Source organism: Sipha flava, unplaced genomic scaffold (assembly GCF_003268045.1).
Source record: "Sipha flava isolate LNK unplaced genomic scaffold, YSA_version1 84_pilon_pilon, whole genome shotgun sequence".
NCBI lineage: Eukaryota > Metazoa > Arthropoda > Insecta > Hemiptera > Aphididae > Sipha > Sipha flava.
The window spans coordinates 1-58,285 of record NW_020273626.1 but is presented as its reverse complement, the minus strand read 5'-3'; the positions used below and the strand labels follow the sequence as shown (position 1 = coordinate 58,285).

At 27.7% G+C, this 58,285-nt stretch overlaps 3 protein-coding genes across 3 annotated transcripts; 1 reads left to right on the top strand and 2 right to left on the bottom strand.

The window, feature by feature from the left end:
* Positions 1-8,399: 8,399 nt before the first annotated feature.
* Positions 8,400-25,280, bottom strand: LOC112693279 (E3 ubiquitin-protein ligase UHRF1-like). The gene is made up of 12 exons (XM_025568269.1): positions 24,927-25,280; positions 21,303-21,485; positions 19,826-20,025; positions 19,413-19,759; positions 19,160-19,346; positions 18,883-19,108; positions 18,610-18,821; positions 18,395-18,538; positions 18,086-18,245; positions 17,722-18,012; positions 17,564-17,662; positions 8,400-8,610 (listed from the first exon to the last, which is right to left on the bottom strand). The coding sequence occupies exons 1-12, from the start codon at positions 25,074-25,076 to the stop codon at positions 8,464-8,466; spliced, it is 2,346 nt and encodes a 781-aa protein (XP_025424054.1). The 5' UTR covers positions 25,077-25,280; the 3' UTR covers positions 8,400-8,463.
* A 5,383-nt stretch (positions 25,281-30,663) lies between these two features.
* On the top strand, positions 30,664-31,571 carry LOC112693296. Its single transcript, XM_025568294.1, has 3 exons — positions 30,664-30,696; positions 30,853-30,961; positions 31,031-31,571. Exon 3 carries the CDS (start codon positions 31,062-31,064, stop codon positions 31,569-31,571), a length of 510 nt encoding a protein of 169 aa, XP_025424079.1. The 5' UTR covers positions 30,664-30,696; positions 30,853-30,961; positions 31,031-31,061.
* Positions 31,572-42,808: 11,237 nt separating this feature from the next.
* LOC112693295 (J domain-containing protein DDB_G0295729-like) lies at positions 42,809-47,986 on the bottom strand. Its single transcript, XM_025568293.1, has 9 exons — positions 47,819-47,986; positions 47,520-47,661; positions 45,853-45,942; positions 45,676-45,789; positions 44,904-45,062; positions 44,475-44,553; positions 43,233-43,378; positions 43,038-43,160; positions 42,809-42,942 (listed from the first exon to the last, which is right to left on the bottom strand). The coding sequence occupies exons 2-9, from the start codon at positions 47,656-47,658 to the stop codon at positions 42,809-42,811; spliced, it is 984 nt and encodes a 327-aa protein (XP_025424078.1). The 5' UTR covers positions 47,659-47,661; positions 47,819-47,986.
* Positions 47,987-58,285: the final 10,299 nt, after the last annotated feature.

The window sequence follows — 58,285 nt, the reverse complement described above, 5'->3', positions numbered from 1 at the left end:
CAAGAGGTAATTTCGTCATAAAACGTTTTGAGTCAGTTCTGATCAAACCGTCTCACTACATCTTCATCATTCCTTAAACAGCTTAAATACACCTTAGGAATATAGAAAATTATATAAAAACAATATATTCAATTACCTCACAGTTAAGGGTTTAACAATAGTAGAACTTTGAAATCATACGGAATCGTGTATATACGTATAATATATGATATATATATATGAAATTTGAGGAATCCGAGGCCCTCAATACAAATATTTTAAGGGCCATCACACCTTGCACCGCATGCAGGTGCAGTAGCTGCGGCACTAGATGAGTCATAAACGAATAATATTCGATATAGTAAAGCTACTTAAAAATAGAATATAGTATCACTAACATCATATTATTTAATATATTAATATGAAACAAAAAAGTGGGTTTTTTCTTATAGATTCATATAAATTGAATTGTTCATATAATATAAACGATAAGTATCTTTTAACCAGTGGCGTCATTTCAATTTATTTTTTTAATACGCATGGCGTATAGAACAGGCCACTAAGCCTATCTAGAATTTTCAACACAACAAAAATAAAATAATGATATTTTTACCATTTATTAATGACAATATAATAATAATGGTATTTACTAAATCATTTAACTAAGAAAAGCAGTAAAGCCAGAGGTGGTAATAAATATTGTAATAAAGCGTTTATTAGGTACAGTTACAGTTATATAGTTATATTTTTTGTTAATAGTTAAGAGAATACCGACGCATCTTCATGCTTGCAAACTTATTTACAAATAAAATATTAACACATAAAATATTATTTAGGTAATGTTTTAATATTTTCAATTATCAATAATAGATTATCATTATGAAATATGAATTACTGTTAATGGGCTAGCAGCTAATGGTTAATAAAAGCTGATAGATAATAAAATTAAATTATCGTAATTATACACATGTTGCATGATAACGAATAATCACGATAAGGAATATTTTGATAATTTTATGTAATGTCTCATGTTTTTGTTTTTAAATAAGAAGAAAAACAAAATATTAATTAAAAATTAAAATATATTGACAGCTAACTACTATCAATAATTATTCAGGCCAATCAATTTATAAAGTGGGCCAAGTTACTACACTTATGGATTTTAAATATGAAAACGTATAGGTCCAAATGGCGCCACGGCTTTTAATAACGTTGATCATTTACATACTTTGAATTTTTTCCTATAAATTCCTATTTTAGAGGTATATTTATATTTTTAATTATTTCATGATAAATCATATTTGTATTAAAATAAATACATATTTTACGTAACGTCGACAGTGGATAAACGCGCAAGTCTAACTCGTAACGATTACGATCACTTGTTTCTTAAGAATGCGTAAATAAGAATACGTTAAATAAAAATTACATGATCAATTATTTAGGATTAGATAATTAGTTTTTATTTTGTTTTGTTTTTGCGTATTTTTTTTCATGGATTTTATTTATTGAAATATAAATGTGAGCTGTTTCAAGAGTTTTTTTTTGTAATTGTATCATAAAACAATAAATGCATACAATACCACTAGGGCCGTTCCTACACTTTGCGAGGTCTAAGGCAAACATTTTTCCAGGGCCTTTTAAGAAAAAATTGTTTTTATCTATTTTTAATGCTACAGAAATATTACAATATATATTTTAAACACTGTATTGAAGTACATATTTCATTCTTATTAGTGCTTTTAATTTTTATTTTCCAAATATAAATCGTATTAATACATTATTAATGCATTTAAAAATTAAATTATTTTGAGCATTTTTTTTGTGCAACTTTTACATTTAATTACATTTATCATACAAAAGTTCTGTTCTACTATTATTATTATTATTATTATTATTAGATACTAATCGATAAGCATAAATAATAGTAAATGGTAAGAAGAACTCAGAAAGAAGAATTTATCGATGTACATTTATAAAATTATAATTAGATATTATTACTACCTTTTTTTTTTTTCATTACAAATTATTGTGTAGTTGTACACCAAATGCAATATCTTTAATATAAAATGATAAATACCAGTTTACGTTAAATTATATAAATAATTAAAATATTTTACTTAAGTAACTAAAGATTTTATATAATAATATATTGTATTATGTGGTTATCTAATATTTGCATTATCCTAGGTATATTTTTGAAAAAAATGTTGATTATTTTGACTTCACTAAGTAATTTTTTTAAAATATTTATTTTTAACCTTAGGGTCCTTTATAAATGTAATTTAAAATTCTAAAAAATTATTGACTTTCAGTTTTAAAGTTACGGAGTCCATTCCAATCGACCAAACTCAACATAGTGATAAATGCTGTTTTCATATGTGTTATCCAGAAGATGAGTGCCCTCTCTCTCCGTAAGTATTTAATATACGAAAGATATTAGATTAATATTATAATAATCAGTACATCTAATATTTTTTAATTGTAATTTTTCTATTTACTTACAAGTTACATTCGTGCTCTTAGGCAGTGAGTCGGGTTCACTCCGCAAGATTAATTTAAAGAGACACGGGGATTTATTTATGTTTTGGGTACATAAATTGAATAAAAATTACTGTTTTTTTATTTTCTATATGACCGTACCAACTAAGTTTCCTTCCATTAAAACAAGTTTTTATAACAATCTCGGACTTTTAGATTGATTAAATTTAGATTTTAATTTCTTTTACACAAGTAAATTTTGTCAGTAAAACAGAACGTGGAAAACAATCAGTCGATTTCATAATAATTAATACAAGTATTTAAACTATTGATCTCAAGTGGTAAATAAAATAAAATATATTTATAACTTTCTTTTTTATTTAAAGTACATTGTAAAAAATTAGTCTTATTAGATTTTCCTGCTGTTAATGTTATAATACATTTCAATTATTACTTATTACTTTCTTAACTAATAGAGCACAATTGCTATTTCTAATACAGAAACACTGTTATAATTTATAGTTCTAAAACATTCAAGGAACTTCCGACAACTACTACTACTACTACTACTACCACCACTACTACTACTACACCAGCTACCACTACTACTACTACTACTACTACAGCAGCTACCACCACAGGAAGAATAAATTTAAAATGTGCACCATTAACACAGGAAGAGGACCTTTATGTCATCCAGGCCTGTAAGTATCTAATAAATTAAAATATGCAATAACGTTAATGAAGATGAAAAATTAAACTAGTTATTAAAAAAAAATGTTAACTATTACAAATACTTTTTCAAACAAAGATGATTAAATTAGGAATGGTTAAAATGTGACTTGTAAATAATGCTACAAATTTAGTGAATTCTAAATATACTTTAGGCTCGTACTCATTTGAATGCGATGTATGTAAGTTCACACGTGATTAGGCTAACCTAATATAGAAATTTAAATGCCCATACAACTATTTCTTAACACAGGGGCGTATTTATGTGGCACCCCCCACCCCCACCCGAAATTTAAAGAAAATCTAAAAAATATTTTCATGGTCTATGAAAGTCGCTGCAAGAGTTTTAAATTTCATTTTATTGATTTTAAATTCCTATTTTTATTTTGTTAGTTAATCTTACCGCTTATTAACAAAATTCACCACGGGAGGTAATACTCGAAATCATAGATACTATTTATAAACCGGTCGATCACAATCGCTGAGCTGCAGCTTAATCCACAATGTGGCACGATTTAAGAATTTTTAAATGGGTAGTACCATCATCAAGATCTACTATCTTCACAGACGCTTTAATTTCTTGTGATAAAACATTGGACCCATATCTACTAACTAGGTATTGAAAATATTTGTTATAAATCCTGCTGACATTTCAATTAGATCTGTTGATCGCATTTTTTTAACCCTGCAAAGTTTAAAAACATATTTGAGAAACTCAACTTCAGAGAATCGTCTCAGATTAGCGTTATCAAATATTCATAGAAATATTTTTATAACTGATGATATGGTATTAGATAAGTTTGCTAATAGTGGAAGAGCCAAACGTTTAAAACTTATTACTTAGTAATTAATGGCTAATACATTGTACCTATAGATTTTAATACATTTAAATCATTAAATTATATTTTTTTGTTTTACTATATGACTACGGTTATAAATTTTGATCGGCTCCTCACAAAATAAAATTCTGGATACGCGCCTGTCTAAATATAAATATAAACAATTAGACACCACTATTATAGTGTATTTATAACTTAGATTATTCACGATTATAATAATCGTGAATAATCTAAGTTATAAATACATATTGGGGCAGGGGGATTTGGAAGTTCAATCGCCAAACAAATATATATTGATTTAGTTCTTTACCTGTGATATATTCCCAATTAAAAATACTTCCAACAAGTCTATAGTGGTGTATACCAGTGATGAGAATTATTTGAGTATTCGAATAGGTCTAACGTAAATAATTCAAATATTCGCCCATTCGAATATCAAAATTCGATGCTACAATGCAATACGTAACGAAAATTATTCGTTTTAGTTTTCGTGCAACACAATACGTTTAATAATAATAGGTATTGTAGCATAGAATACTGATATTCGAATATACATTACACCTCTAGTGTATACATTTATAAAACAGTATGTAATCAGAAATATGAGCCCACACATAGCGAATATCTACAGACCCACAATCAGTTCTATCTTTACCCTATGGACACTTGGGGCACGTGCTCAGCGCCCCTTTATCTGGCTGGGGACCTCAAAAAATTAAAATTACAACTTTGAATTTTAATCTGCAACAAAATAATACGATACGACTAGCTATAAAAAAAATTCTTAATTGTAGAAAAAATGTTTTAAATAAATAGCAATGTTATAATGTTAATGTCAAATAAATAATGAACGCTTAATTGTGAGTATTAGGTATATTTCATTTTTCATCCCATTATTTAAAAAGATTTTTCTTTAAAATGAATAACTCATATCTTCCGGCTACATAAAAGTCATCATACAAAATAAGCTTTTGATGTTTTTACTCACCTTTTTTTGGTTTACTAAAAAAACCCCTAAGCTCCTGGTGTCCATAGATCCTTGCATAGCCTAAAACGACCTTGCCCACAATAAACGAGCCCGAATAATTTTGTATTCCATCCAATTGGAAATATTTATTAAACAATTATTCAATATAAAATAAAGATATAATTTTTATTATTTATTTTTTCTTTACATATTTAAATTAAATTGTAACACTCCTATATTTAATATGATCAGTTTTAAATATTTATTTATTGCAGATTATTCGAACTATTTGGGAATAAACATACAAATGGACCTGAATCAATTTTTGTCATTAGTAATGCATAGTTACAATCGTGTTAACAACTGTGAATAACCCTCTCCAGGAATAATTTCAGTAATGTATTATTTACAATATACAATATAGTATTGTACTTAAACTTTCTCTTTTTTTTTTTGTAATAATTATATGAATTAAGATTTAAATAAAGTTTTATACATACATTAAGGATAAGTGAAGCTTTAATTACAGATTAAAACCAGCTGTTTTGTTTTTATTTACATACAAATTTACAACCGGTGACATTATTACTACAGTACTACTAGTACTGTGTAGTTCAAAACAAGTAGGTAATTTGAAAATAAATAGCTAGTGTTATTTGGGTATAAATAAAATATAATACGATATAGTATTTATAATCAACGACAGAGCTAAAACAACCACTCATGAGTGAAAATAAACAAAACACATTTTACCTCTCACAATAATTAATATCGGAAACGTATTTAGGAATTTTGAGACCCAGGTAAAAAAAAAAAACGCCCCCTTCCCAACATCAACTCCAAACATTTTATCCACGCATGAAATGGAGATAATCTATACTTAAAATTATTTTCATTACAGGATAATAATTAAATTTTTTCTAAATTATTTATGTCTTTCGGAGAACACTTATAAATAAAACAGATTTAACTTGATATATTACACAAAGAATGAATTACCTTACCGTCAACCATTATTAAGTAAAAGTTAAAATTAGCTTCAAATGTATTAAACAATTTTAATGGTTTTTAATATTTTATTTCATTTTCTGTTTTCTGTACATCACCTCTAATCAAATCAAATGTTTCCTTTTCATTAATAAATTTAATAGGCCAAAAATAATGCGTTAATGACGATTTGATTTTGTAACCACGAATTTTAATGGTACTAAGAAAATTAAAAATAAACTCCCGTCACTTTTTACATTTTTGTTAACTATTATTTCAACCACTTCTTCAATTGACACATGTTTAATATCGCCCCCATTTCCTTCTCTTTCATTTTCTACTTATTATTTGACTTGCTTTTTAGTGATATTCAGAGTGTCCGACTTTCATCACAACCCTATTTTATGTATAGATCGATCTTTATTAACCCATCATAATGTTGGCAGTTAAAATTTAAACTTTCTATAAATCTTTCAGTTGTATGATCTACTAAGGTTTGTTAAGGCAAAGTTACATCGAATTCACTAACTTCAATATTTAACAACTTTAATTTTATCGTAGGAAGGATAAATATCTACATTGCGTTCTACTACTAATTTTTTCATAATTATGATATATAAGAATTTTTCGTCATATTTGTATCAACAATAAACGCTTAAGCTTCATCATCGGTATACAATAAAATATTTTTGTTTCTAGAATTATTAAATGTCTGTCTAATTTTCAATGCACTGGAGAATTCGATGTTGATTGTTTTAAAAGATCATTTTCTGTATAATTTCCAATTGAATACAAAATATTTCTAACGGTGTAAAGTATTTTTTTATTTAAATTTTCTAATAACAGATTTTGTATCTTACGTCTCTTAATTAATTTACTGCTATCAGAAGAATGTTTTATTGGTCTTTCGACGATAGGAGTAAAACTAGAATTAGAAGAAGTAGAAGGAACCGAAGATGAAGGTTGTAATATAAAATAATTGAAGTATAAGGTTCAACTTATCTTAATTTTTTTTAATGAATGTGCCTTTAGTCCTATTATCCAAATTCCATTTTTTATTCAAAGAACTGCAAAACCTTGATATTTATTTTTTTAGAATTTTATCATATCATTTTATCAATATGATTTCTTCCCGAGTATCCCATTTAAGAATTTTGAATGTTATAAAATGAAAAAGTCGTTGTTTTGATCCTCTAGTACATGGTTTGATAATAGTTTTATTTCCTTTACTTAATGCACTAAACAAATTATATATATTATGATTTTTTAATGACTCTTCTGAAAAAATATTTGATTTTTAGATAAACAAATTTGAAATAAAAAAATATTTTAAAAATTACTTTCTCACTATATGACATCAATCTTTATTTAGAAATTAATGTTAAGAATCAATTTAAAATCAATAATGAAGTTAAGTTCTAATCAATTTATTCAGAAGATATGGACTTGTTATTTTAACTTGGTTAATCAAATATTTAAAAAAAATAATCTATAAGATTTTATATATTTAAGGCAAATAAATGCAAATAAAACTTTTATTTTATAAAACTATAAGAGTTGTTTTACAATAATATGAACAAATAAAACGCCTTTTTTCTGCATACCTTTAAAGTTTAGAGTTTATTATATTTTATTAATTTATTTTACACTATATATCTATTGGACCATAATTTAAGTAAGCAAAAATTAAATTGTGATAAATCATCAACTTACTTTGTACATTAGAACTCATTTTTTAATTTAGTATAGACTTAATAAGTTTTTATAAGAAAAATGTATACAATTTTTATTCAAACTTCTATTAATAAAAGTAATGTTTCTCGAGATTGTACATTTTTTATATCATATTACTGCGATTATAAACCTTAATCATGTGTTCGAGTTAATATCATAGATATTGTAAACGAGTTTTTATCTTTGTATGTAGGTGTAAGGTTTAATATTTTCTAATTTTATATGAACAGTGAGCGCAGTGAGCAATCGATAGTATTTAAAATCAATGCTAATAGATTTATAACTAATAAATAATGAAACAAAGAAGTTTTCATTTAACTTTTTTCCCATATAATTCAATTAATCTGAAAAAAATCATCTCAAAACAAGTGTTAGTAAAATATTTAAAATATGTGATCCAATGCAAACATAAAAATATCAAATAATATAATCCTTTATATGCAAAGTTCATTCTTGACATTCATAGATTATAACTTACTAGTGTTAAAAAAAATCATGTTTACAGATAAATCGATAAATTACAACAAAATATAAAATAATTTCATTAATGAACTGTAAATATGTTACTTTAAGAAATAATATTAATATATAAATCTTATAATATGTACTATAAAACCATGGTATCTGGTATGGTAATTATAATTTGAAAAACATTAAATTTATGAAAAAAAAATTGTGCTTTTACTGAAAAATATTATAGCTAACTAGTAGTATGATTATTGATGAAATAAAACTTTAAACATTTTAGCGTCCTACATTATATCCTGGAAAAAAGTGTGTAAGTGTTTTAGACAAATTTGTATTTATGTTCATATGATGAAACTTCCCTAATTCAGCTCTACAAGATGGACATTGATACACCTCTGCTTTGAACGATCTTTTCAAGCATCCCTAGAAAATATTTATATTAGAGAAATGTATTTTGAAGTATAAAATACACAGTTAATTATAAAAAAAAAAAAAAAAATGTTTATAAACTAAAAAAATACTAAAAATGATTTAAGGCTCAGTAAAACATAAAATATTTTAAAATTATCAGTTATAATCTTAAATATTAAATTGCCAATATTAATACTTATTTAAAATACATAAATAAACCCAAGGGTTAAGTTTGTAAAAAAGATCGTTAATGGCCTAGTTTCATTAGTTTTAACAAATTATAAGGGTACAGGAGGGATGGGTTTTAATGATTTAAAGATTACTGTCAAATAGATAAAATAAACCAATAGAGTTAAAGTTTATAATATCCAACTAAAATCAGTGATTTTAATGCAAATAAATAAATATATATTTTCGTTGAAATAAAATACAATTTGTTCTATAACTTTATGGCTAATATGCTAAGATAAATTAACTTAAATTGAAATGCATCAGAACCCATTGCCACACATTATATAAAATATATATATATAATAATATAATATAATTAATATATATTTATTAATTTACACATGTTATAAAACATCAAGTACAATAATATTTTCTTCTAAATATTTATTATTATTATTATTATTATTATATAATGAAACTCTTGAATTAACATAATAACATTTTAGAAACATTACATTTTTTTACGTTAACCTGACTGTTACAATAAAACAGTCAATTCAATGAAATGTATGCTAATTAACTTTTTTTTTAGGAAATCAAATTCTTTATCAATTGTATATAAGATATTTTTTCGTATCATCAACCATAATTTTAATATATTTAAATAACTGTAAAAAATCGTTTTTTTTTAAATAAATAAAATATTTTTCTTGGTTTAAAATTATGAGAAATTGTATGAATATGTTTTTTATTAATATATAAATATCTATAATATATGTTTTATACATTTTTAAGATAAATGCAATATTTTTTTTGAATATAGTCAAAAAATGACAACCATTTTCACTATCATTCAACCCTCCTGTGGCACGTGAAAGGGGGTGAATAATCATGACCAAATTTAACCCGAATTACTTTCTTATAGTAATGAATAAAATTAGGGGGTAAGAAATAAAAAATTTTTTAGTTCAAAAATTAAGGACCACCCTAATATATATATATTAGGATGGGCAAAATTGTTTGAACATCGATATTCGATACATCGATTTTTAAAATATCGATGTGTTTCGCTGTATCGGTGAAAAACCATAGAAATTTAAAAACATCGAAAAAAAATTTTTTCCCTTTAGAGCTGCCATCAGTTGCACACCTTATTATCTGTACAGTGTACTATTTTCTTGATTAAATAATAAATTTTAGAGTTAAAATACTAATATTTAACTTATATTTTTTTAAAAACATATTAAATACTTTATAATCAGGGCTCGTAAGTTCATGCATTTGCAAGTTTTCTTTGCTACATTGAAAAATATGCTAATTGAGATGAAAATCGGTTTCAAAACAATGGTAATAAAAATTTTAAGTTGAATAGAGCATGTTATTGCATGTCTTGTGTGTATTGGCATATTTGGCATATAGTTAATTTTTTTTTTAGTTATTAGCACATATAATTTTATTTAAATTCAGTGAAATCGTTTTTTGTGGAAATCAAAAAAAAAAAAAAAAAAAAATAGATCAATAAATGTTTGAATTCATTCTTATTTACTTTTCCGAACTTGTTTATCAAATCTTAGAATTTTATCAATATTTTTATTTTTTAATGACATTAAATTTTATAAGTTAAAAGCAGTATCACGAAAACAATGTTATTGCGCACCACTACCACTCTCCTCCTATTGATGTATCCATTGCAATTTTTTTTCTTCACAACGTGTGTTCGTCACAACTTTTCAAACATCAACATCGATGTTTAAATTCGAATATAAACATCAATATTTAATCAATTAATCGAAAACAAACCATCGATATTTAAAAAACTTCGATGTTTTTTGCCCATCCCTAATATATATATATATATATATATGTGTGTGTGTGTGTGTGTGTGTGTGTGTGAAAAACAATATAAAAATAAAATTAATTGTGGGTGTCAATCACGGCTGGAATAAGTTAAGCTTCAAATAGTATTTAAATGTTAAAATAAAATACAGCAAACTTCTATTCAATTTATTCTATTGAAGATATGAATAATTTTCTATGTATAAAATGTTAAAACATGAAAATTTTAGTTTAAATATGTTAGACAATTCAATATGAATTACTTGCAATAATAGTTATAAGTAACATTATTAAGATAATTTTAAAGAATAATGAATAATATTACATGTAGCTTATGAAACAAATGTTAGTAATTAAATTTGAATTATAAATTGTAGAAAAACAGCAGCAACATTGCATCAAATTTTGTTGTTAAAATAAAATAATCAATATTCACATCAGGGTAAAACTCGTTTCAGAGGAATGTTATGAAAGACAGATCATAAGTAGGACTAGGATTTGTATGCAATGAAAAATTGTAAAATAGGCATTTTATATACTAAAATGTGCAAAAATATGCATTTAAATTTTTATAAGATAAATACAAAAATATAGGGGTCTGATCAGTGGCGTATTTATATGCAGGCACGTGCCTACAGCGGCAAATTTTGAAAGGCGGCATATTTTTCAAGGAATTTTTTTTTCGATAATGATGGTATTGTATATTAACTTGGTAAGACTTATTATATTGTTTTCTGTTATTGTAAAATACTCTAATAGCCACAACAACCTACAAGATTATTTTAAATGATTGAAAAAACAACAGTGGCGGATCTAGGATTTTATCATGGGGGGGGGGGGGGAAATAAAAAATATTTTCGTACATAATATGTATAGATATAATAAGCTTTATTCTATTAAATTAACAAAATTTAATTTTTTTGATGACTGTGCCATTACTCATGGCTGTATTCCGGGTCATGATATAAATACGAGGTGTATATCTGTAATCTGATATGAAGTTAGATACTAATGTATACTAGTGTATCCTTCTTGGTTACGAAATAATGAAAACGAAATAATAAAATAATAGTTTTTATTTAAATTGAGCATGCAAAAATTGAATTGGTTACAAAAAAAATTTTTTTAACTCTCAGTCTATGGGGAGGGGGTCTATCCCCCATATCCACACCCGTAGATCCGCCACTGGAAAACAATGGCATTAATTTCGAATTCGAATTTATTATTTTTATAGTTTCTTATCGCCGCGCGCCGTCTATTGGGAATATTCACACCGCGGCCAGTGAGCCCGTTTATAGCACATATTTATAACAATTATTGACAATAATAGTATAATCTAATAATATCAAGACGTCACGCCGGTTCTATACAAATATCTTAATTTATTTCTGGAGAAGTGATAATAATTATAATTCAACCTGGGCGTATTGGCCGTATTGCGTAGTGTAGAATTCTTACCGCTGTAGCTGTGTCACTTTTATTTGTCTACTTATTATATCGTTGTTGGATTGTTTTTTAAATATCCTATTTATTTTGTGAATACGAGTATGAATAGAAAACGGTTAAGTGGTGAACAATACAAAAAAATTGCCAAATTAAAGTGAAAAGTTGCATAATGTTTTAAATAAAACACACCAATTGACTGATTTTTTTAAAAATTCAGCTTCTACTTCTGGTAGTAGTAATAGTAACACTATAGATATTCTGAAGAAAACAGATAATCAGGTTGGTGAAACAACAATTAGTTTATCTGTTGAAGTGGACAATATTGAACCTGAAGGTGTAGTTATGGGTCATATGAGTTAACTAATAATATGATAGTAAATGAAACCATTTTCGAGACCGACCCAGTTAAATGGGTTATTAACGACGAATTTTGCGACTATGTTGCAAAAAATGGTTTTAATCAAAATATGACAAACGGCTTTATTAACTCCAAACATGTATATTGTGATAAAACAAGATATTTGACCAACATTATGTTTCATAGACGATTGATTAATGGAGAAATAATTGTTCGTTCATGTTTAGTTTATTCTCCATGTTTAGGAGTAGTTTTTTGTGGGCCTTACCGTATATTTCAAACATCTTTAGAAACTCAACTTGTTACTGAAGGATTTAATGATTGGAAAAATGCTATTAGCTGTTTCAGTTACCACGAACATAGTAAAGAGCACAGAGATGCTATTATTAATTTAAAACAGAAGTAATGTCTTGGGGTGTATTGATTATTTATTGATTTAGATACAGAAATCGAATATTGGAGAAATGTGTTGAAGAGGGTAGTCGAAACTATTAAATCGTTAGTTTCTCGTGGACTCCTTTTTCGAGGACATGATTCGTGTTTTGATTCTGTAAACAATGGTAATTACTTAATGTCACTCGAATTAATCGCAAAATTTGACCCGTTTTTAGCCGATCATATAGTTCATTTTGGAAATAAAGGTAGTGGCTCTACATCGTATTTATCTCACGTGATATGTGAAGAGTTTATTTTATTAATGATGAAAAAATTAAAATTTAATATTGTTAAAAAATTAAAAATATCAAAATATTTTTCCATAAGTATTGATTCGACGCCAGATATTTCGCACGTCGATAAATTATCATTTATGGTGAGATATGTCCTCGAAACAGGTCTTCCTGTAGAACAATTCTTATGTTTTGTTTCAAATGCAGGACATAAAGCTTTAGATTTGACTAATGCCATTACCAATACTTTAAAATTACACGATATTGACATTTCTGACTGTCGAGGGCATAGCTAAGATAATGCTATATCTATAATACTAGTATTTTGTCAAGTCAATACAGTGGAGTTCAGGCAAAAATTAAAGAAATTAATCCACTTGTTTATTATGTACTATGTAGCGTACACTCGTTAAATTTGGTTGGCATATCTTCTGCTAAAAGTTGTTCACAAGCATCAATGTTTTTTGGATTTATACAACAATTATACAACTTATTTTCTGCATCAACGCATAGATGGTCTATTTTGCGATTAAATATGAAACATAATACTAATACAATTAAGAGTTAATCGAATACTAGGTGGTCGGCTCGTGCAGACGCATGTCGAGCATTATATAATTCGTGAGACAAAATTATTAATGCATTGGTCACTATCAAGAATGACATTTTCGAAAAATGTGCTAGGCGAAATGAATCAAATGGTCTTTATAATCAAATGCAAAAATTAGAAACATCATTTATGGTAATTTTCTGGAATTATATATTAGAAAGATTTAATGCATCAAATAAGCAACTACAATGTGTTTAAATTGGAAATGATAGTTTCTCAAATTTATACATCACTTATTAATCTAGTACAAAAAACCCGAGATCATTTTAATGAATATGAGACTAAAGCTAAAAAAATATCAAAAATTACCGAGTACAATGTTGATATAACTCGACAAAAAAAAAAAAATTACACTTCGATGAAAAAGCCGAACAAACTGTTTTAAGTGGTGGATATAAATTTCGTTTTGAAACATTTTACGTTATTATTAATAAAATTACCAATGAACTTGAAAAAAACATCAGTCCTACAAAAACGTTTTATGATTTAATCGAAGTACTACTAAAAATTACATCATTAAATTCTTTGAAAATAGTCGAGTTCGCTGAGAAATTGCAAAAAATGTATCCGAATGATTTGGATAATACTTTTTCGTCAGAATGCTTATATTTGCAATCTTATTTACTGAATAGTAATATCGATATTGACATCGATAGTTTAACTACAATCACACTGTGTCAGTATTAGAGAGAAAAATCTTTATATATTGAAATATTTCCAAATGTTGACACTGCATTAAGAATTTTCGTAAGTGTACCAGTGTTCAATTGTACTACTGAGAGATCGTTTTCATGCCTCAAACAAGTAAAAATTACTTAAGATCCACTCAAACTGATAAGAAGTTAAATAGCTAAGCATTATTCTCGATAGAAAACGAAATGTTAAAAGAATTGAATTGCGAGGATTTAATTGACACATTTGCAAAAACCAAATCTCGACGTAAACTGATCGTTTAATAAATAATTTATTATGTAAGACATTTAAAATGTATATAAACATTTTGTAATTCCTTTTTTTTTTTAAATATTTTTCAACTTTAATTATTATGTTTTTGTATTTAAAATATAATTAAAATTTATTTTGCATACCTACCTAGTTAAATTTAATTTTACCATAATTAAGGGCGGCAATTTTCCACAGACCTACAAACGATAAATATATAAATACACCTCTGGGTCTGATATGTTTGCCCGACACAACATCACAACATTTGCCAGAGACCCGACAATATATTTCACATATTTTTACTATACGTAATACTGATATATGATACAATATTTTATTACGATTTCATTATTTTATTATTATTATTTATTAATATACAATATGAATATACAATAATTCAAAAAAAAAAAAAAAAAAACTAAAGCAGACGAACATTTTATCATGGATAATATCGTTCTATGTGAAAAGGTTATCAATCGTATTTTACCGCTATTCGCGATAAGATTTTCATTTTCAAATAAAGCGTTAGGCGATAGCCGATAGACAGATAAAACGACGTTTTTGGCGCGACGTTTGATAGTTCAGTCTACAGTACAGTACCGTTTGATATAGGTTACATTTAGTACAAATTCTACTTCATTATTTTATTATATATTATTTTGATTTCATTCCGTTTGATTCTATATTAATAATTTTTTTAATATAAATTGGAGGATGGCACAGATTTATGAAACGGTTTCATCAAATTATAGGTTGTATAAAACTAGTTATCAATGGTTATATAATGACAAAAGACAAAAATAGAGATGATTTGTATTATTGGTGTTGCGAAAAGAGAAAAACCTCGATTATGGTGGTTATGCTTGTATTATTTTAATTAATGGACTGCATAACTTACGAAATACAAAAGAACTACTAGAAAAAATATTATCACGACTCTTCATAATTTGAAACGAAAAGCTCGTGGAGACGAATGACGCACATGCACAAATAATACAAGTTGAAACCAATGCTGTTTCTAGCCTAAGTCAACCATCATTGCCGAATAATCATGCTTTACGCCAAATTATAAAGAGTACGCAGAAAAGATATACCTATCCAACCAACTTTCATTAACAATATAGATATACCATTACCCCTTAGAACTATTAAAGGATACATTTTCCTAGTAAAAGACACATCCTTTGATAATGAACGAATACTTTTGTTTATAACTAAATCTAACGTTGAACATTTGAAAAAAAGTTGATATTAATCATGGACGGTACTTTTAAAAATGTTCCGACACTTTTTCAACAATTATATACAATCCATGCTGTAGTAAGAACAGGAGAAAATGCAAAAATATTGCTTCTCGTATATGCTTTAATGACGAGTAAAACAGAAGAATGTTATACTCGCTTTTTTGAAAATTTAAATGATTTTATAGCCGAAAATGAATTTAATTTAAATCCTCAATTCATTTTAACTGATTTTGAACAAGCGGCTATAAATACTATAAAATGTGAATATCCAGACACTAATTGTATAGGTTGTCTTTTTCATCTAGGGCAAAGTGTATGGTGTCAAATTCAAGCAAATTATATTAGTAAAAGATATGGAGAAGATGAAAAATTTAGTTTGAAACTACGTCAGATTATTGCTCTTGCTTTTTTTCCATCTACCGAAATACCAGGAGCATTCGATGAATTGAAATCCACTATTCCCAAAGAAGCTTTTGAGATAATGCAGTGGTTTGAGAACAATTATGTGCATGGTAGAATTCGAAGGATAATGAGAGGAGGTAATGTAAGTCGTACAGCTCCTTTTTTTCCACCAACATTTTGGTCCGTATTTGAGCGAATAGAATTGGGAATCCTTAGAACTCAAAATCGCGTAGAGGGTTGGCACAGACGTTTTGAAACAGTTGTTGTAAAATGTCATGTTGATGTTTATACAATTATCGAAGAAATTAAAAAAGAGCAAATTCAAATGGAACAAAGAACTGAAGATATAACTCGTGGAAGGGCAGATACTCGCAAAGAATACGCTGAACGGGAAAAACGTATTAGTGCAATTATAAATGGCAGGGGAAATCGATCATATTTATAATTTCTAAAGGGAATCGCTTATAACATTAAATTTTAAGTAGTATGTTTGTATTATTATTAATTTTTGACACAATTATTAGTCGTATAATTTTAAAATTTAACATTAATTTGTAAATAACATAATAGGTAAAATATAATATTTTATTAAAATTTTTAATAATTGTTGACATATATTTATTTGAAATATAATTTGAGGTTGTCAGACAAGTGTAGCGTCGGGCAAATATATTGTCGGGCAAGTGTAGTTTCGGGTAAATGTACTGATCCCAAAATATCGTAACAAAAAAAAATATTTATTGAAATACATCAGTGGTTGGCTGTTTCGTCTTATTAAAATTCAGAAATACAATTTATGCTTGACAAAAAAACCAAGTTTTATACTTTAATCAGTTGGTTTAGAATTAAATACGAAATATTAATATAAAATTATTAATATTAATTATGAAATATACTATAAAACATTCATTTTTCGCATTCTTATAATCGAAATATGCAATAATATTAATTTTATTCAATACATGCAGTAATATGCATTTTATCCAAAACATGCAAAAACATACAAAATTACCACCATTCATCTCATTAAGAGGTGATTCGTGGGCATTACTGACAAAATCAATAATCAGAAGTCGCAAAAAAAAACATGCTGTTGCATACAAATCCTAGCCCTGATAATAAGCAAATTCAAAATTAAAATCTATGAATCAACAACAACTTTTAATGCATCTTTTTGACTCGAGTTAACTATGTTGGTGTAAAATAACATAAGATAATGGATACCTTTCCAGAGATAATATAAGAAAATATAATATATATATAACCTAAATGATTAAGTACTTACCTTACAAATGTTGTGAAAACATTCTAATGTTATTGGTTCAAAGACAATATCTTGACAACAAATACACAAAAAAGTTTCTTCAATTCTATCCAAAAAGGCCTATTAGAAATATTTAAAATTATAAATAAAATAGGTTAACTAAATAAAAAACATTATACTTTTTTTCCATTCTTCAACATTTCCTTGCAGTCATCCCAATATTTTTTATTGGCAATGTCGGCATCAATGAATAATTTCTCTATTTTATTAAGTTCATACAAAATCTTTAATTTCTTCCCAGAATTATTGTCTGCCTTGTCATTTATCTTTGTTGAATTGTTATTTGATTCATTATCTTTCATTATCTCGTGAGCATCTTGCTTTGTACTTTTTCTTTTGGACCCCATGAGTTTTGAATCAGCATCAATGACCCCATCATCATCATCTATTGTTATATAATTCTCAGGATACTAAAACATTAAAAAAATTAATAGCAATCAAGTAAAGAATGTGTAGATCAATTTATAATAGTTTTCAACTTACAATTATTTTATCAAGGCCCAGCTTAATTAATAGCTTTTTGCCTTTTGCTGTCCACGGAGCTGGTGTAGGATCATCACGTTTTAAAACATAACGCCATATAATGAAACCAGATATTCCTTTTTCTGGATAATACTTGACAACTTTATAAATACCATCATATCTAGAATATGGAAACTGATGTATTTTATTACTTGTATTTATAATTACAATTGAGTTAAAAGGTTGGAGACCTTAATTACTGACCACAGACCATAAAGATATTTGATTTTTATTTTTAAATAAAATTTTAATTAATTTTATAGTTCATACCGATTTCCACATTCTGGAGCATACTTAGAATGTTTATGAAGCTTATAATTTCGCACAACTCTAACGGGTTTGCCTTCTTTCCAATGAACAGCTGTTGCTCCTTTTATATCATTAAGTTTTGCGTTGCAGTTAAGAGCTAGAGCTCTAAAATGTTATATTCAAAAAATGATATTTAAAAGAATTTTTTTTAATAAATAAGTGTTTATTAGAAATACCTATTATTACGCGTTAATTCTTGATCACAACTTTGCAAAGCAGTGCGTTTGTTTCCAGATAAATCTCGTCCACCAGACCCAGTGTACATAAATTCATCACCATTATCAATGTCATCTTCATAGCCACCACTTAAAACAATACTAAATGCACCCTGATTATCTCTACCATGTATTCCTGCAACTGGAGGTCGGTGAATACCAGCTTCAGATACCTAAAAAATATTTTAAGTTAGTTTAACATTGCCCGAAAAAATGATTTTTTAGACACCTTACTTGTACACGAAATAACCATGTGGTTCCAACTTCAACTCCAGGAATAGGACCAAAATGATTTGCAGGTACCTTATTACATGTTTTAGTCCTACCAACACAAGCCATACCTTTACCCCAATCCCGTTTAGATGTTGACGTTGATGCTGGGGTTTTTTTTTTTGAATCTTTTAATTTACCACCAGCTTCTACAATTTCGCCTTCATCAACTTTACAAGATGGACAATACCTACAAAAATTATATGATTAACATTTCAAAAAAAATTATTATTTCACTAACCAATCATCATCTTTTGGAACCTCCTTCAAGGGTGGGTTAAGACAACTAATATGAAAAGGATTGTCACATTCATCGCACAATAGCTGTTCATTTTCACGGTCTTTGCCACCACAAATTGTACATCCACATTCCTTACACAATTTAGATGATTTGTCTTTACATTCAATACATTTTAAAGGGTTCGCTCCTTTTCATGAAAAACATACAACTAAATAAATACATTTTCCAATAAATATCAGCTTTTAAATATTACTCATTTCAGCCGGTTGTGTTTGCATAATTTCATCATCTTCTGGGGTCCTTTCAGCAAGTAATTGATAAGGTTTCACTTTATAAATGTCATCAAGAAATTTAAGATAACAATTACGAATTATAGCATTATTTATACCAACATAAACATCTCCAATAACAGTACGACTTTTTTTGGTAGAATTTATTTGTTTTACAAGGACATCAAACCAATAACCGCGTTCTAAAGGATGATCAGTATTATAGTTCATAAGAACTCTATCGTTTGCTTTTAAGTTTTCGAAAGGCACAATCTCCATACCGTGAGGTCGAATTTCTTGAAGTTGAACTTCTATTTTATCATCATCACAACTAAACAGACAGTCTTATGAGAAAAAGATAACTTAATAAAAAAAAAAAAAAACGTAATACACTTACCCTACAAATGCTACAACATAAACCAATCCATCGTTTTTTACTAGACTCTTAGGATCGTTCGGTTTTCCTTCTAAATCAAAGTTTTTTTTAATTTTAATTAACTTGCCCAAGAACCATGAACCATGCTGGGTGTCTCTGACATCAACATAATCACCGACTTTAAAATATAAACTATCTTCGGATATTTCTTCAAAATCATCCTAAAAAATTATATTATTTTTCATTGATTTTTAATAATTATTATTAAAGACCGGATTTATATGTTTTTGCATATTGTTACTGGGTCTATGCAGTTTTATGAGAATAAAAAATGTGAATGATTCGTTCAATTCTGATTTTGTAGAAATTTTTTTTTGCATATTTGAGAATATTTCATAAGTTAGAGAATATTTAGTCCATTTAGCATATTTTAGAATATTTGATTTTTGTGTCATCATTGGAGATTGTATAAACTACTGTTTGCACACTAACCAATATACCTGATGAAAAAGGGTAACATAATAAAAACTTAAATGTCTCAATTATATCAAATAATAAAAGTTACTATATGTTAATAAAAATTGGGAACATTTTATGTGGAAACAATGAAGACCTCCCAGAATAACGACACCCAATGTCGTTGCTGACATGAAGTTTGCATCTCTAATAACTGTTGATGTTGAAAGTTCATTTAATCTCTATAAACAAATTTTAAGTGATAGAAGAACCAACTTAAGTACAGATAATATGGAAAATTAAATTATTGTTAATTCATATAATAACATTTAAATAGTATTTCAAGTTTCTTTTTTATTAAGAAAGTAAATATTTACCATTGTATGCACTATTGTTTTTTTATATATATATATATATATATACCTATATTGTTATTTTAAACCTTGTATTAAATAATTATAATTTGTTATTTTTTCATATTGTGACAATAGTGTTAATACAACATTTAATTAAAATATACCAAAGGAATACTGTTTTTAAATTTTAATACTGTATACCAAAGGTCACCAACCATTCGATTATTGTAAAATTTAATTTTACCACTAGCGGTTGATCGCGTAAAATAATCAGATCAATCGGATAATGGGAACATTAGATTAAAATATTTAAGACCTAAATTTTCCTGGATGTCAATTACCAGGGAATTAAATGTCAAATGTAGCTCCTTTGTTTGAATATGTTGGCGACCCCTGCTATAGACTATTCTGTTATATTTTTACTATATACTCTTACTGAAGTACAATAGTATTCCATTATAATATGTAACTACTTATATACCTCACAGTTAAAAGAATGTTGTAAAAAAAAAAAATTTTAAAAATGCATATTAAAACATAATTTGTAATATATATTATACTGATGTTTGTTGATTATTTTTGCATAATTTCGAATATTTGAAGGTTTTTTAAAGAATATTAGTATCATATTTAAGGTATTTTAAGAAAATATAAATCCGGTCTTTAATTATTATATAAAAATGTACTTTTTCAACTGTATCAGAACTGGAAGCAACTAAACCATTCGCAATAGATGCATTATTTTCAACATTATCATCAATTTTCGATATAATTTTGTTTTGAAAACCATTCTCCAGTGTTCTACTAGTCAGTTGAATAACATCGTTTATATTTATACCATAGTCAAATAGTGAATATTGATCTTCGAGCTGAAACATTAACATTATACTAATACAAATATATGTTAGATAGAATACATATGTATATAAAGTAAATTTGGTCTATTATAAAAAACAAATATTTTTAATGTAAAATAAAAATATATATTAATTTTATGATCTAACCCTGATACAATTTTTTTTACTGAACACAATATAAAACAAATAAGTTACCGGAAAGAATCTTAAATCATTAATTGTATACACTTAAGTTAAATAACCATCTAGAACCTACTTTGTTATCAATATTTGACATTAAGCTTCATAAAATTATCTAAACCAGCGGTTCTAAAACTTTTTTTTCGCGTACCACTTGAGTATATAATAATTTAAAATAGAATCATACAAACTTTACTTAGTTAAATACATTTATTTTAAATAAAAATGCAGTAAAAAACTAAAAAAAAATTATTATTTAATACAAACTTATTAGTGTTTTTAAATTAATATCAAATTTTTAATTACTGTTCTACCACCATGTAGTCATTTTCGTACCACAGTTTGAGGACTGCTGATTTAAACCAAAGTTTTAAGTGTATATTTAATTTGTTTATCAATTTTGTCATTAAAAAGGTCAGTTACTAAAACTCATGATCTTGTACGAAGATCTAATTTTTTTTAATCAATAAACGTTATCTTTTCTTCAAAATTGCATGTTAAACATTTTGTAAAGTTGCATAGTAAAAATAAAATAAAATTAAAATCGATTGAATTTTCAATTTACAGTTTAAATAAGTAATTCATAGTTAGAAAAATGTATTAATGATACCTACATAAGTATTATATGTTTTAACCATATCACTATCAATAATTTAATATTTTATTTTATTAGATATTGATAGTATTTTAAAAATATTTTTGAGAAGAATTAAGCCCTCGCCTTTCTCGAGGGCTTGCATACAAGTTAATATACATAAAGACACTATAGTCAGGAGGTTATCTTAATCACAATATATATATAAAGGGATGTCACAGTCAATGCACATGAGCAGGCTTAGAAATAACCTAGAAGGTACATTTAGGATAAATTAATGACCAGTGAAGGGGCATATAATAATGAGTAGGCATGGACCACATAAAAATAGTATTCTACAGATAAATATATTAAAATATATATGTAACAAATAATCCAAGGTTAGGCCCACAATAATAAGACTTAAGTCACATCCTGGATTGTTAAGAAAACAACTCCATACATGGGAATTATACATCACTGACCAAATCCTGTGTTGGATAGTCATGAAATAGAGAACGATAAGGAGTTCACACGAAATTGGAATATATAAGGGGGTCTCAAACAGACCCATTTTGAGATGTGTTTTACATTAAAAACATTAAAAACAAATATTATAGAAAGGCATCAGTATGATATATTAACATACATAGATATAGGTCCCTTACAACTCTTAAGGGGGACACGACATCTATCATAAATAGACATCGGGAAACGATTACAAATAATATAATATTATTATAAATAGAAAGGAATTATTAATTAAAATCAGAAAGTGACACAAACACATATTATAAATGAACTAGATGACTACATTCTAAATTTTAATATTAAAAAAGCAATTAAAAGAAGCTCGATAAAATATAGGAGATGTGCGAATAGTATAAGCAAGGTCACTAAAGTAATCAATTATTTATAATAAGCAGGAACAACTTTTACATAGCGCGGCACAATTGATTCCCACGAGACTTAAGTATATAATGGGGTTGGGAATATACCAGTGGTTCTCAAACTGTGGTATGCGTACCACTAATGGTACGCAAAAGACTACATGGTGGTACGCGAAAGGCCGCATGGTGGTAGAACGGATATTAAAAATTCAATATTTAACTCATATATTAATTATATTAATTAACACTAATAAACTTGTAGTAATATATAAATAATAATTTTATTTTAGTATTTTACTGCCTTTTTATTTAAAATAAATATATTTAACTATGTGAAGTTTGTATGATTCTATTTTTAATAATTAATGGTACGTGACTGATAATATACACATGTTGTACGCGAAAAAAAAAGTTTAAGAACCGCTGGAATAGACCAATATTTAGATGTGGTTTATACGAGTAGTAGCGAGTACCTCCACGCCAGATCATCTTTTAAATTAATTAATTGTACTTAGAAAAATTTTAAATAAACAGTTTAACTATATTGAGTATTTTTATTTGGAATATTTTCCTAAATCTTCAACATCTTTACGATTGGACGACGGCACGCAACAGCATGTAAAAATCACTTCATTTAATAACTTATGAAAGTGCCTAAGAATTTTTTTAAATCTAACTTATACTCAGGTACCTATATAAGACGATAATGTGATTTTAAATGTAATATATTATGTTATTGTATGCCACATACATTACATTATAATATTATATTTAGTTTTTCGTAATAAATCAATATTGCAGTACAACACAGACACAAAAAAAAGTGTATCAAAATTGTTTTAATTGTCATTAACAAATAAATGCAATTTAGATAAAATTACAAACGTAAGCTTACACTCGGAAATTCCAAACACGACCAATAAGCTGTGAATCAGCCACTTATTTTTAATTTTAATGTTATTGCCTATTGGAAAATACGAAGAGGATTATCTGTAATATACTAATATCATATATTTTTAGAGAAGTTTCTAAGTTTTTATACTATAATACCTAACTAACCAATTATACGTGTCGTATAAAACATATTATACATTCATAATATGTATTATAAAACACATTATAGTGTTTTTTTTGTTATTGACAATAAATTTGAAAATCACTATTTGAATAAAACATTAAGCAATATTGACGTATTTTAATGTTATAATGATAAATTGTGTCAACTAATGTATAGGTATACATATAGGTACATGTAATTGAAAAATAATAACTCAAGTATGGGTCAAGGGTTAATACAAACTGCAGAAAAAAAGGATCAAGTTGAGTATAAGCACCTGGAAAAAATATAACTTGTTTCAGTTATTGATATTCGTAAAAATGTACTTAACAAGTATCGATAAAGCGAACGTCAATTGCATTGCCAACAAAATTATGAAAAACATCGAAAACAAAATATTGCATACCGAATTGTACGCAATTGTGCGTACGTCTCGATTATGGACGGCACAAATTCAAAACCATCCCATCAACACGAAAAAAGTCCGTATCCAACACTTTCAGCTCTTATTCGTAGGCATCGAAAACGAGCAAAAATAAAACAGCCTTAACAACAATACGATACAGCAATGCTCTACACTACGTACACGTACAGTGAAAAATGTTGCGTGGTACGAGTATAAAAATTAAATTATAAAAATATTAAATTATATTAAATATAATATTATTATTATATTAAATATTAAATAATAAAAAATAATTAAAAACATTGTTTCAACTTAGGATTTTTTTTTTTAAAAATTCGGATTTCACCTGTTTGCCGCAAAATATCAACCTCTGGCTGTCCGGGTTCACGCCAAACCGCTTCTCGACGAGTTTTTTCAGATCTCTAACCATCGTGGTCCGGGACGTGGGTATCGTGACCGACTTGCCAGTAGCCAGCGACCTCACTTGCACGTACATGATGTGAAGGCGACGCGGAACAGTAGGAAATGTGTTAGGCCGTCAGCGGTAGTCGCGTATGGACGGTTAGGCCATGAGCACAAGTCCAGAGGTGGAAGGGCAGGAACAGATTAGCTGGCTCACGGGACACAACGTGACGCGTCGGTGAAGGAAACGAAAATACCACACTCACGCGAGATCGTTTTTCCGGTGCGGTGAAAATATTATTTTTAAAGTCGCCGAACGCAAATTCCGAGAACCGCCGACCGATGCAACCAATGTGTTTCTCGCGACGATAATTATTGTTATCATAAAACGATAATAAACAATACATCCGAAGACGATACGTCAAAAATGTCCAACAACAATTATCGCAACTATATAGATATATATATAATGTTATATATTATAGATATTATTCTGGTTATTATTATACGTGTATGTTAACAAGCATATCAAATGGACGCAGCGCCCTACGTGTACGTTTATTATGCCCTTTTTCAGAAAATGGATATTATAAATAAACCGTGGCACGGGTGTTCGACGGCCGTTCCACAAATTGCGTCGAATTTCTAAAATAAAACAGAAACGCGTTGTGTAGTCGTGAAATACGGTAATCCGACGACTGTTGAAATCGGAGATTTCTTCTTATTAATTAATGTTAAAAGTAGTTAAAAGTAAAAACGCGATAATGAAACCGGATGAAATAATTTGCCGACGTTAAAACTAGTTGTGACCAATAATGAAAAACGTTCACAATCACTGACAGTTAATAATTTGTACAACAATAGTAATTTGGAAATTCTCCGTAAATCTATAAAAATTATTTTACCATAACTTACAGTCAATATTTCGAACAATATTTTAACTAATGACTTGTAAAACACTAATTGTTATATGTTATATGCCTACCTTTAAAATTATTTAAGTCAAACTCAGTCACTATTATTGGTATACAATGCTATGTTGAGAGAAGGGGAACAATTTTTAAAGAACAAAAATTTGTAATTTTTCTAATTTACAATAATTTTTCAGAAGAATTATTAAAGTTGTTACTGAAAATACGTGCAATGTGTAACAGCTATTAAATTATGTGTAATAATTCTGATAATTAGGGTTGTGGATTAATGCAGTTGCATGTATTATACTACTTTATATAAAGAAATGGATTCTGTCGAAATTTGATTTGTCTTATCTATAAATTAAATATAAAATCTTACTTCACATATTTTGGGGATATAGCCTATAAATACATATTTTCATAAATTCATTATTATATTATATTACAATGATTTTTTTCAAAATGTAGTAAAATTTATATTTTTATTGGCCCATCTGACACGGACTCGATCATTTCGCCGCCATCCTTTCGCCGCCATTAATTTGCCCGCGATCATTTATCCACTATCCTATTTTTTCGTAGAACGTCAATAAAAAAATTTTGGTTGGCCATAAAAATTTGAAATTTTAATACAATGTTTTTCACATATTGTTTTTACTCGAGTGAAAAAAATCTCAAAAATCTGCAATTACAATTTTTAAAAATAAGTGTTTGAATTTGAAATGTTGGTAAAAATCACGAAATCTGCCTTTAGTGGTTTAAAGTTGATAAACATTCCAATATGTATACTTATGTAAGATTTAAAAATGTAATATAATGTACTAGAGAAGTTGTTCTTTCCAGCGAACCAAAAAAGTTTCCCGGAACAGCGCAAAAAAAATGTTATAAGCGTTAGAAAATTATATTTTAATGAAATCTAGTTTCGGCGATAATCCATTTAAATCCAAAATCGTTAAAAATGTACACCACCTCTAAAGAAAATCCATATAAATAATTATAACCTAACCTAAGCATTAATTTTTCGTTTATATTGAAATATCAAAGTTGAGTATCTATCAAATAGTACAATATATTACTAAATATAAAATTATGTAAATAATATATTACATCCCTACGTGTATAAATATTACCGTAGGATAGAATATTATTGATAAATTAATAATGATAATAATGATATATTAATAATATTAATAATATAATATATAATACATATTATATATTTAGTATATATATAGGGGGCTGTAGACGATGCAAAAAATCACGTAAAACAGGTCATAAGCTAGACAAAACTGTGGGACTTGGGTTTGACGGATTTTAATTTTGAAAACAAATTAAAAATCTTGAACATCTTTACTAAAACTTGTTCGAAGGAATTTTTATTACTACAAAAATTAATGGCGTACTTAAATACATAAAATACATAAATTTCTGTTTTTTTAAATTGTCAATATCTTATTATATTATTTACAATATAGAAAATTCCTTTGGTCAATCCCTAGCTAACATAGTGACTTAATTAAATCTGTTTTCAAAATTTAAATTCATCAATCCCAAGTCTCCCAATTTTGTCTAGATTTTTGGCGTTTTTGACATTTTATTAGCGTAGTGTAAATTTTCTTCGTGTTCATTGACCTGTGCATGCGCGTATGGGCGTTAGAACATTTCTAAGAATTTAGTACCAAGCCATAACATAAATATTAAATACTACCCGCATTTCGAACGATTATTAGTCAATTAGAACTAATGACAACGGAATTGAAATAATAATGTATTGTAACAATTACAATCATTGCAAAGTATAAAATAGATCATAATAAATTAATTTATGTTAGCACAAATCAAATAGAACTAGTTGTTTTCAACTATTCAGCAAGTCAAGTTTAATTTTTCTCGTCAGTAATTTTTTTTTTTGAATTTTAAAATGAATAAAGACTGGCGTTTGAGTAAAAAAGGACATCTCAGGCTATGTGCGGAAAAAACCTAATTTGGCCAACTTGAAACGCAAAAAACGCGAAGATCATAAAAACATTGATGAGGTAATTATAATGTATATTGATTGATATATAGTGAATATATTTTTTGTATTAATTTACAAGTTAAAATAATTTTGTAAGTTTATTTAGATTGATAAATTTATTGATTTGATGTATTTTTGTTGTAAATATTCATTATTTTATTAGGTGATAATAAAAAATAATTAGTTAATAGACAATAGTACTGTATTACAGTAGTAACTAGTAGGACAATTAAAAATTGAAATTAAGTGAAGTTACACTTTGCGATTTTACTTTTATTATATCTATTTAAAAAACTATATAGATACTTTATTCTCTATTATTTGTAATTTTTATCTACCTGTACTATCCCAATTTTATTTTCTACAGCATTTGCTATACGTAAAGCTTCTTCTTCGTTAAGAAACTTCACAAACTTTGGTAGAAATATTGCATTTATAGCTTTAACAACTTAGTAAAGACATTTTTTAACTGTGCTTTTGTGCACTCCAAAAGCATTTCCTACCACCGTATACTCACAACAACTTGACAATTTGTAAATAGTCATTGCAATTGTCTTATCAATTGCAACAGGCGCTCTTACAGGACAACTATTTGGTTGAAGATGAATTGTTAGCTCCCTAAAATATGTATTATATTAATACTATTAATTACAGATTTGCATTACATTTATTTATTTATTAGAAACTTACTGGACAATTTTTTCAAATGTTTCTTTTGTCATACGAAAATTTTCAATCCAGTCTTCTTTTACAAACTGGACATTAACTATTTCCAGCCACCAGTCACTAAAACGTTTTTTCATCCATAAGCTTTCTATACGTGGTCCAGTGACGTATCTATGGGGGGGGGGTAGAACCCCCTCTATGAACCTCAGATGGTAAATTAACTTTTACATGAAACACAGTTTTTTCTTTAACATTTTTATATTATAGAATTTTGACTTGGAAATCATATTAATAGTTTGTATAAACACTATAAACGTATTATAAACACGCTGCACACTCACACACACACACACACACACACACCCAAGTCAGAATATTATGATCATATTTAGATACTTTACTACTACTATAAATTTTTGCATGGGAACATATTATTTAGGTTTTCTTCAACGGTTGATTCTAAATCGATAGTCTGGTCCCGATAACTGACATAAAAGCGATATCATTGTCTGTGTTCAAAGTTTATTTTAGGTATACCCAGTAGCGTATATAGGTTTTCATTTTGGAGGGAGCCGATTATGTATTTGATTTTTGGGTGGAAAGGAAGGAGGAAGCACACTATTACGAAAAAAATTACTTTAGCACTATAAGACTTCTCGACAGTCTTTACACCATCAAAAAAATAAGAAACTCAATTTTTTTAATGATTTATTATTTTTTAAAAGTATAAAAACTACATTGTAATAAACAAATTTTTTATTAGAGTCACTCAAAATTCACCACATATTTTCTTAAAAGAACAAACATATTTTATAAATATAAAATTTTAAATTATCGCATAAGCAACATTCTCAGTGTCGCGACAAATTTTCGGAAACCCCCAGCATTAAGACATATCCATGTTAAAAATAACAATCTTTAACAATCACATTACGCGATTAATTTAATAATATGGATCGTGCTGATTAATTAATAAAATTTAGTATACAAGGATAACCAATATATTACTCGTGGCCTCACTTTTTATTTTGTTCTTGTTAAAGACTAAGGTAATCCGTATATGGAGAACTGAAGTCCAAACTTTACTTGTATAGAAATTATTAAAATATCATATTATAATTCAAATTGTCGTTGTGTTATTTTATGTAAATAATCTAGTTCGTCTATTCAACGAGCTCACTACAAATGGAATAATTAATATTTTCATGGGTGAAAAATTAGATTAATTCGAATTAAGTTAAATCGGTTTAAACTGCACATGTAAACGTTGCAACGTAAACTAGTTTGGTTGAGTGTATTAGTAATGCGGTTTTAGACGCGCATGTATAATACAGGTACCCTAATTCGAATTGATTCAATACGAATCGAGTTAATTCAAATTAATGGATGCATGTATCTAAAGTATATATCTCATAGTTAACATATAAACAGTAAATAATTTTGCATTACTGGTATACCTATATTTTACGGAATAGTAATTTGTCGGCATAAGGGCGACGAGTGAAGACTGAACATCTGAACGTGCTAACATTTAACTATTAAAAAATGGATTATCGTTCAACCGTCAACATAGGCGAAATAGTTTTGTTGTCTCCACGGCTTCGTATGCGCCAATGGTATTATAGGTAGGCATATGAACAAAAATATATCAGTGCCGCAGTTCAGGGGGTCGGTGCTGGTCATTTATTAAGGAGAAAATTTAGGCAATTAAATTCACATGTTGTATCGGCGGCGCACCAACTGTGCATGAATGTGAGTGTGTAAATCGATATTAGTGTGCATGAGCTATAATAAGATAAAATTAAATAATTACACTGACTGCGGGTTATCGGATGTGTATCTATTTGTATATTATACGTCTTATTAGTCCATGCGTTATCGTTTCATAGAATTACTGTTATGAATTGTGTTTATTATTATTGTTATCAACTGAAGATCACAATAATTGTTGAAGTCTCTTGCTTTCTACGATCGACTCTAATTTACAATTCAATATAACGTATTATATGACGAATTGTGTATGTTTTTTTATTTTTTTGCAAATAATACTAGATGTGGAAAACAAAAAAAAATATATAACAACTTTTTCAAAAGAAAAAAGGACGGAAACATATGAGGTAAGTACTATATGTATAAAAAATAGAACACGGCTACTACTATAGTAATATACTATACAGTGGTTAGTGAATCATATTCTAAACAAATTAATACATTAATTATACGTAATAATGTTCATGAAATATTAATTATTTATTTTATTTACCTATGTTTAGTTTTGGCTTAAAAAATAAAACAGAAAATGTTTCTAAAACACAACAATTAGATACACCATCAACGTGTAGCCATTCTACTGACAAAAACGTCTTATGGTCTTAACCAATTGTAAGTTATATATATAAATACGGTGTATCCACTTGTTTGCAATTTTTCCAACAGTTATTTTGTTTTTAGATTTAATGTTGAGGGTCGACGTTTAGTTGATATGGATTATGTATTCAAGCAAATTGCTGAAATCAACCATAAACCATTTGGTTGTAATTTTAATAATTTACTTTTGGTCGAAGAGCGTAAAACTGGATTTTTAAGTGAATTCTTGTTTACATGTAACATGTGTCACAGACATGAGGTTTATAAATCCGAAAATCCGAGTTCGTCTTTAATGGACGTCAATACATCAATAGTAACGGCAGTTATAAATTCAGAGCAAGGTTTTACTCAGCTAGAAACTTTTTCTGCTATTTTGAATATGCATAGTATGTACAACAAGTTGTACCAGAAGCTACACAAGGATGTTCACAAGTTTACTAGTGAAACAGCTTGGGAGGCAATGTCACTAGCAGCAGAGGAAGAGGCTAAACTGGCAGTTGCAAACGGTGATGTAAGAGAAGACGGAGTTCCCATGATAACTGTCATAGCTGATGGTACTTGGTCGAAAAGAAGCTACAAGTCTAATTACAATGTTTTGTCTGGAGTTGTAAGAAGAAATTATTAAACTCATCAATGCATAAATAAAAATACCAAGACTTGAAGTCGAAATAAAAAATTTCAATTTTAATTTCAATTGATTATTGATATTAGTTTTTTTTTTTATTCCGATTTTGGTTCAAATATTGATATTTATCTTTTGCAATTTTGTTTATGATTTTGAATATCCATATTCATTTTTTTCAATTTTGGTTTCAAAAATCGGTATTTATTTTTTTCGATTTTAGGTTCACGATAGAATGTTATCCATGACTTATAATAATTTCTCAAATTTTAGTACATTATCCGCATATATTTTAAATCAACTTTTTAATTACCTATGTTATAAAACATTTCGTACAAACCACAACTATACTTTAAGTGTCTCAAAAATAAAAAAACATAATATGAAAGTGAAGCTAAAATAAAGTAAACTAGGGATACATCTATGTGAAATGATTAAAAGGTAAAATAAAGTTTTTTATTTATAGAGTCAGACATAATTTAACTAAATATGAACACAGTGCTTTAAATTACGAGTATAAATGGGACAAATACGACGACGTCTAACAAAATTTCAAAAGTACAAAATAAAACTATTTTAGGTTATTTGATTGTATATTATTAGTTAAAAGTATAACTCATGGGTGACAGCCAATAGAGTATTGTAAATTAATATCTTATCCATAATAATACACTACCAAATGTTTATATAAATTATATTATATGGAATAAATCGTGTGTATAAAAACAACAATGGCTCATCGAACGCTGATTCCTTATCGTAAATATTCTTAGAAAACAAAATAGGTACTAGTTATTTATTATTATGTATAATCAATATTATTACCAAATATGGCAATATCTACGAATTGACAATATAAATAGATGTTGGCTGTTGAATTTTAAATTAATACGATTTAAAATCGTTTTAATTATTAAAATGATTTTGATATAAAATATCGATTTTCATTTTTTTCAATTTCATTATAAATTTTGAAAATCATTACTAGGTTTAGGGACTTACAGATCTAAAAAATACACAAATATGCATGCAAATATGCTTCTAAAATCATTAAAATATGCATTATAATATGCATTTATATGCATTAAAAAAAAAAAAAAATGACCAGATAGTACACAAAATAAAACGTGTCCATCGGAATTAAATATATTTTTAAACTCCGAAACAAAACTTTGTAGTCGGCTACTCGTAAACTGTTGTACTTTCGGCATAACATAATGTTACAAATTATCACATACGTTTTACGTATGATTCGACAAGTGTGGTTGCGAGACGCAAAAACAACGACGGATAATAATTGATTCAACTGAACACTAAACAGGTAATCTATTATTCTATATCGACTATTATTATTATTATTATTATTACTATTATATATATATATATATATATATTTCGTATGGCGATTAGCATTAGCGATTAGCGATTGGCATAAAAAATCACAGATTGGCATTACTATTATCATAAGCGGCACTTGGTAGAAACTCATGTGGGTGTAAACGTTTATGGTGATTCACAAACCGGTTGGTGGGGGGGGGGTGTTTTTCCACGTCACCTAATATTTAACTACTACTATTACAAAAGCAATAAAAAAAATCTTTATGTAAAACTTTATTATATATTTCAATTAGTATAATATATAATTGTAAATATTAGTTATAACTTATAAATATATAAGGAACCTATTTTTATTAACATAAATAATAATAGAAAACAATTACTGTTAGTAACATATATTATAATTAAAATTACATTATATTACTATTGTTAGCATTTGCAATTCAATAACTAAAATATAATATAATATTTTTGACTGTTGTCTGTGGGTGCAAAATGATAATTTTGCTCCCCTAGAAAAATTGTCGTGGGTGCAACTGCACCCTCATGCTCCCCCCAGATGCCGCCACTGACTATTATTATCTTTATCGACACCCGGTCAATATGCAGCAGGTTATGGTCGTTTCACACATAACAGTGACGTGACGTGACGTGACGTGACCGTAAAGGTAGGGACACACTATTATCATGTCACATGAGCTCACGTCTTATTTTCCTATCTCACGTCACGTCTCGTCACACGATTAATATGTGAAATCTATTAATACGTACTGTTTTAATGTGTTAGAAACACATTACCCCCCACTCACGTGATATTGTAATATTTCATTGCGCCTCACGTGATATCATGTTTCTATTTTTCTATCGTTTCACATATTTTATGTTACGTGATATCACATTTCATTTCGATTTTGAACTTTGACTGGTTGAAAATTGAAGCTTGTTTTATACAAATTCAGCTTTTATTAGATATGGAAGAAAAATTAATAGAACAAGTGAGACTTCACGAAGTTTTATACAATTATAAATTGACCAGCTATAGGGACCAACATTCTGACCTTTTTTTCTTTTGTTCACTTATAACGATAAAAGCAGCAACATTTTCTAAATCATATTCCCAATCAGAAGAACTAGTTGAACTAGCACACTCCATCTTGAATGAAAGTCAATACATTGTGTAATCAAATGTGACCAAACCACGTGAGTGATGTGACTATAGTGTGACCATTTTCAAACATACCTACGTGATGTGACGTGACGTGAGTTAACGAAATAACGACGTGACCTCACGTGACATGATAATAGTGTGTCCCTACCTTAACCTTCCGTGTTCAGTGCTATCCGTGATGAATTTTTCACTTCCATCCTCACAATATCGTACCTTTTTATATCAGTGCTCCCTCGTGATCAGTAATGTCTACTATCTAGTTGTTATTCAAAATTGAATTTTTAAGTTAATTTAATTTTTAGTGTTTATTTATTTAATTAATTCATTTTTTAAGTGCATTATGAATTTTAGTATAGAAGAGCTTAGTATAATAGCATTGCTTTTGGACCAGGACGAAAAGAAGGAAAAAAGAAGACACTGTATTCATCCTATATGGAAGTTTCGAGACACCGATGGAGAATTTGCAACATTGTATAGAGAATTGGTGGACCACGAATTCAAACTAACAAAAATACACTGGTCACGGATGTCCGTGAAAAACAAAAAATATCGGCGACGACGTATTTTTATTTTTATCACGGATCAGTGCCTGACGAGCACTGTGAACGCCGGAGCTTCACTGCGTCGGACGCGTCTGAACACGCACTGTCTATCACGGTCTATAACAGCGGTTCTTAACCATAGGGTCGTGATCCAATTTTGGGTCGCCAATAATTTTAAATGGGTCGGATAAAAATTTAAAACGTTAGTATAATATTTTTATTTTTAAGTCTTATAAATAATAAATGAAACCTCATGTACGTTGGTTATCATGGAGAAAAATTTTAACGAGATTTTTTGAATTAAGAACTGAAATAGAAGTATTTTTAAGAGAAAAAATTCACTGTTATCCATCCATTTTCAAGATATAATTTGGTTGACAAAAGTTGCGTATCTATCAGATATTTTTTCGTTATTAAATGAGTTAAATTTGAGTATGCAAAGGCCATCAACTAATATTTTTACATGTTGTAATAAAGATATTAACTACAATCAAAACCAAATCAAGAAACAAGCTTGATGTCGAACCCACGATGCGTATTTCACTAACTAACTCCATAGAAGAACTCTAAATTGATTCATTGGTAAAGCAACATCAAGACCAAGGAAGTCATTAAATTAAAAATTATTTAAAAAACAATACAATATTATTAAAAGAAATGTTTATTTTTAAATATAATGTAATTAATATTATGACTTGTTATGAATACAAGTAATATGAGTAAAAAATGTTATTCAATTAAGAGTACCAAATAGTTATTTTTTATTTTGCCATTGAATATTATTTATAAAAAGGTCGCAGGAAAAATTTGGTAAATATCTTGGATCGCCACTACACAAAGGTTAAGAACCGATGGTCTATAATATTTTTTTTTTCACTGATGTCACGTCACGTCACGTCACTGTTATGTGTGAATCGACCTTTATACGGCCGATACGGATTTATAGTATTATTTATACTTACACAAAAATTATAACAAGATATGAGAGGTAGTTGCAGATAGCATTTTATTGGAAGTATTAAGTCTTCTTAGTACTTTTTTTTTCGATCGGTTGAAATATGTATATATATATATATATATGTATTTATAGTTTTTAATTTTAAATAATAAAATTTGAAAAATTTGTCAAAATATGCAAATTAAGCATAATAATGTTAAAATAAGCATTCTCCTGTAAAATCTATCAAATATGCAAAAATATGCACATTCAAATTTTAGATCTGATATCATGGCACCGAGAAACGAATTTATTTCGCACTCTGCTATAATTAACAATAATTAAAAAAAATATGAAAATGCTAGAAGTCCCTAAGCCTAATCATTATCAATCATTAACGATTTTGATATTGATTTTAATTTTCTGAAAGATTTATAACGAATTTTAAAGATATTTGAAATCGATTTCAAGTATTGCTCAGTCTGTGTGAAAGCAGAAGCAACCTCAAAGGAACCCTCAACACATAAGTGCTACAAAACTAGGAAGGCACGTCAACGGCCATGGAGTCAGATATAATACTTGAAGGATTCAAACAAAGCATAAATATGCATAATTTAATTTACCGTAAAGTTATTGGAGATGAGGATAGTTCGGTCACAAAAAAAATAAGTATTGTTCAACCGTATGGACCTAACTGTTTGGTAAAAAAGATTGAGTGTAAAAACCACATTTTACGAAATTATTTGAATAAAATTAATGAAATGGCAGCGAAGCGAAAAAGTTCTAGTGACAAGGTGTACCTGGGTTTTTAAGAAAACTTTTAAAAGATAATAAGCTTCGAATTAGATAAAATTTAGCTAAGTAATAAATATTGTCGTCGTAATAATTTTGTTTTGTTTTTAGGTATGGAATAAAAAAGGCAATTGAACATTGGAAAAATAATGGAAATTTAACCCACAGTCAAAAAGCGAAATTTTTAAAAAAAGACATCGACAATGGGCCACATCATGTGTTTGGGTGTCACAAGAATTGCGATCCGTAAAATTAAATATTGATTATTTTTACACATTTTATAAACGATTATTTTAATATATATATATATATATATATATATAAATAATAAATATAATATAATACCTAATACCTAACAGAATTTATTTATTATAATTTTAGATATTTTTGTAAATCTGAACTTGATGGTATAAATTATGTACCCGAAATGGAGAACTGTGGTTTGTGACAAGATATTTCTGCGGCTAAAAATTTAGTTTCGTTTAATTCAGATAGCCTAATATATGACCTGACAAATAATTGTATCGAATCATACAAGAGTATTGTAGTTAAATTTATAGGTGGAAAAATAATCAATTATTCATGGAGAGGTACCTAGTTCAATGTGTTATATATTAGTATGCTTTTAATTATTTATAATATTTATATTTACTCACAATATTAAAACATTCTTACCAATTTTAGGGTCTTACAATACTAGATGTATGGCAGCAGTATCGGCATTTAACTTTGGTCCCGAATATATACGAAAACTACATAAGACAGCTACAAAAGAAAGCCCAGGGAAATTTACAAAGCGTTTTATTTCGAAATTGCAAAGAGCCAAAGAAGTTAGGTCGAAAACAAAGAAAAAGCTAACTTTTAGACCATCAACCAAATTGTATGCTTTTTAAAAATTATGTTCAATTTTTTTTACAATTAAACTGTAAAAATTATTTTTCTTTTGTTCTCTAGAACTCGAGGTACATATTTTACTGGGGCTGATAAGGATTATGGGGACCTGAATGAATTAGGTTGTGCTGAGTTAAAAATGTCACCAGAAGAGTTGAAGACCAAACGTTTAACTATTTTAAATAGTTTAAAACTTAATTCGAAAGAAATATGTGTACTAGAAAGGAACACAATAGATCAGGTTATAAAAATAAATCATATTAAATAAAAATTACACTTGAGACCCCAAAGATTTTAATTGGGTAATTTCTCAGGGTAAATATAATACTTGACATACTGAACGAAAATATCGATTGACTGCTTCAAACTTTGGTAGAATATGCAAACTCAGAAAAAGTACTCCTCGGACAAATACTGTCAAGTATATACTATACGCAGATGATTTTTCTTCAAGGACTCCAGCAACGATGTAAGAATATTAGATAGTGTATCCACTGTGCAATGTTACGATGCATTTAAATATATATAATAATAATTGTTTTGTTATATATTTTGGCTTGTACGCAAATAGATACGGAATACAATATGAAACAATGGTTAAAGAAACATTTTAATCTTTATTCAATGTTAAAGTTTTACCAGCTAGTTACGAGCAATATAATTTTTTAGCTGGTTCTCCAGATGGATTGGTGGGAGAAAATAAAATTATTGAAATAAAATGCCCACATATTAGAAAAGATATGACAGCACAACAAGGAGTTGTGGCTAAAAATCAAATTTTTAAAAATAAAAAATAATGATGATTTGCAGTTGGACAAAAACCATAATTATTATTACCAGGTTCAGGGACAATTAAGAGTAGCCAATAAATGCTCGTGTTATTTTGTAGTTAGGACTCCAAAAGGTAATAAACAATAATATATTATAGCCAAATGCTCTTTTTTTAATTCACAGTTTTAATATGGTTTTTATTTTTAGATATGTTTGTAGTAATAATAATGCGTGATGACGACTTCTGGAAGGATAAAATGGAAACATAATTGGTCGAGTTTTATAATTGTTATTTATTACAAGAAATTGTAAATCCTACAATTTTAAAATAAATGGAAATTTTTTAAACTATTATTATTGTAATTATTAGTCGTGAATTATTATCATATACTAGTTTATATTTTATTTAGATACATTTTTACGATAATAATAATATATACAAATATATAATGGACGGCTGTTATAATTTGTAACTGATAAACGGTTATTATTTTTATTATTATAATAAAATGTAAATAATTAAATCATAGAAATTTGTTTTACGTATTTATTACTTCGTGTAAAACAAAATAATATAGGGAATAACAAATGAACAAAAGAAATTGGTTTTCAAGAGAAGTTTTCAAGGACTGACCAACGTATGTGATATGGTGCGCGAGTGACGACTGATGGTACCGGGATCTGATACAGTCGTAAAGAAAAATACAACAGCTGCCGAAACTTGTTCTTATCCCGAATATAATATACAATATCGTATCGTCAATAGCAAATTATTTTTAATTTTATCGGAACTGTGATACGCAATTTATACTGGTTGTGTGCGTTGACAAACGCACAGATAAGGATATTTACGCACGCGCACGCAAAAGTCAGTGATCGTCTTTGGTCACTAGTTTTCGAAGCACTGTTTAGGATGAACAAAAATGCTTTTACGGGAAAAACTCACACGCCACAGTTATCAGTCCGATTTTGATAAAAAAATTTTCTGAAAAATGAGAACATTTTGCAGGTCAGATCAAAGCCCGAATTTTCATTTTACTTTGAACAGTGCTAGAAAATTACATTTGAAAAAAAGCAAATATTATGCATTATTGGAATGCATATTTTAGATTCTTTAATTATAATTTTGAAAATTGCGTTTTGATCCGACCTGCAAAATGTTTTCTTCTTTTGAATAAAAAAAAAATTAACAAAATTCGATAATTCTATAGGGCGTGAGAGTTTTTCCTATACGACATGTTTTTGTGTATTAAAACTGCATTGGCTCCGACTCCCTTAACAAAAAAAGTTTAAAATGGGATGCAATTTACAGTGACCCAATGGTTCTATCAGTTATTCAATTAACTTCAAAAAATCATTCAATACATGGTAACGTTTAATTCAATGGTTAGCGCAAAGGGGTTTTAAATATTTTTTGAGATATTTTCGACAGTGTGAGTTTTTATGTATATTTTCTTTTTGGAAAATAAAAAAATCTCGAGCATTAGAAATAGTTCTCAAACAATTTATTATTCCCTGTAGTTTACAATATCATGAAACAATTAAGTTTGTGGGGAACAGTGCTCGTAAATTTGTAAGAAAATGAGTTTTACAGATTGTGGCTTGAACACTATTCAAGTAGGAACAAATCTTTATGTTTTTGAACTGGTTCGACGCAGGCCTGTACACAACCCCCCTTTGAGGATCATTTTACATATTTTTTTACTTAGAATATAGTCCTTATTCCAGGAGCGGATCCACAGTTGGAGAACTATAGGTCAGGCTATTTCAGGCCACTTATAAGGTCTGAAACTGAATTATAAGTATATACCTTGTTATAAAAAAAAAACATATTATGGCAATATAGGTAATATGTGTTTTCAAGTTTATTCATAGTTATCATTCAACAAGTTAACATTTATTATATTTTGTGGAGTCTTACATGAGGTTGATTAACTGTATTATACAATTAAACAAGTAACGTAATTTAGGGGAAGGGGTGGAAACTGGGGTATTCGGCCCAGTATGATATTAACTTCAGCCAATTCACTTAAAAAATATGAGAAGTCTTCAAGTGGCCAATTTTGTCGACAACTATTAACTGTGGGTTAGCTAACCTCCTGAACCCACCCCTAGATCCGCCCCTGCCTTATTCTATAAAATGTATAACTTGAAAATACATACATAGTTTTCTATATTTGTTTAAACAGTGCAAATTTTGTTGATTCGATGCACTTTTCTTTTGAATTTTCGCGTCTTTCCTGTCAACTATCGATCATTGTTATAAATCGATAGGAACCTAGATCGCATTTTCTGATCAGCTATTTAAGCTGTTCAGACATTAGTTGAAATTTATTGATTTTCGATCATGATATTTTTAATCACGGATATTACTAAGTATATTTATTTATTGACTTTATTAACTTCATAAACTAATATAACATATATAATTTTGGACCCCTTCCCTCCCCATCATTTGACAATTGTTGCGCGCGGGACGGGTCTAACGTCCTATTTTTCCCACGTTAATCGGCACTTTGGTGAAATTAATCACCGAGTCGGCAATTTAATAAGTCCATGCCGACATCCTTACTCTAGAAAAAACCTGAAATAACGCCACTGCAAATTCTAGGTAAGGCGTAATATTGTTATAACTATATTAATGCGATAAACATTTGAAATGGACAATCTGAATGGGATCTTGTTTCTGCCGTGTATACTATCGTTATGTTAAGCAAGACTTTGGAACGTCTATAATATTGAAGTTAAATGCGAGCAAAAAATGTTTTACTTTATGAAATGCTAACATAAATACTTAGTAAATGTTTCAAATTGCAGTAGTTAACAGGTTGATTGCCACGTTAATTTTTACATACATGCCAAACATTTTTATGTGACACATATATGGGTCAGACTTGATTTTCAATTTTGTTTCCATGACACATATGTGTGTCGCATAATATATTTCTTATTTTTATCGTGGCACAATGGCACAACGGTGGGTCACGTTTTTAGGGTTTATGTATCCAATTCTTTATCAACAACATTTTAAAAATAGATGTTTATTGATAGCGCATGGAAATAATTATTTATTTTTTAAATTATACATATATACGTATTTTAGAGGATAATAGCTAAACAACAATATGTGTATACAAGAACTTTTGACTTTTTCCTTAAAGTATTCCATAACCTATTCTTCGATGGATGAATTAATTTATTCATCTTGAAGAATGTCAGTATAAGATGTTACGTGCCAACCGTTTGATCCGTTAATTCAGTTCAACGTTTCAATCAACGCTTGATTGGAAGTGTAGTCAGGAATAATTAAGACTTTTTTAAAATAATTAAATTTATTTAACTCGTAAAATTATCCTAACTACAATTTTGTAAATATTCTTGGTAGAAATAATCTAAGTCCTAACAATTGTAACTTATAAAAATGATTGAAATATTTCTAAGTCCAGACCATAACATACACTGACGTGAAGGTGCTCAGTGCAGCATAGCCAAAACTCGTCTGATTTGCCCTTGTTTTCGGGTCCCTTTTATATGTGATATCTGTATGTGTGTGTGTAAATGAAAACTGATAGCAAAATAATTAAAATAAGATAATTTCCTGTTAATTATGAATGAGTGTGCGTTATCTCCGGACCGTGACATAATTATTGACACAAATGCCCAGGATGTGGTTTTTGATTAACTATTTATTTTAATTTCCCATAAGAACGTTTATGTGAACCCTTTCATTTGTCCACACTTGTGATTTCTAGTTTCTTATTATAATCTCTAGTGTAATAACCACATGAGTTCAATAATCTCATCCCCGGTTATTGTCTTATTGTGTGAATACACAGGACGCAACTCTCTCCGTGTTGTGTTTTATTGTGTGACTATGCAGGACGCGACAAATAACAGAACATTTAATAACTAAATATTTTGATGTCAGTGTTTTGCATATACACTGATATACTAACAAATTAAAAAGAATCCAAGGGGTTGTTTCTAACCTCATACTTATCATAACCTATTATCATCTCATCCAATAAATACTGTTGAGAATAGTAGGTAGGTGTAAATAAACTATGAGTTAAATATTTTATGTACATTTATCAAATTTAATTTTTTTTTACAAAATCAAAAATGTTTTCAATTCTATGAAAATAATTTTTTATTTTAAATTCTGCACACTATTCTGTAAATGTAGAATAACAATGAACCAGTTGTATGATAAAAACTAAAAGTTAAATTAATGTCTCAACAAATACAAGGTTATCAATATTTTAATTTATTTAATAATCATACAAGTTATAATAATCAATAATCATTTTAATTTACAAAATGAAATGATCACCACAATTATGTGGTGCTTAGTTCAAAATATTTTTAAAAACGCAATTTAAATATTTTATAAATTAAATATTACTATAAAATTGAATTGTGATAATTATTAGCTGAAGGGGATTATAAAAAAAAATAAAAATATAGTTATCAAGGTTTCATCAGTATTTAAAACTTGATTGCATTATTTTTACAATTTACAATACAATTAAAAAAGAAAAGATTATTGTAAAATATTTAATATGAATACATAAATTATAAAATACATAAAGTTGCAAATAAAAATGTATACTTTTTTTTAAATAAATAAATTCAAAAGGAATGTTAATAAAATAATTTTTATTGTATTTTTACATAGCCAACTAAGAAGGTATTTGACAATTAATATAAATTCTATAACAAATTAATTTTATTAAGTATTTTTTCTGTCTTAAAAAAAAAAAAAAATTGCTACCAATATTAATAATTTAATTCATAATAATTAATCATCTTTTTCACTTTCAGAATCATATTCTTCATTTTCATTTTCATTTTCATTTTCAGAATCATAAAGAAAATCTAACGTAGACCAAAATGAGTTATCATCTAACTCTGGTGATTGGCAATGTTGATTAGCTAAACATATAATACATTAAATAAATAAAAATATATTAGTATGTATCAAAATATTATTAAAACTGTTTCCTTTTTTTTAATTTAACCATACTTACAATCTTCAATCTTATTATCATCAAGAGTATGATTATATGGAGAACTTGATGAGATGTTTAAACTTAGATCATAAGTTAAACGTTTTTCATTATCACATAATGTATCAACAGCAATAGAAATAACTGGTTAAAAAAATATATAAATATAATTTACACTTATTTATTTACTATACAATATTGTAATTTTATTCTTACCCTCAAATGCTTCTCCTGCTCCAGGAGCTTGATTTTTTTCTGGATCTAATAACAAGGCTAAGTTATCATAAGCTTCTTTTATTTCAGAAACAGTTGCAGTATGATTTAGATCAAACATTGAATAGTAATTTTCACTATTGGCCACTCTAAAAAGACAACGAATCATAATACAATATGTATTATTTGAAATTGTATTAACACTAAAATTGCAAAACATATGGAAATAGCAAAAGTTTTATTAATATAAAATGTATGAAATAAAACATTTCAGAGGTATAGTTAAAATCAGTTGTAAATTATTAAAATACTATTGTTTTAGTAAGCAAATGAAATTAAAATAGTGGTAGTTTTTTGGACAAAATCATTTTTGGCCAGTGCACTATTTTGGTAGTTAATTTAAATTTTTAAAATATAAAACAATTTAAATTTTTTAATAATAGATACTAAATATTATATTTGGTAATTGAACAGATACCCAGTATAAAAGTTTATAATAAGAATATAATTATTTTGTAAGAAATCCAACATCTTTAAACTGACATTTGATATAAACATAATTTTATTTATTTTATTTGAAAATAACAATGAAAAAGATTAACAAGTTACAAATATTCACATAAAAATGAGTTATTGTAAAAGTAGTATTATTGTAGCAAATTTAATATTTTACACTTATGATAATTTATATAAAGTATGTATGATTTTTTAAAAAGAAATAAATTTTTCTATACTTTTAAGTTAAAATAACTAAAATATTACACTGGCAGAAAACTGACACAATAAACTTACTCAAAAGTGATTATATTCATTTTAAACAAAAATAATCCTTATCCATCTTTTTAAAAACACAAATTCATTCAATAGATTTTGAATATGAGCACTTAGATTAAAATTTATATATTTGAATCAATTATAACTAGTATTAATAATATTAAACCTTATATCTTACATTTTAGAAATTCTAAAAATGTTGAGTACTATGGGGGTATGTTGATATTCAAAAATAAAATCTTGTGTGTTGAATATAGACATTTTAAAAGGTGGAAAAAATGTGGAACATAGAAATTGTAAAAAGCAATTTTGTAAATTTTTGAATGTGTGGCCTAAGAATTTTAATATTAATTTTTAAAAATTAAAAATAAATTTAAATTTTTACAAATAAAATAACCTCTCTTTAAATTTTTATAAACCAAATAATAAATCAAACAATCTATTAAAAGCTATATAAAGGCAATAAGTTACTTTTCGACAATATTTGCTTGTTCTTCTGTATATTTTTGCTTGTTATTCTCTCTTATTTCTCCAAGCAGTTGAAAAAAATCTAAAAAATTATAACATTTTATAAATTATTTAATAATTGTATTAAAATGTGTTTATATAGATATTATATCAAATGTTTAATAGAAATAGAAATTTAGAATTATCCTATTATGTTCTGTTATTATATTTTTTCATTGATAGGTTTTTTATTTTTTTTTATCGTTTTACATAAAATCTTTTATGATTAAGACCTTCATAAACTAATGACCAAAAGAAGAAGTATTGTCGAAATTTACAAATACAAACAAAAACTGCATTTGTGAATAATTATTAATTATAATTTTGATCAAATTTAAATAATATCAATATTTAAAATTATATAGGTACTTGATTTTCATCAGTAGTAATTACCATCAATTGCAGATGTTGGATGAAGCTTTTGTGATTTAAGGACAAATTGTTCAGCTAAGTCAATCTGATTCATTGCAATACATTGTTCTGCATTTCGAAGATATTTAAGGGCTTCTTGTTTATTCGTTTGTTCAGACAATCGGATCAAACGAAGATCAGCTGAAAACAAAAATAACGACATTATTTTGTAATACTAAAAACTGAAACAACAAATACTGACAATACATTTATTTAAGTATTTTTGACGATATTGATGTAATATGGGTCTATTATTTAAAAATATTTGAAAACAACTATTATTACGATAGAAAAATAAACTTAATTATGAATTTATAGAGAACCAAAGTATATTAAATCAAAAATTTCAATAAATTCAGAAGGAAAATCTTTTTTATATTTCATATATAATTAACAATTAAATTAATATCCCAACATACTAGATATAGATAACTAAATATGGATAATTAAACAAAGGTTTAATTTATGTATTCTACAAAAACTTTTATGATTTTAATTAATAATATTATACTAAGAACCAAAAAAATACATCAATGTTAATACATATAACTTTTGGATTAATTTTTCTACATTAGAAGTAATAAAATGCATTATATTTAGAAATAAAAACAAATTGTTTTTAATACATAATTTTAATTAATTAACAGAAACGTTCAAAAATAAATGTAAACAAGTAAAAATTATAAAGTTCATAAAAATGTTTTTAGTTTAAAACTTATTTATAAATAATACAATTTTAAATTGGTTAACATACTTGTATCATTGATTTTTTTTGGTTGTTCTGGTGACTGTGGATCATAGTTAGAATCATAATTAGTAGATGTATCAGAATTTTCACTTTCAGAAGAAGATTCTGAAGAACTGTCCACTATAATTTAAAATTTGATTAGACAATGTGTAATTGAAATGAACTATTTATTCATCTACAAACCAGTAATAATTTCATTGCTTATTGATTGATTACTGTACAAATGTTTACTATTTGATTGTTCCACTCTAGACTTCAATGTTCTCATAAATACTATAAACACATTTTAATTATTTCTTCAATTTATATTACTTATATACTTGAAAAAGTAAAGAAACAATACATTCAAACTAAATTTGGATCTTAAAAATAATCTGATCTCCATCTTAATGTATAACTGTAAATATTTTATACTAAATATTTCCAAATTAAAATCAAATCTTTATATTTAACCATATTTCATGATTTATCAATTATGCCTTTCAAATATTATTTGAGGAAATCAGAAGTAACATTAAGAATAGATTAAAATTATTATTATAATATAATAATTATATAATTAAAAAAAGTAATTTTTTTTTTTTTTTTAATTGTATGGTATGTGGACTTTTATACTTTATATTTCTATATAATTTAAAGTATATTTTTAATAATAAGTATTAATCATGAAATGATGAACTATTTGAAGTATATTTTTATATTATAATACTATTTAAAATAATATTTATATATTTACATAAGTTTAAGATTTATATATAATATTTGGTTATAAGCATTAAAAATGTGTTAAATTAGTGCATTATATTATGATCATGTCGCCTATGTATAATGTTATTTTATTATAAAAAAAAAGAAATATTTAGAGTAAAATAATTTTAGTATATGGTTGTTAATCATTTCAGCTTGACAATAATAACATTGATTTTTAATATGGCATCCTTAAGTCTCAGTTAAGTGTTTCAGAATAGTTAAATATCACAGAATGAAACTTCAATAAGCTATATATTAATGTTTTGTATTTATTAAACACTTGGTTGTTGTATTTATTAAACACTTGGTTGAACACTAAAAGCTTCATTGATAATTAGAATAAGCTTTATGAGACAATACTTGTCAATATAACATAGCACCAAAAAGTACCAAGTATATAACAAATCATTGAGTTTTCAGCGGAAGGAGAACTCTTGTTTTGTGTTTTTTTATTTATAATTTAAAATGTTACTATATGTATTAAAAATAATGTTAGTTTTATAAATTTATACTTAGTTGCCAAGTGTGTAAGTCATAAAATTTTAAGGAATATACGGGGAGGAGTGGTATGATTACTTTTCATAAAAACTATAAAAAAATGTACCGAATCTCCAATAACAAAACATAGTAAAATCATCATCAGAAATAATAAATAAATTAAAACGCTTTTTTTAACATTAGTTATACTACTGTTTAAATAATGATAAATATTATTGGAAAAAATGTTGTAGTATGTTTACAAATGAAAAATTAATTAATTTCAAATATGACATTTAAAATATAAAAATTTGACAAAGATTAACAAAACTGTAATTATTTAACTCATATGAATAATTTTTTCTATTACAAAACATTTTAACGTAATGAGAGTTGACCATAAGTCGAACATTTACTTTATTTAGTGTTCATTATGTCAAGAAATTAGAAAGAATAATACCTTTTGGGTTGCTACCTAAACTATTATTATCAATATCAACTATTAAAAACAGGAAAAATAATATGGAATAAGAACTCATTACGAAGTTGTCGATTCTAAGATATTAATTTTAATGGTAATACTCAAATAGTATATACAAATAATATTAGATGTTATAACTCACGTTTCGAAGCAGGTGTTGGAAATAATTTATAAGCTCTAATTGAAAGTCTCAGGGCACTATGTAATTTTTTTTTTTTTATATATCCTTTTGCAATTTCAATGCAGCCATAAGCCTCTGCGCGGTTTCTCATACCTTCCATTGTCTTTTGTAATCAAAAAAAAAAAAATGTAATGTCATTAGTATTATAAAATAATAACTAAATTAACGTAAACTTAATGGCACAAAAATGTTATAAATTCATATAATCAGTATTACATTACAAGCTGAATAAGTATATTATTTGTTATGACTATACATACCAAAACCTTAACTGTCGTAATAGAATATCAATAAAAGTTATAATTCAATAATGAAAAAGAAAAATGTAAGTTGTGAGTACTAAAGCAAAAAAAAAAAAAAGAAGAAAGGGAAAATAATCATCAACATTTAAAATACGTCGAAAGACGTCTGAGACGATTCTTGGCGACGGCAGTTACGACCTCAAAATTGATAACAACTTTTTGGCGCCATCGTTTATCTTATCAAAATTAATTATTTTATTAATAATAAAAACAATGATCTTATAAAATAATGTCGGGTAGCTGTCGACCGCCTCCTAAATGCCAATATTATATATTAAATATAAGACTATGTCCACTTGTTGCATTAAAATATTTAAGTGCCGTGGATTATACTTATTTGAGGTTATATAATTGTTGAGGCTGGACTCTGCATCGGACCATGTGTCGGTGATAGTCGTGCACGGTAACAACCACGGTCTTAGAAAATATCTTTTAAGACCGTGGTAACAAGCATTACCGATAGTTCAAGGCCGTTTTCACACGCATTTATATTATCAGTGTTGGTGTCGATATCGTTATCGGAAACGGCCCAATTTGTGTTCAGGTTTTATTGGTATTTAGAGAAAGATTATGAAAACAAAATCTGTTCAACAATAAAATAAAACCATGTTATAAGCAGTAAACAGAAAATTATTTTTATCGCTTCGACATTTCAGACCTAATTACTTACACTGGAAACGTATATCGTCAGACACGTATGTTGGACGACGTCATACGACATACGTAATCGAGGGAACTACCTACAATACGATACCGAATTCGTCCGCCATCGGACAAATGCGCTCATATTTCTCCGCTTTTTCAGAGACCGATAACTTTTCGTTTTGTCATTAAATGTCGTTAGTTAATCTTTGTGAAATTTTGTGTATATTACAAAATATGAATAATTCCAAGGACGACTTTATTGTTTCTAACAGAAACAGTTTAGCGATTAAAAAAAAAGAAAATTTGGATGCATGAATTTAATAAAAATAGAAACGACGGCCAATATTTTAGGACCCGTCTGCCCCTCCGAGATTACCCAGATAAATTGTATGGTTACTATAGAATGAATGTTGATACGTTCAATTATATATTGGAATCAATTCGAGAGGATATTACCAAATAGAAGAACTTTTCGTGAATTGTATTCCATGCAGGGTCTTTCTATCTCTGTTGTGGTAATTCTTTGTCTGTTGGTCACACAAATCTGGATTTTCCCTCACCAGTTCAATCAAAAAGGCTTTATCCATTTTATATAAAAATGACAATGTTTGAGTATAAATTTAAGGTTTTAATAAAGTTTAAAATTTAGATACGCAAGTATCGAACGAAATACAAAATGATTTGATTTTCAACCGACGGTCTGAACCCAGTGCCGTGTTAAGTTGTAATCAGTGCTCGACTTGGAAAAATTAAAGAAGGGGGACTCTATTTACTTTAAAAAAAAGAACGTCCCCAAAACTGGCTGAGTGTTATGACTATAGCGTAATAATAGTAAGGGGACGCTAAAATTTCTGAAAATTAGTTAGGGTACTCCATCACCTCGCGTCCTCCCTCAAGTCAAGCACTGGTTGTAATGCCACCGGGGACACATATTTTGTCGCCTCATCATAGATATGAATGTATGATATTAAGGAGAACTATAAACTATAATAGTTAATAGGGTTGATCCATATTATTATTTATATTTAGTATTTATTACAACTATATGTCTGTACAGGCGTAGTACAGCCGTCGAGTCTCGACTGTGTTAACACATTAATGCGTGTTAATATTGTAATCATTCGAATAAGATATACATGTATATGTATCTTATTCAACTTTTCCATCAATTATTACATTGTATAATATATTTAATAAAAATTGATTTATTATAAAAAATCAAAAAAATGTTTTAAAAATTAATAAATGAGTGCCGCCGCGGGAAAATGCCCTCTTTACCACTCACACCACGGTCTGAATCTATTGGACGACAACCGTGCTGCCGTTTTGTCGCACTGTAGGTGATTCCATTTGCGCAAGTATATTTGTTTCAATTCAGACGTCGTCAGACATACGTGTCTTACGGGGCATTGTAAACTCCGCCAGTTTTTATTTTTTTTTTACCTGTAATGGGTATATATAAACCCCGCAATTTTTTTGTGTTTTGCCAGTGAATCCTTTCAGTCATCTAAGAAATTAATTTTATAAAAGTTAATCGAATGTTCATATTTTTAGTAAAGTTTTTACCGAATTTCAAACCCATATTTATATAATACTAAGTGGCTTATCTCAAGTAAATAAGCTAAAAATTCAAAAAAAAAAAAAATGACAGTGTTACAGAATAATATGACCTATTTTGAGTAATACAAGACTAAAAATATTAGAAGACTTAGAATATTTACAAATAATATCAATTCATTTTAGTTTACATATATGACATAATTATATATTTTTGGATTATTAGTTATAACGATTAGTTATTATGATTTAAATATTTAATGTGAACGATATTATATTATATTATATTATACATTTAGTTATTCGTGTAGCAGATGATCTACCGAAGGGTGGGTAATCTGCGAATTTAGGACGAGTGATCTACGTTTTAATAGTATAAAAACACATTATATTTTTTACAATGAGTACGTCATATCATAAAAATATTCGTCAAATATAAAAATAAAAAATAATTAGCCAAATATAATTATAATTTCAATTACAGTAAATATTTTATAAAATTTAGACGCACGCATTATAGACGAACTCCGACCAACGAATAATTCGAATCTAACCTATCCAGCAACATTGCTAATGACTATTGTAAATGTCATTCATTGTTATTGCAATACTGTCCCACTGTGGTCTACGATAATGTGCGTATAAAATGCGTAAGTATAATATAATAATAGGTAATAATAATTGTAGATCATGAACTACATCTTGTATAATACGGTAGATTACCTGATATCAGTGGCGTAGCGAAGTGAAATATTTTATCGGGCAATTCATTTTTGATTGAACTACCACCCACCCAGTGGCGTATCCAGGGGTGGCCCCCCTCATTGGCCACATTTGCTATTTTTGACAGTATTTTATACATTTTTTATTATTATTTGCCATTTTTCTAAATTTTAAACAGTGCCCTCCCCCTAGAAAAAATGCTGTATATATAACTGCTGATCCACCCTTTTACTCAGTTCTTACTCGTTGGCCATTTCGGATATACCCATGTGGCATGTACCAAATGCATAACAAAAGCAAAAATGTATCTATTTATTTAAAATACTGTAATTGAATTATTAATTACTATAAAAATTTACACCTAGTAATTATATTAAAGCCGTGTTACAATATCTGGAAAATAAAAAAAAATACATATGCTTATCATAAACAACTTTTTTAACTGTATGCGTTTATTAGTTTTTAACTTTAATAAGTATACAACAACATAATATTTAGAATAAAAAATATATACATGAATAATATTTTGAATAAATTTGCTTATTTTTATTATTACTTATAACAAATATTACTTAAAGATCAAAGCTTTTTTTAACACAGATGAAGTGTTTGTTAATGTATCGATTGCTTCTTCAATATTAATATTGTTAGAAAGATCTTTTTCACAAGATAGAAGCAGTAAACTTTCTAATCTACCTTGACCGATAGTTGAACGCAAACGGGTCTTAACAAGTTTAACTTTTGAAAAGGAGCGTTCACTTGAAACTGAAGTAGCTGGTACTGTGCACAATGATATCTAAGCCATATATAAGTTAGGAAATTATGAGGCCAACTTTAATGAATTCAAATGTTCAAATATTTGAGAAGAAGATGCCATATTATTAAAATTATTATGCGATATGTCTTCGCCATCCATTTCGCTATTTATTGGGTGATCGGGATCATCTTCATCGTTTGTGTTCTCACTAATCAAAATATTTTCATCATGTAAGTTTTTTGGACATATACCTGATTGTAATTTTTTAAAACTCATAGCAAAATTTCTATATTCCATTGCAATTGAATCTTTATCTATTTCAGGAATCCAGGTTTTAAGGGAGTCAAAGGTATCAATAGGCACAATATCTCCATTGCTTAATTTTAACAATCTCTCGTATGATAAAAATGTTAAATCTTTCAGAATTTTTATAGCATCATTGAACCGTATCGTTAAAGAAGCCTTAATTTTGGTCAACACATAATAAATAAACATTTGTTCTAAAGTAATCCACTGAGCTATTTGTAATTTCATCAGAAGTATTCTCATCATCCATTCTCTTCCTTTTCCTTTGCCTAATTTCAAGAAATTCTACTTCATGAAGTTCATTTTTAATTGAAAACTCTTTAGATTCTTGTAAAATAGTATCAACTGATTCTTGAGTTCTCAATTCTGATAATATTTGGTCTGCAATATCAACCATTGTTAATGCTTAAATGTAATAATTTGACGGAATTTGTAAATATGTCGATAATGGAGTAGTAATATCAAAAATATTGTTCATTAAAAACTAAACAGTAATAAAACTAAAAAAAGTGACATTCCTAAGTAAATTACTAGCTGTTGAACTACACAATCGATCAATTGATTCTGACAAATCTTTGATAGTTGCAACAATAGCCTTGAAATTCTCAAAAATTACAAACAGTGACCGATGATGTGAAGTCCAGCGGGTGGTAAAAAAAGTTTTCATTCATAAAGGTCTCTTATCAGGGTACAACTTTTTTTGATGCTCCAAAAAAAGGGCAGTACGCTTACGAACTCTCATAAGTTCTTTTAAAGATTGAACAGTTCCAAAAAAATTCCGTGTTTCTCTACAACTATCATACGTATCAACAACGATTAAATTCAATGCGTGAGAAAAAACACCATACATAAATCGCTCTTGGATTATGTTGTTGTACTAATGTGCGAAGACCAGAATATTACCTCTGCATAGATGCTGCACCGTCATATGATTGAGCAATTAGATCTGATTTCCCATTTAATCCATACTTGGCACAAATATTACAAAATAAATTAAACATACCACGACCAGACGAACCATCAACTACTTCCAGAGCTATTAGTTTTTCTTTAATTTGACCACTTTCATCAATAAAACGTAAAATCATGGAGAACTGTTCTAAACCAGCAACATCAATGGTTGTATCAATGATCACGGAAAACTTGCCTGCTTTTGCAACACTATTTAAAATATTTTTCCGTACAATTTCACCGAGGATATGAATTTAAGTATTTTGATTAATGATTGATAAGAAGGTTAATCGATTTTTTTTTGTAGAATTTTCTATTTTTGCCATATGATGAGAGAGTATAGGATGATGATTGGCTAATAACTTAATGAGTTGCAAAAAGTTTCCTCAATTCAATGAAGTAACACTCTCATCATGTCCTCGAAATGGAATATTTTTCCTTGCAAGATAAAGAACTGTTTCAATTATAACTTTTACTGTTTCTTTATTTTCGGCTACTTTCTGTTTGAAGTTAGTCTAATATCATTTATATCTACTCGATTATTCTTAATATACATGGAATGTCTTATAATAGAGTTCAAATGAATTAAGACGATTCGTGTTCATTAAGTCTAGTAGAAATATGTTGCCAATCATTTGTCCCTTCTCTAGACAGTGAATTTGTTTTTTCTTTAGTTGTTCCAAATAGTTTACAGGTAATACAAAAAACTCTGTCTACCGAAGGTGAATAGGAAACCCAAGTTCTTTTTACAATTGACTTATCAGGTAATACTTTTTAATAGTAATTGTCATTAAATGATCCAACAATATTGTTTTGCTTCCTTTTAGGGAACAATTTACCGGGAAGATCTGAAGCTAAAGGTTGGCATGGTCCAATGGAAATCATATATGCCAAATATTCACTAGTTATTTGAGAATCGTTAACCAAAACTGGATCATTTGGGTACCTTTCAAAATTAGCTGTAACTTCATTGAACATGTCCATGTTAATTGACGAGCCATCAGAATCACCTACAGTAACAAATATCAGTAATTAATAATGAGATTATCAATTTTTAAATTTTACTAAAATTTAATAAATTAATTTTAAAGCAAAATACCTAATAAAACAAATATTAAACAAATTTTAAACAAAATTTAAAAATAATGACTATTTGAGCATTAATTATTTCCATTTAAAAATAAAAGTACAAAAGTATAAATATTTTAATTTCTATTGATATTTGAATAAAATAAAAAAGTGTGTTTACATTATTTTTATAACTATCTCCGAATTATTTTATGCACCATCGTTAAAAACGTTAAAATACACAAATTTAGAAGAAAAAAATTGAAAAATTTGAGTGGGAGCTAAACAAGTTAAATTAGTTTTTTTTAGAATGAAGAAAATTTTTTTTATATTATTAAATATTTAATGTACAATTAATTGCATAGATTAGACTATTATACAACTTTGCATTGGCAATTTATAACAATATTTTACATTTATTGTTAAAATACCTTCTATTGTAATTGCTATTTGAGTCTGGTCTGTCTGGATCATTTCTTGACTGGTACTGGCACATTAGTTTTGAATTGCTACAACACAAGAAATAACAAATCAATAAAGAAAAATACTTTCCTTTACAATTCCCATACTTTATCGGACACCTAGTTGAATGTTGCACTATAAAATAAATGATGTGTCATTTTACCTAGAGAATTTAACTGATGTTGTTTATTGAAATCCAACAATGCATCACTTTCAATGCTATCCACCACTTTATTAGAATCTTCTGGACCAATAACATTCCCGGATTCAACTGTTAAAAAAAATTTAGTTTAAGTAATACTCTTGCAACAAAATAGTAAGCATTAAATATTGTTATATGAAAAAAAATAGATTAGCTAAAAATATGTACGGTTATACTGATTTAAGCTTAAAATTATGTAGGTAAGAAAAATATTTTCCCAAAGATTAATAGTTTTTGAATTAATGAATTTTCTTCATTAAAAAAATCAAATAATTTAATGAAGAACTTTGAGTAATTTGTAGTTAAATAATAAGTCTAATATAGGTAAAATGTAGATCAAAGGCACGGTATTTAACTATATTCGGCGGAAATTGAGAAATTACCCACCCACACAAGCAATTAAAATGTTTCCATGAGGGGGAGGGAGACAAAACATTAATCTATAAAACACAAATACTTACTAAATTATAAAATGTATAAATTATGTTTTAATTGGGAAAACCACTAATTACCTAAAGTCTAAAACCAAGTAGTTACGGGTACCTACATATAAATTATATTTTATAAATGAAAATCACATGATATAGGAATAAATAAATAAAAAATAAATATAAATTAATAATATGACCTACTTTATTATATATTATATTTTATTATACTATTGATTAAAATTTTTATGAAAAATTATTATATTTAATACTTAACATTTGAACAAGAAGGGTTAAATGTCTCTACTTCCAATTGAGCCTTTTTTGGGACCGAAAAAAAAGAAGTTATAGACTGAGATGTCATTACAGTTTATTTTGCTTTATAATAATCAAGATGTTTTTTCCAATTAGTTATATGTGAATTTCCACGGTTTTTTCCACAAATGCACATTTTTCTGATATCCGACATTTAAAATTCGTAATAAATAACAAGTAAATCAATAATTAATTTATAAATAACTTATTAAAACACGAAGTAGGAATAATATTATAGTATATTCAAATGAAAAAAACGCATTTACACAAAATTAATGGCAATTGAAACTTGAAAATACATATGAGCAGGGGCGGTGATAGCTTTTGCGAGGCCCTGGGCAAAATATACCGCGAGGCCCTTTTATAAGAATGGCGTCTAGGTATATTTATATTATTATACACAAGTTTCGATCCGCTAGGCCCTCATAAAAGCGCGGACACCAGGTAAGGGCCCTGCATATAAGTTATTGATCGTATTCGATAATAATATGTACCGCGTAAGTATAAAGACTATTAACTATAAAATAATATAATATTCTATACGATAACGATATTACGTTTAAATGGGATAATATTATACAACAGTGCCTATACAATAGACATTAATACATATTGTTCATGGTTGGACGCAGGTCGCGGGGAATTGGGAATACCCGTTGTACGACAACGATTTTATTTATTTATAAACTACTTCAGTGGTACACTACAGTTGTAATTTGTAGGTAGGTACCACGTAAATATCAACTAAATGATTATGCTTTAAATAGTCATGTTTGGTGTTGTTATTTACAATATCGTGGTACTGTTCTACTGTGTATGTTAGTATAGTTACTAATTATTATTGAAGTTCTTATTCTTATTCTTATATCATATTCAAATGTATTATGTAGTTAGTTTTGTACTACAATATTTCTCACTAAATCCAAAACTCACTGACTCAACCACCCCTTAAAATTGCCCTTCAAAATCACGGTCAACACGCCACTGCCTGATATACATAAAAAGAAGCCGTAGTTCACCTGCTACACGAATGCCAACATTTTTAATAATATATCTATTAATTTTATACTACTAGTTGATTTTATTCACTGGCGGAGTTTACACGAACTCAATTTTAAGAGCGTATTTAAGGGAGGAAGGGGGCATTTACCCCTCATGGCTCTTATTTTTTTTAAACATAATACATTGATTTATTTAAAAAATGTAATGTATAAATAATTAAGAATATAAATTACTAGTCTATCATTATATTATGTTATCATTATAACAGGAACGTGATCTGTAGGTACTGTAAATGAACTGTAAATTATTTTTAAGTTTGAATTGAAGAAAAATTAGTTACGCCTCCCCTCCATGGCCTCAATTTAAATACACCCTTGCTCAATTTCACCTGATTTTTTCCAGTTATGGAGTTTACATGAACCCAATTTTACCTACTTTTTTTCTGGCGGAGTGTACAGTAAAAAAAAGTACTTGTGATGGAGTTTACACGCGCCCATCTGACGATATACATTCCCAGTATAAATACGGCCTAATGTGAAACTAGTATTCGATATCGTCTATTAAATAAACAAAATTTTTAACTCCGATCATATCAGTGTGGGCAAAAACGGCACAATTTTCTTTTCTTCTTGTGGGTTACGGCTTTCAAGACCATCCATGCAAACAAATTTGCCGCCATATTTCCCTATCCTCTGCATCTTCAGTACACTGTGTATTTGGTTCTACTACTTTAATATCCTTTTTGATACGATCCTCCCATCGAAAACGCGGTCTTCCTAACGGTCTTTTCCCAGTCGGATTTTCTTTAATAACCGTCTTAATGAAAGAGCATCTAACCTCTTTCCTCCAGGTATGTCCAGCCTACATTAATCTTCTCCTATTAATTTCGGATATAATATCTGGTTTTTGAAACAAGTTCTTCAGTTCATCATTGTGGCGTATCCTCCATTCTCCAGTGTCAGAATCGATACATGGTCCATAGATTCTTCTTAGAATTTTTCGTTCAAACACCGCAATTCTTGTTTCCTCTACCTTTTTAAGTGTCCACGTCTCAAAGTCATATAAAACTACTGGTCTTATCAAGGTCATGTACAATTGTATTTTTAATTTTGTCGACAAGATTTTTGAGCTAAATATACTTCCTAAGCCAAAAAAGCACCTATTTCCCATTAGAATCCTAGTGTCCAACTCCATCTTAAGGTCACTCTCTTGTTTTATTATAGATCCTAGGTATTTAAAATGTGACGCTCTCTGAAACTTATGGTGATCTATTTCCATTAACTCTCCTGGTCGGTATTCTCTACTTCTTCTTCCAGTTATGACATACTCCGTTTTTTTGTCATTGATCTTTAGACCACATTGGCCTGCTACATTTATTAGTTTTCTACAATTCTGTTTTACAGTATCTAAATTATTTCCCAAAAGGGCTAAGTCATCGGCATATGCTAGTAAACCTATTTTTGTGTTACCAATCGCAACCCCGTCAATAGTATTTAATTTTCTGACAATTTTTTCAAGCACTAAATTAAAGAGAACGGGAGAAAGAGCGCCTCCTTGTCTTAAGCCCATAGATACTCTAATTGTCTCTGATACTGCATTCGCAATTTTAATTTTTATCGAAGTGTTTTCAAAACTAGCCTTAATCAAGTTTACTAGCTTTATTGGGAACTTAAATTCTTTTAATATGTTGATTAAGGTAGGTCTATGGATGGAATCATATGCTTTCTCAAAATCGATAAATAGAATGTATAACTCTTTGTTATATTCCCATGACTTTTGTGCAATTTGGCGAATACAGAAAATCTGATCCGTTGTAGACCTGTTAGGTCTAAAACCCCCCTGGTATTCTCCCAGAACACCTTCCGATAATGGTTTTATCCTATCGAGTATACAATACGTCAGAATCTTAAAGGCAACATTTATTAGAGCTATACCTCTATAATTTTTACAGTCTTGAGGGTCATTCTTCTTATGTATTGGACATATTAACGAAGTGTTTCAATATTCCG

Coding starts and splice junctions, on each gene's coding strand:
- LOC112693279 (XM_025568269.1), bottom strand. CDS start 25,076: ATGTACGTGCAAGTGAGGTCGCTGGCTACTGGCAAGTCGGTCACGATA. Junction 18,539..18,609: donor GAATTAACGCGTAATAATAG/GTATTTCTAATA, acceptor ATAACATTTTAG/AGCTCTAGCTCTTAACTGCA. Junction 18,246..18,394: donor GCTCCAGAATGTGGAAATCG/GTATGAACTATA, acceptor TCCATATTCTAG/ATATGATGGTATTTATAAAG.
- LOC112693296 (XM_025568294.1), top strand. CDS start 31,062: ATGGATTATGTATTCAAGCAAATTGCTGAAATCAACCATAAACCATTT.
- LOC112693295 (XM_025568293.1), bottom strand. CDS start 47,658: ATGGAAGGTATGAGAAACCGCGCAGAGGCTTATGGCTGCATTGAAATT. Junction 45,943..47,519: donor TCCAACACCTGCTTCGAAAC/GTGAGTTATAAC, acceptor ATGTGTTTATAG/TATTTATGAGAACATTGAAG. Junction 45,790..45,852: donor AAGCAATGAAATTATTACTG/GTTTGTAGATGA, acceptor TTTAAATTATAG/TGGACAGTTCTTCAGAATCT.